Here is a 72,089-nt window from a genome sequence, read left to right on the forward strand (position 1 = left end):
ATTTAACGCTTATTGTTTTCCTAAAAATAGGCTCAAAAAAATAATTAAAAGTGACTTTCGGGTTCGATCCAGGGTGACATGTAAGGGAAGCAGCAATTGCAACCAACGTGCCCCAAAGACACTTTCGTTTGTTAGAGTGCACAATTAAATATATACTAATTTCTCAAGGTATATACACATATATATACATAATTTTTTCCGAAGGGTGGGAGTGCTAGTCATGTAGGTCCGCCTATGGTTGTTAAAACAATTGAGCCGTGTGGGATTTCCTTTAATTGATCCGATTGTGTTGAATGCATATAATTGAATAAAAGTCATGTGGACCATCCTGTTCCTTGACACTCTCATAATAATTGTGTTGACCATGTGGACAGACCCGTTCCTTGGTTAAATGCATATAATCAAAGAAAAGTCATGTCGGTCATCCCGTTCCTTGACACTCTAATAATAATTGTGTTGACCATGTGGACAGACCCGTTTCCCTGGTCAAATGCATATTAATTAAAGAAAAGTCATGTGGGCCACCCCGCTTCTTGACACTCTAATAATATAATTAATGAAAGACCTTATGTGCATACACGCTTCTAAGTTTAAACAATTAAAACACGTTCTATCCAAGAATTAATTATAACCAGGTATAAGTCGATAAAAGCGACCATCCTAGAACCATGAGACTCGGGGAATGCCTAACACCTTCTCCCCGATCAACAGAATTCCTTACCCAGTCTTTTGTTTTCGTAAACCAAAAAAAATAAAAGTCATTTCCTTTTGATGAGGGATTCAATAAGGTGAATTGGAACACCAAAACTCAATTTCAAGTGGCGACTCTGTAAATAAATAATCCCTATTCAAAACAGTCACTTCAAATGGAAAAACCCTTTAAATAATAAAAACCTGTGTGCGTTCATCGCGCGGGGCCCAAAAAGGGGTGTGACAAGAGTTGCTTCTTTGTTTATATATTTTAAGAAAATACACTACAACATGAAAACATGATAGCATAAAGTACTAATATCATTACACCAATAATAATAAAGATGATCTATAGCAAAAATACTTTTTAAATAACAAAATCAAATTTAACGCAGGGGGCGTACACTTTTACGTCTTGGACTTACGCTTTTGCGCCCAAGGCTTACGCCCCAAATTTTAGGGCTTACGCCTATGAATCTACATCTTTCATTTGAGCCCCTGAGCATTTTTGGTATTCTCCGCCCTAGGACTCACCCCGAGAGCGCCTTTGAAAACACTTAAGGTATTTTTTCCTTTTATATTTTAAATTACTTTGTGACTAAGAGACAAATAAATTGTTTAAACTTTCTTTTTCACAAAGTAGAACAAATTTCTCATTAAAAGTGAGACCCTCTTTTTCGGCATTATGAGTGAAGGAATTTATTCGTAATGAATAAGATGCCCAACCATCTTCCTGAATATGTTTGCGGAAAAATTACAAATCCCCTTACAAGTATTTTGAGGTTGGAATTCTGGAATGGACTGATCACCCGAGAAAGCTTCTAACCAAAGAAATCTTACAAGAGATTTATTATAAAAAGGGAAAGACGAAATATAGATAAGCAAAAGCTTCATTCATTACGAAGTCAAACACAAAACAAAATTTCTACAAAGCAATAGCCAAACCCAAACGAAGCAAAAGTAAGAGAAATAATCAAACATTGGGGAATAGAAATGCAGGAGCCTCTGAAATGATCTAAATATGATCATCATTGGATGGAATCTTCTTTTTAAAAATAAAATGATCTAACTATGATCATCATCGGATGGAATCTTCTTTTTAAAAAGAAAATTATCACCCGCATCCCCTCGATCACTTTCCTCCTCAACCTCCTCTTCGTCATCTTCTTCCTTATCATTCTCGTTCCCAAACATATCATCGAGAAGATCACGAGTATCCTTTGGTTTTTGCTCAGCAATAGCGAGGGCGTTGACATGATCAAATGAGGAAAGATCAAGGCCTTTCAGAAAATTCAAGTGAGTTTTAAGAACAGCCAGGTTAACAACATTTTGTTTTTCTATGGCATGGGTTTCTTCCAATTGCTTGGCCTCCTGCTTATACTTGTCTTTACGGTACATGATTTTCCTCCCGCGCTCTTGCAGATCTTCTAGTTTTCTCAAGATTTTAATAATAAATCTATCTTTCTTCTCCAATGAAGTTTTCATCTCGAGACCTTTCTCAGTATACTTCTCCTCAATTGCAACTATGTCTTTCTTACTTTGATTTAAATCAATCAAAGCTCTAATAGATCCCCAGAATCTTGAATGCTTTTAACTTGTAATGATTGAAACTTTGCATCAAGGTCAGCGAATTCAGCATTCTAATAAGACAATCTATCTCGGAGATTTTGGATTTTTTTTTTTGGCAATTAAAGAGATATTTTATTAATCACCAAGTGTGTCTATACAAAGCAACTGTTAGCTAACCAGCCAACCTTTTGAACAAAACCAAAGAAACCTCGTCTTCTCCCTACCTGATAAACTCATTACCCATGATACTTTCTACCTAGACTGCCCTCAATTCAAGATTCCTATACCTCTCAGTAATCTATTTACAACTTACTGATATATTCAAACAACCTCTTATTATTTCGAACTCTAATACAGATAGAAGTTTTTGTTTCATGAATTAACTTCTCACTGGTTATGCTTCTATTCTGATATAGCTGTGTATTACGTTCAATCCAGATTCCATAAACAGTAGTAGCAAAGCAAGCCTTCAGTAGCACATGTTGTGGCCTCCTTCCTTTAGCAGCCTGTTGCACCCAAGTATACTCTTGTTCCCAGTTTCCCACATTTCTGCTCCACCCTAGCCAGCTTAACATCTCCTGCCATACTTTCTTAGAGAAGCAACAATGGAACAACATATGTTCTTGTGTTTCCAGCCCATTGTTGCATAGCACACATGTTCCGTTGACATCAATGCCCCATTTGATCAGTAAATCTTGTGTTCTAAGCCTGCCAAGCAAAGCTAACCAGAGAATGAACACTGTCCTGGGACTTGCAACTGAGTGACAAATCAGACTACTCCAAGCTACCTCAGTTACAGGTCCTCTCAAAGCTATATAAGCTGCTTGTATGTGAAATTTCTCTTTTTTGACCAAAGTGGGGCTAGCTATGATTGTGTGCCAATACTTCCTCATATTTAGGATCTTCCTCACCATCCATGATGCCTGTTTTGGTATTGCCATTGTGAACATATTCTGATTTTTTATATAATAAGTGTGCACCCAAGTAATCCAAAGCTTCTCCTTATGTTGACTTAATGCCCATAAAAGTTTACTAATTGCCGCTTGATTCCATAGTTTCATGTTGAGTATATTTAGACCCCCTGCAGCCTGAGGCAAACACACTCTTTCCCATGCCACCAAAGCTCTTCTTGGTACCGTTGTTTGCCCTGTCCACAAGTAGCTTCTACATATTGCTTCAATAAGCTTAATGATCTTTTGTGGAAGTAGGAACACTTGGGCCCAGTAAGATTGGATCCCAAACAACACAGATCTGATCATTTGAATTCTCCCGGCATAGGAGAGCCCCTTGGCCATCCAAGATGTTATCCGAGCAGTCATCTTATCCACTAGTGGCATACATTGGGTTATATTGAGTCTTCGAGTTGATAAAGGAACCCCTAGATATTTAACAGGTAGTTCCCCTATCTCGTACCCCAAGACTTGTAAAATCTCCTCTTTGACTCTATTAGACACCCCACCAAAATACACCTGGCTTTTAGACAGATTTGCCTTCAATCCTGAAGCAGCCGAGAAGAGGTCGAATTTCTCCTTTAAGAGCATGACAGACCCCGTATCTCCTCTTGCAAACAAGAGGAGATCATCAGCAAAGCATAAATGAGTGATTCCTAGCCTTTCACACCTTGGATGGAAATTAAAATCAGGTATTGACTGCAGAGTCCCTAGGCACCTGTTCAAGTATTCCATAATCAGCACAAAGACATAAGGGGACATGGGATCCCCTTGTCTAAGTCCCTTCTTTGCTTGCATAGTGTGTGTTAATCCTCCATTAACTAGAAAGGTGTAGCTCACTGTTGAGATGCAGCATATAATCCATGCTATCATCTTACTGGGAAAACCAAGCTCTTGTAATACTTGTGGAATAAAACTCCATTCTACAGAATCGTATGCTTTCTGAAGATCCACTTTTATCATACATCTAGGTGAGAGCTGTTTTCTTGTGTAACCTTTAACCAACTCATGACTTAACAAAATATTGTCTGAGATTACCCTCCCTGGGATAAATGCATACTGGCAACTTTCTACCAGCCCATCTATCACTCCCTTGATTCTAGCTGAAATAACTTTGGAGATGATCTTATACAATGTGGAACAGCATGCTATAGGTCTAAAGTCCCTAATGGTTTCAGGATGGGAGGATTTTGGTATAAGTGTTATCACTGTGTTGTTAATTACCTTCAGCATTCTACTCTCCAAAAAGAACTCTTGGACAGCCAAAGTGACATCTTATTTAATAATTCCCCATGCTTTTTTAAAGAAGTGAGCATTAAATCCATCTATGCCTGGGGCTTTGTTGTCATCAATGGCAAATAAAGCCTCTTGAATTTCTGTTTGAGATACAGCAGCAATAATTTCCCTTTGTTGTTGTACATTCAAGCTAGGGCCATGTCTCATGATGGTGATATCAACACAAGGTAGGGTAGGTGCAGCAGTACCTAACAGTCCTTGATAGAAACTAAGGATTTCCTCCTCAATGTCACTATGTTTCAACAGTGTTCTCCCCTGAGCATTCCTCAAAGTGGATATATTGTTTGCATTTGCTCTAGCCTTCATGCAAGCGAAAAAATACTTGTTATTGCTATCCCCGACATTAATCCAGTGAGCTTTTGACTTTTGCTTAAATACTTTTTCCTGGATGTCTGACCATTTGTTCAACTCCTGCATAGCATCTTTTTCTTGTAACAATAATGTTTCATCAATATGTTTTGTCAATTGGATTTGTATTGCTTGTACCCTATCTCGAGCCTCCTGGATTTTATGTTCAATATTCCCCATCTCAGCTTGCATAAGTACCTTGAGAGGTTCTTTACACTTAGTCAGCTTCTGCCACACTTGAAACATAAACGATCCTTGTGTGGGTTGTTTCCATACTTCATCAATTATACCCAAGAATCTCTCATCAGCAGTTAATACATTCAGGAATCTGAATGGTCTCCTCTTTCTAGCTTCATCTAATGAGAATGCCAGGTGAATGGGAGAATGATCAGAGAAATTATTTTCTTTGAAGTCAGCTGTGATCCTTCCGTACGTCAAGTTCCAGGCTGGATTACACAAGGCTCTATCAATTCTACTCCATACATGCCCGTTTGTCCACGTCAACACTCTGCCTGTGGCCTTCATATCAGTCAAGTTCAATGTATCAACCATTTGTCGAAAGTCATTGGTCTCATATTGTGTCACTTGCTGACCCCCCACTCTATCTTCAATTGAAAGGGGAGTGTTAAAATCGCCACAAATACACCAAGGGGTGGTAATTATACTGCCTATTCTGCCCAATTCTTCCCATAGACTCTTCCTTTCTTCAATAGTATTCTTTCCATACACCACTGCAATATGACTTTGAAAATCAGTCTTCCTATCCTGTACATGACATAATATAAGTTGGTCATGAGTTTCCTCAATAGTTACTTGGATATCAGCTGCTTTCCATAAAATCCAGATCCTGCCATTAATCGCCTTTAAATAGTTATTTGCCGAACTCCAACCTCTAGTTATTTTGTTCATGATTTTCGTTGCATTATGTTCGTTAACCCTTGTCTCCAACAAACCAGCAAAGTTAATTTTATTTTGCACCAAATAATTCCTCATCTCCTTTTGTTTGAAGGGCTTGTTCATGCCCCTCACATTCCACACGATCCAATTCATTTAGATTTCTTCCTCCCTTCGGGAGGCTTAGCTGCTGCTTGTGTACTCTCAATACTATCAGCCAAAGGTGAAAAGGGATTGACACTGATCATCTGCGTCCCCTGATTCGGTATGTGATTAGTGCCCACTGAATGAACCTCTGTAGGACCATCTGTGTTCACCTGATGTATTGGTGCAATTAGACTGACCCCTTGCTGATTTTTACTCATGTGAGTTTGTGGTTTCCCAGCTTGCTGCTTTTCACCTCCTAGTGCTTTAGGTTGAACCATTGAAGCATAAGTAAAGCCCCTGCGGTTACCTCCTTGGGCGTGACCAGCCAATCGATCCTTATCAGCAGGTTGTTGTATTGGCTCCATGCTCGGACTGGTACCATTTATCTCTTGTTGCTACTCAGTCCCTGCTATAATGGGCTGCTGAGTATTAGTGGATGGTCCGGGATCAGATGTGTGCATTTGCCTTCCTACCCATCTCTGAACATATGGTTTCTGATGTGCTTTGCCTCTCTGCTTTGGTTTGTTATGTGGAGCTGGCGGCCCTCGCTTTATCTCATCTGCACAAATATGCCCATACTTTAGACACTTAGGACAATACTTAGGGCACCATTCATATACCACATCCTGCCTGAAGGAATTGCCCTTAGAATCTACAATTTGCACTTCTCTTGGAAGTTCTTGCGTAACATCCATGTCAACCAGTACCCTAGCGTAAGAGACCCTACTCTGCTTTGCTGTACAGTCATCCGCAAATAAAGGATTACCCAATCTACTTGCAATATTACTAAGTGTTCTAGGTCCCCAATAGATCATAGGCAGGGTGGGGAATTTCACCCATAACGGCATTGTTCGAGGATATTCTTCCTGAAAATCAAATTCCGGAGTCCAAAATTGCAATACAAGAGGTATACTGTTCATTGTATAAGGGCCAGCAAACATAATCTCATCTCTATCCTCTGGGCTTTGAAATTTGACGATATAATATCCCTCGTCATGGTAATATACCTCGGGGCAGGCCATAGTATTCCAATTGTGAGCAACGTAGTTACTCATAAAAGTATACCTCGGTGTGTCACCCATTGTATAGACTACTAAAGCATTCATCCAATTCTGAGTCTGTTGCTTAACTTCATCCTCTTCTACATAAACCACAGGTTTCCCGTCGACAACAGTTGGGGCTACATAGGCAAGCGGCATACCCTTGCTAGCAACTCTATTTTGAGAGAACAAATTAGTCCACGGCGTTTTGTGCTTACCTTCGTCAGCACCAATTGGAATCTCGTGAGGCTGAACAGTCTCCGTTGGAGTTGCTTGTTGGCTAGTATCCTTCATCTCCAGCTCAACTGGTGTTTTTCGATTACCCACTTCAGATCTAGCCTCCTTGCGCTGAATCGATTTCTCCGAGTCAGGAACAGATGTGTTCATCATTGGAATCGGAGTAATCTCTGTCTCGATTGTTTCCCGTCGCAATAGTTGAACATGGTTCTGAGACGCCACTGTTGCACTTCCCTTTTGCATAGGTGTCTTCCCAACTGTATGCCCTTGTGGGTTAGCTGTAACTCCTTTGCCTCTATCAACATTACTGATGTTTACAGTGCATCCTTGCTCTGTAGGTAGTGTATCTTTTCTTGGTCTCCCTCTCTTAGCCATGGAAGCTCGAAGGTGCACGTTAGCAGGAGTCTAATCGTGCGCCGAGAGCATTTCAAGTAGAGAGAGAATATAGAGTTAATATGTCCCAAAGCCACTTTAATTTTGGATTTCCTCATTTGCTTTTTCAAATTTGTTCTCTTTTAAATCCTCATTAGAGCAAGATTGCTTTGCTTTTAAAATTGACAACTCCTGAGTTAGAGCGACGTTGTCTTCATTGAGTTTATCAATGTGTTTGGACTTACCCTCAGTGTTGCACCCCATTTTTACCAAGGCTAAACAAAGCACAACTTATGGAGCTCTGAAATAATTAATTATGTACAGAGTCGCCACCTAGCATTTAAGGTATACTAGGGTACCTATAAATTATTAATATATGCAGCTTAACATGGTCTACGAAAATAAGTGAGATTCTAGGTAAGGGTTCAAATTATTCCGAAGGGAAGGTGTTAGGCATCCTTCAGAATCCACAAATGTGGTTCCCGACTGGACCAATTTAACTATACGAGGGATGTGTAAAAGGCTTGATTATTATTTACAAAAATTAATAGAATTTAGACTGAAGAATAACTAATATGACTATTCACATAAATAATCGTGCAATACGTATTTTATACATATGTGATATAATAATTATTTTAAAAAAAGTTATGTGCAACTTAGAAGCTTGGGTATGTGAAAAGGGTATAAGGAATGGACATGAAGTTATTTTGCACTCAAGGTGAGTTAACTAATTTAACTAGCTAAGTATGTACGCCTGATCAATTAATTATGAGAGTATATTCTAAAGCCTAAATATTGAGGCAAATCACCCTATTTATTCACTTAAGTGTGCTAAGCTATTGAATTAAAACTCTAGCGAAACATGATAACTATAAGAATTTTAGCTACAAAAATAATAACTGCCTAAAATTAATTTGTCTAAAACACATAAAATTTAAATCACCTAAGCAGATCATAAATAAATACAACCAACCTACACCCTAAAAAGTAAAGTTTCACTATATTTTATGCTTGCATAATTTAAGAATGTAAAAGAAAATATAAACAAAGAATTTAAGAAGCTATTTGAACTTCTTTTGAGTGTCATCTTCAAAAAGTAACTCCAGATACCTGCATGAGACTTAATAAAAATGTTAGTAAGAGAATAAATAATTATCGGATGAATTAAAAAAATAATGAATAAACTTAAAATAAAAACCCGTCTTTGTACATGGAAGGCCTTGGAAATCGACGGAAATTTCTTCATCAGCCAAATGTAGTATTTGTGTTCAAATCAGTAAAATTCCTATCAAGTGTAGAAATCTATTCTTTTAAGGAAACATAGTAGCAATTGCTGCTTTGCTTTCATCAGATATGGCACGTTTTCCCAGCCAAATAAAATTAAAAAAAGCAACAACAACTGATTCTCAAGATATATATATATGACGTATTCCAGTAAAAGCACGTGACAGTGTGCAAAAATTTATTTCACAAAAACAAAAATCAGCAAACACATATAAATATACGAAACTACAGAAATAAGAGCATTTACCAGTATTTACAGAGGTCACACGAGTTTTTTGTTCATCGAAGAAATCTTAAAACACAAGAACATAGTAAACGTTAGCGGGGAAAGGGAGATGGAGTGAGCAGTGGCGTTGTGGTAGTGTGGACTGGTTGCTGGCTCGCTGATAATGACTGTTCGCCGACGACGTGTGGTGGTCAGAAAACGGAGGAAAAGAGTAGAAAAATGGCGAAGGGCGGCATGGTTGCTGGCTGGCTGCTTCGGTCCACCGGAGCTGTGAAGAAGATGAAAGGGCTACTGGTTGGTTTTGTTTTCATTTTTTGAAGCTTGAAGAACAAGGGAAAGGGGACGGGAGCAGCGACTGGTGGGTGGTGGCTGTTGGTGGCTGCTCGTCGGTGAAGGAGAAAAAAAAGAAAGGAAAGAGGAGGAGGCTGGCGGAGGGAGTAGAGGGAGACGAAGAAGGAGGTGCAGGGGTTGTTTGGGGTGCGTCGCCGGATCTCCGATGGCGGCGGCGGCTAAGAGAAAAGTGGGGGAGAAAGAAAATGTTTAGGGTTTAGGGGAGAGAAGAAGGAAAACAGAATCTGAAAAAAAAAAATCTCCTGTGTAAGTGTGTGTTTGTGTAAATATATGTAGAAGATGAATACCCCCTCCCTTTTCTTATAATGCAAAATGGCCCCTGTTTTGTCCAAAGAATAGAAGATTGCACCCTTTTGTCTCCTCAATGCTTACCTTAATCCCTTTTTAAAAAAAAATGATGAAACCTTGACTTGATCCGATTTTACTCTGCGTTAAAAAATTAATTACTCCGATTTTCTCTACACTGTTAGACTGTACTAAAATATAGTTAATTAATACCTGTATAAATAATAACGCAAGTATAAAATATAAACATTAATGTCTATGATATGAAAATGTATTGCTATAAAATTGAGAAACAATAATTAATTGCACAAAAAATGGTAGTATTACGCTGTACATGTGCAAAATAATGATTCTTGAAAAATTGACAATAAATTGAGAAAATTCCTAAAATAAGGATAATCATCAATAAATTGTTGAAAAAGTGTAAAAATGTGTAAAAAATGTATTTCGTGCTCTTTAACGAATCAGGGCCCCCCAAAACGTTAATTTTAAGCACGTCAAGCCAAAATTAGGTGTCAACACTCAGAACACTCAAAACTTCCTGCCAAATAAGTCTGAGCTTGCAAGCAGATTATCAAAAGTTATAATGTATGAGGAAAATTTAGTAGAGGAAAATCTATAGAGAAAGATTAAAAGAAACATACCTGGATCATAAGCCCTAAAGAAATCATGTTCATCTGATATGTAGGCATATCCTTTAGAACGACATATTCTTTTGGTCCTGTGAAATTATTGGCAAAAGTGCTCATCGCATGAGGATTAGCCAACAAATTTGCCTTATCAGATAAACTGAAAGACCGATTATGATTAACAATAAGAGGAACAAAATATTACATCCACTTGACTGCGGGATCATCAGCCCAAAGAGCTTTATCACCAGTATAAGCTTCTTGCGAATCCTCTTGAACAGGTCTTTTTCCTTCTGCATGATCAGAAGATCGACCTGAAGGAGTTGTAGTATCCCACAACAAGGTATCAAGATTAGGAGTACCTTCAACCTCATCCCAAGAGGCATTGACTTTGGGAACATCGGCAAGCTCTACCCCAGAAACGTCAGTCTCGGTTATATCAACAACGGCGACTGTGCTTTGGAAAGGTGCCTCAGAAACATCATCAATAATCAACACTTCAGGGAGAGTAGCCGATGAATCTTTTTCCCGAGAAGGAACTTTAAGGATACCAGATAAATCTTCAGAATCCTTCATCGGAGATACTTCTGAGACATGTGTCACATCAATAAGAGAAAAGTTAGTTCTTCTCATTTTCCTCAAAATTAAAGGCGATTCTTCCTCAGAATCTGTACTTTCAGTGTTACGCCTACCTTCAGTCTTCTCAATCACGGAAGAACTAGAAGAAAATTGCTTTTTTAATCTTCTCTTCTTAAGAACAGGTTTACCAACATCCTGTGAACCTTCCACCTCCACACTCGACCTCTTTCTAACAATGGAACGGATATTATCCAATGCCGAGTCGTCATCATTTGGAAGAATCAAAGCTCTTGATGATGATCTCCTTTTACTAGAACGACCTAACAAAATAGAGACAATAAAGATAATTGTGATCAGAAAAAGAAGATTAATAAGAGTAAATACCTTTATTCTTTCCGGAATCATTCAAAGTACGAATAACGCATTGCACTGCCATTGATTCCCAAGTTCTAGCACTTGCCGAGAATTGGATTATTATTTCTGTAAATGCACAAATATTCTCTGGAATATGTAGCTCGGGATTAAAAGCTCTTGCATTCCATTTCTCCGGAAAAGAGTCGGCGTCACTACTCACTAATTGGTGAGTAGGAATAAACACAAACTCATTAAACTATAAACGGTCATGACTATCTTCGGGATCATCGAACGGCTTATTTAGGCCTCTGTCCCTAAAAATTATCATAGAACCCCTTATAAAACGAAGGGAGTTCAAATATAAATATGATATAAGGTAAGTTGTACATTGGCAAGTCGAGCAACATGTTTATATAATTGAATCAAACGCTAGACTCCGGGAGTGAGTTGCGCTACACATATTTGGAGACGGCGGCATAGTTGATCAATCAGTGGCGTTAACGTAAATTAAATTCAATAGTGAAGGGGTAGATGTACACTGCGGAAGACCCAAGCAAATGAGAAGTGGCGGGTCTATCCGGTTCAGGAACAATAACCTCCACATAGTGATCCTTCCAATGACACCATTTAATTACAGAAGGAACAAGGTCTTCGGTAATATGGGATTTAATCCTAGACACTATAGCCATTCTTTCTATATCAGTCTCATGTTCGTTTGCAATCTTTAAGTCAGTAGTGTGAGAAAGATTTTGGGGGAGCACACTATCAACATAAGGACGATTTACCTTTCCAACTTCAACCTTACTAGCACCAGAAGATATTAAAGAAGAAGGCCTGGGAGAAGCAGCAAAAATAGCATCACCTATAAATTTTTTGGAAGGCATTCTATTCTTAGGTTTTTCAGCGCCCACATGGGGAGGAAAAGCATTAACAATGACGGTCTTTTCTGGTAAAATATGTTGAGAAGATGAAAGATAAAACATGATTAAGAATTGAAAAAATTGAACAAATTGAAGAAGAAAACGAAGCAAAGGATTTGAAGTTGAAAGTTTTGGAGCGGAAAATTTGAGATGAAATAATGAAAAGGTAAATTTAAACTTTTGTAGGGAAGATAAAACAACCATCATTACCTAGGGAAACGATGATAAAATGAAGGGCGTAACGGCCACGTGCCCCACATCTGACTTCGTCATTTAATGTGAGTCTTTTCAACTTCTGTGATTATGCCATGTGCCCATCACGTCAGTGGGCCTCCATCTAACGTCAGTTACAAAGTTTCCTAATCTATGAAAAAAAGATTCAAATGTCTAATCAAGGGAAGGTTTATGAAAATCGGCAATACAATTTCTCGGGAACATCTTTGTGATGAACCCGAAAAATTGAGGGACTATTTGTATGGGTAAAAAATTGCACTTAACACATGGACCAACATGTATTCAACACGTGTTAGTTTATATAGTGACAAAGGGAACCCGATGATAATGTCGAGTAAAGCATTTGCGGAAAGATAGTTGACACCAACATTAAGGTCAACGAAGAGAGCATCAACGGAAACAACACACAAAACCCTTTTGATTACGCATTAAATAGAGTTAATACAGTAACGACAAAATGGTTTCTAACGACCAGAGTCAAGGAATTTAATGACAATCATTAATTCAACAATTAATGATTGTCTTTACATGCATATAACGGGAATAACCCCATATAGGACCAGACACCTAAAAATAGGATTTTCACTTGTATATCTAGGCATCCAAGATTGACTGAAAAATAGACTATTACTGATTATTCTCTGCTTATTACTATTAGCATTATCATTATCATTATTATCTTATCATCAAGTTCTCATTCATTCTGAGAGAATGAAGAAATCCATGACTGTTGTTCATCTACAATTGGCATAAGTTTACTTTTTCCTTTTATTTACTTATTCATTATTGATCTCTAAATATCTTGCGTGTGTTAATTCTAACATCTGAATCAAATTACTACCAACTGTGTTTAACCTTAAAAAAAATTCAACTATTTGGGTGAAATATGAATTTTGACTCAAAGATTATGTTTTTTTTTTCCTCTAAAATTTGTAAGTACTTGTGAATGATTTGTAGAGGTACAAGCTCAGAACATTTGCAAAGCAAAAAGCGAGACTTTCACAGGATTATGCATTACCGACTCGCCATGTAAACAAACTTGCATCAAGGAGAGGTTTACTGATGGACATTGTAGCAAACTCCAAAGAAGGTGCCTATGCACTAAGCCATGTGTATTTGATGAGAATATTTCAAATGAAGCTGAAACAACTTACACTAAGGAAGCGAAAACTCTGACTGAAGCTTTGATTGAAGAAGAGATCATGATGGAGTAATTAATAGAGCTTAAGTATTTAGTGTCACACATAATATTAAAGTGTTGCCTTTCTTAAGGGGAGCTTATAATGTCGTGTTCTTGGCCTCTAGTAGCCATTTAGCATACTAAATAAGTTGTGCCACATTAATCCTTTTTTAATCTTGCACCAAGTTTATGTATGTTTTAATGAAAAATGACTTCCTATGGAATTTGTACTGAGTTATCTAATCACTTTCTGTCACGATTTGTTTTCTGAATAAGCCGCGATTAACATTCAGTGCCTCAACTTGATCAAACGAGACTTATTATTTAACTCTATTATGCTTATGCAACAACACAATACATTTCAAAGTACAAAATATATGTTCAGAATTTTTCATTAGAATGGAAGTTTAACTCTGAAATGAATTGTGAAATAACTTCTAAAATACTGATAACTAATAATATGTGTATTGTGATACCATAACCGAACATACACAATTTATGGAGCCTCTATACTAACAAAATTGTTGTACTGCTCAAAACATGAGTTCCCTGACTAGTTCTCAAATCTCCATAAGAAATAATAAATGACTGACTATGAAGAAAAAAAGACTCCATGAAACAACGTAGATCTAAATAATAGCTGCTGGATTGAGGGGGGACTTAACATGTTGTCTGCTCATTCATAAATCCTGCACTTACATTGAACTAATAGGTCAATGTAAATTTACATAAAGAGAATGTTGGTACATCAACTAGAATGCATGAACAAGCATAGTGGTAGACCATGGAAAGGTAGTTGAGAAACGAAATAGTAGAGAGAGGATTTTTGTTATTCATTTATTTTGAATTGTCTTACACAATGAAGGGAAATGAGATATTTGTAGAGTAATTAGTCCAGCTGCACTACAGCTGGCATACATGTGATCATTGCACTCAAACCCATATAACAGCCTAATGATCACTATCCTAACTAACTCTATTAACCTTCACTACGTGATATACAGGAATATACCTAATATACATCAGAGTATACATGTTGTTTTCACACTCCCCTTCAAGATGGTGGGTGAAACACATCTATCACTCCCATATTGGACAAGAGCATGTGATGTTGTGATACTCCTAGACCCTTTGTAAGTAAATCAGCCAACTGCATTTTTGTGTTGACATAGGTTGGCAAGATGGTCCCATCTTCGAACTTCTCCCTTACAAAATGACAATCAATTTCAATTTTCTTCATTCATTCATGGAATATGGGATTCCCTGCTATTTGTATGGCAGCTTTTCTATCACAATATACCTTTGTGGGAAGCTTCACATCAACCTCCAAGTCCTTTAGCAAACCTGTTAACCAAAGAATCTCAAAGACTGCTGAAGCCATGCTTCTATACTCGACTTCAGCTGAGATTCTACTTATTGTATGTTGTTTTTTGGACTTCCAGGAGATTAATGAATGTCCAAGTTGTACAACAAATCCTGTCACTGATCTCCTAGTGTTAGGACATGATGCCTAGTCTGAGTCACAGAAGGTTGTCATCTCTTCAATGGAATTCCTTCTCAGTAGTATGCCTAATCCTGGTGATCTCTTGAGATATCTCACCACTCTTAATGCTGCATCCCAATGAGACTTCTTTGGCATCTGCATGAACTGGCTTAAAACTTGTACAACAAAGCAAATATATGGTCTTGTAATAGTCAAATAAATCAGTTTGCCTACTAACTTCTGATATTTGCCTATGTCCTCTAGTATTGGATCATCCATTTTCTTTCCTGTTGAATCATCTTCCTTGTCACATGTTGCATCATATTCAATTGATGTTAGTCTACCATTTACTTCCAATAGTGTGGAAGCTAGTTTTGCTCCACTAAGTCCCAACTCAGAAATTAATTCTAGTGTATATTTCCTCTGATTGAGTAATATCCCAAGTTTTTATCTCATCACCTCTATTCCAAGGAAGTACTTCAGCACTCCTAGATCCTTGACTTTGAACTGGCTATGCAAGTACTTCTTTGTCTGTTCCACCAGGCCAGAACTATTTCCTGTTATCAGTAGATCATCAACATATATCAAGATGATGACAATATCTCTTCCCTGTCTGTACCCAGCATGTACTAATGCAGAGGTTAACTTGATATTCTATTGCCTTGAAGGTAGCTTTAGCCCATATAGTGATTTCAAAAGTCTGCATACTTTAGTCTCCCTTTGTCTTTGAAATCCCTGAGGCAATGACATATATACTTCTTCATGAAAATCTCCTTGGAGAAATGCATTGTTGACATCCATTTGAAATAGTTCCCAATCATGTGATGCTGCTATGCTGATTACTGGTCTTACTGTGACCATTTTTGCTACAGGTGAGAAGGTTTCATGATAATCCAAACCATCTCTCTATGTGTAGCCTTTGGCCACTAGCCTTGCTTTGTACTTATCTACCTCTCCATTGCCTTCAAATTCATCTTGTATACCCACTTGGATCCAATAGTTTGCTTTCCTAGTGGCAACTCCACCAATTCCCAGGTATTGTTATCAACCAGTGCTTCAATCTCTTTCTACATTGCCTCTATCCACACCTTCTCCTTTGAGGCTTCATGAAAATTTTTGGGCTCAACAGTACTAGAAAAACACTTCAAGAATGCTTCTTAAGATGACGACAAATGAGTGTATGATATATGGTCAGAAATAGGATATGCACAATGACCGTTGTTTTGAGGAGTCACCACATAGTCTTTATGCCAAATTGGTGGTTTGACAGATCTGGCTGGTCTGTCATGATTCTCTTGCATTATTGGCATTGGTGCATCAACTTCTTCATGTTGCTGCAGTATTTGTGTTTGTGCTATTAACTCCTTTTGATCTACCTCTTCTTGTGCTGCATGGGACTGCTCTTCAGTCACCCCTCCTGCCTCAAATAAGTCATCATTTTCAGCATTGTTAGTGTCAAGGACTGGCATAACATCATCCTGATATGTGGATGGTGTTTGTGCCACCTCTTCAAGAAAAAGTAGAGAAGTAGCGCCATTAGAGTCAAGATCACTACCAGTCTCATTTTCTACATCAACCTTTTCATGATGAAGCAGGAACATGTCATTTGTGCTTGATATAGAGTCTTGCTTAAAAGGGAAAAGGAATTCCCTAAAAATCACATCTCTACTGATGAAGATAGCCTTTGTATTGAGATCAAATAACCTATAGCCCTTCTCAGTTACAGAATAACTAACAAGGACAGATTTCCTAGCCCTTGGATCAAATTTGTCTCCCTTTGGCAACTGGCTTGCATAACAAATGCATCCAAACACCCTTAAGTGTTCAATGCTTGGTGACTTCTCAAACAATTTCTTATATGGACTCTTCCTATCTAGGACTAAGGTAGGAAGTTTGTTGATCAAATATACAGCAGGTCTCACACAATCACCCCAGAAACTTATTGGAACCCCACTTTAGAATCTTAAGGCTTTAGCAACTTCTAAGATGTGCCTATGTTTCCTTTCTACTGTTCCATTTTGCTGAGGTGTATATGGACAACTAGTTTGATAAATAATGCCATGTTGGGCAAACAGATTCACACAATTTGTGTTAAAAAAAACTGTGTGCCATTATCTGACCTGAGTGTCTTAATGATGCAACCAAACTGATTTTTTATCAAATTTATGAAATCTGATAAGACAGGAAACACTTTTTGTTTTGAATTAATGAGACAAATACAAGTATATCTGCTGTAATCATCTACTAAAGTCATAAAGTAATGCTTATTATCATAAGTTGCTTTCTGATATGGTCCCCATAGATCAGCATGCACAATTTGGAAACAAGCAACAGTGTTATGCTTACTTAAAGGAAATTTCAGTCTATGATGTTTGGACAAAGGACATACTTCACACTTATCCTGAATATCAGACCCTACTTTAGACTTCAATGATGGAATATATATGCTTCATTGCACTTCCTGAAGGATATCCCAATCTAAGATGCCACAGGACTCCTTCTTTATTGGGATTGTGGACATTATCAGCTGCATGTGCACTTATTTGTTTTGAGTCCTGCAATAATACAAACCTTTTCTTTCTCTACCCATCCCCATAACCTTGCCATTGAAGATTCCCTGAAACACATATAAATCAGGCAAGAATATTGTTGCACAACATAGTTCCTTGGTGAGTTTAGATACTGAGAGCAAGTTAAATTTGAAGTTTGGAACATGTAATACATTTTGAATCTTATGTCCTTCTAAGATCATAGCATTTCCTGTACTTTCTATGTGAGATTTCCCTCCTGTAGGTATTTGCACTTGGTTCCTTTGTGATCAGATAGGTCTTTAAGTGCATGCAGTAGTTTTTTACAAGGTGTTATGTGATGGGATGCTCCTGAGTCAACTATCCATTCATATGCTATTGTATTGGACAATAAATAAGTTATACCTGCCATGTTGGACACACACTTTTCAGTTCCTGATTCATCCAACTTGTTCAACACCTCCTGATACTGTTAGGGAGTGAACAAGCCACCAGTTTGATGTTGTGAACTGCTAGACTCTCCTGCATTCCCATCAGTGGTAGTTGAATTTGCATAAGGCTTGAAGTCACCAGGTTGTCCTTGTCTCTTCTTGCTTTTGATATTTGCAGGATATCCAACTAATCTATATCAATCTTTGGTCTTGTGTCCTTGGTAACCACACTCTCCATAAGGTGGACCATAGAAACCTGACTGTGTAGCTTCCCTCCTGTACCTATTTCCTTGATTTCTTCCTGCTAACATAGTCAAAGCCACTGTATGACCAGTATCCACCACTCCTAAAGCTCTTTGACTCTCTTCTTGTGTTGCTACTGCATAGGCTTCATTTACTGTAACATCATTTCCTTTTGCAAATAAATTTCTCCTTATGTTGCTATAACGTTCATTCAGTCCCATCAGAAACTGTATTAGCCTTTGAGCTTTAAGGTGATCTATATAGTGTTTGGATTCATCACAGCATGAAGGTAAAGGCACAATGACATCCAATTCATCCCAGAGTTTCTTCATCTTAGAATAGTAAGCAGTTACTGTGTCATTTCCTTGTTTCAAATTCACTATATCTGTCTATATATGATAGATCCTAGTGAGGTTAGATCTGTCAAATCTCTCATTAAACTCATCCCATACCTTCTTAGCATTTGCAGCATAGATGATGCTTGGTAGTAGCTTACTCGAAACTGTACTTCCTATCCACGATAGCACTATAGCATCACACTTCTCCCACAATTCTTCTAAATCTGTTTTGCCTTTGTAGGTACTTTTGACACAAGTTCCATTTATGAATCCTAACTTTCCTTTTCCTCTTAGTGCTAGTTTCATGGATCTACTCCATAATATGTAATTCTTTGGACCCGTAAGTTTAGTAGGTATCAATATCATACCTGGTACACAGTGTTTAAAAAGGTAGGGGCGTAAGATAGGGCGTTTCACATATGCTTCGGTGAGGCGTAAGCCCCGAGGCACGGGGCGTAAGCCCCATGGGTATTTAATTTTTTGTATTTTATAAAATAATATAATTATAATAAATATTTATAAATAGGTAAAATTACATAAAAAATAAAAGAAAAGTATGTATGTATATATATAACCTTACAAGTATAAACAATACAATGAAATAAAAGTTATTATAAAATGCAAATCAACTCTAACATCTTAACGTTCAAACAATGAAAAAATCACAATTTGTTAAAACAATATTACTAACATACTATTCATTGTATCTCCTTATAAACAACTTTATCAATATTATAATTGAAATGTAACTCCTTCATGAATAAAAATAAAATTACTTTCAAATAGATAAATAATAAAATATGATAATTTTGATACATAGGACAAAAGACCAATGACAAGTGAAAATTCACAATTCGGTTATGTATTCTTAAAAGAAATATTAAGTGATATTCACCCTCACGATGTTCTCATATAGTAAATATGCAATACTACGACTTGTTATTTGAGTTGTACCCAATCTTCATATTTCGGTAAATGAAAAATTATTAAGTATCAATCATTTGTTAAAGAATTATGAGGGTCAACGGTTTTAATTAAGGAATTTAACATATAATTGTGTAAGAACTGTTAGGCGAGCCCCGAGCGTTGGGCGTTAGGCGTGTTTAGGGTGTACAATCGGGCGCTTAGGGCGTAAGTCTCGCAGGAATTAAGCCCCGCACGTAAGCCCTGGGGCATTTGGCTAGTGCCCCCCCCCCCCCCCCCCCCGGGACGAGCCCCGAGGCGAGTCCTAGAACTGCCTTTTAAAACACTGCCGGTACATCTGAGGATTGCAAGTAAAGAGGATGATGTTGATCAATGGTGACTGTCGCGGTTTCTTCTCCCATTTTCTTTGTTTAAGCTTTCAATTACACTCTCCAATGGAGTTTGATTTGCCCAGTGTTTGATCGATTGATCACTGCCCTGATACCATGTTAATTATTCAACTAGAATGCATGAACAAGCATAGTAGTCGACCATGGAAAGGTAGTTGAGAAACGAAAGAGTAGAGAGTGGATTTTTGTTATTCACTTATTTTGAATTGTCTTACACAATAGTTAGTCCAATTGTACTACAGCTGGCATACATGCGATCATTGCACTCAAACCCATATAACAACCTAATGATCACTATCCTAACTAACTCCAATAACCTTCACTATGTGATATATAGGAATATACCTAATATACATCAGAGTATACATGCTGTTTTCACAATAGAGTTGGAAAAAAATAGTCAATTAGTGTCTTAGTTTTCTAAGATGATACTTATTGTGGGACAATTCTTTTTAGTGAAGGTGACACTTATTATGAGACAAAGGGAGTATATGTTTATTCATGTTCTTTGATGGTATAATAACAAGAGTAAATGATTTTTACTTGAAATGGAAACGTGTCCATTGATAAGCCTTTTTTATTGGACGTATATACGAGTGCAACAGTTCATCACAAGTTATATGATAAGAGCACTTTTGGGCTCGATGATGGCGTAGTCGAGGGAGAACTGGGTCATTGCTCTTTTCCCTTGCCTCTCTCACATAAAGTACGACAACACTCGACTAACTTTCTTCCCTAATCCAAATTAAAAGACTCTTTATATTGGCAGAGCCGGCTCAAGGGCCAAGCGGATAAAGAGACTGCTTTAGGCCCCATATTAATTAAGTAGTATATTAAAAGTCGGTCTTATGTAAATATTTTGCAAAAATCTAGTAAAGGGTATAAGATCTATAGAACTATTTGTTATGTAATTTAAAATTTATTTGTATATTTGGGAGAACAAAAGGGGTGTCTCAACTGGTGAGGGGTGTCTCCTTTGGGAGAACAAAAGGGGAGAGGTCACGGGTTCGATACCAGCCGCTGCAGCGTATATCGAATTGTCTGTGTCTCTTGCTCATACAATACCTGAGTATGTCATGTCATGCATGGGGTGCGGACCTGGGTCATCTAGGCGTACCAGGGGTCCCGCACAGTCGTCTGGTCGCATCCATACTGTGGGGTCCTCACAATGATCATGATTATTAAAAGTTGTGATGGAGTGGTAAGTACTCTTTATTTCTTAATCAGAGGTTTCGAGTTCTTTGATTGAGAGCATTTGACTCTCTAAAGTGAGACTTCTGGACACAAATCAAATTTGTTGAGCTCCAAAACGAATATCGAGTATGCCGGGTGAGAAGATAAAAAGAATTGATATGCATGAGGAAAAAGTTTTTTGGGTTATATCTGTATATCTCCAAACATCAAAATTACCTAAAACTACGGTGCAATAATAATTTGCTCCACACATTTATTGGCCCACTAAATTTATCTATTCTTGTTTTTTTTTTCTCTTTCAATAGATAAGTAAAACCTTACCTACCATCTATTTTAAAACCTTACCTACTCTTATTTCACTGCCTATAAATACCTCTATTGTGTTAGTGTTTATTCACAACTCATAATTGAAATATTTCTTAGTATTAATATTTCCTATCTCTTCCACTCATCCAAAGAGACTATGGCTCGCTCCGTTTGCTTCATGGCATTTCTGGTCTTGGCAATGATGGTCTTTGTTGCCTATGGTTTGTCTCCATCTATTCCTTTAAATTAAATCCTGATACAAATAAAAAAAAAAATAATGCGTAATATTACTCTATTTCAATGGTTTGTTATGTTTGGCTTTGAGGAATTAATGATGAAGAAACTTGTATGTATTCCTCCAAAGAGTGTACAAGTAATTTTTCTTTAAGGATAGTAAACGAATTCACAGTTTAAAAGTTCACTATAGATGATTGATGGTTTTCAAAATCGTGAAAAAACTTTTTTATTGTAATTCCTCTAAATGTTAGACAAGCAATTAGGGGTGTACAAAGCAAACCGATAAACCGCACCAAACCGATAATCCGAACCAAACCGAGAAAAAAACTCGACTAGTAGTTTGGTTTGACTTGATTTGGTTTTAAAAAGAAAAACCCGAACACTACTGGTTTGGTTTGGTTTTAACTAAAAAAAGTCAAACCGAATCAAACCAACCCGACATTACATTTATAAAATTTCAAACACATTTTATACATAGAAATATTTATTTATAATGTAATTTATAAATTTTTCTTTAACTTTTTCATAATTTTTTGTCTTTTAACATATTATTTCAAGCTTGAAATTAGACTTTTGAATAGTTTAATAAGTTTTATAGCTCAATGATATTAGTAACTCAAATAAAACTTAACAAAAATCAAATCAATACTAATGCTAACAAAAGAAATTCATATCTAACACTGGAATAACAATAATTTTGATATCTATTCTTTAGTTTTATATTAGTTTAGAAAGTGAAAATGCATAACTTAATTTTATCTTTTTCTTTAATATTTAGTCATGTAATTAATACTTAGTAGCCGTACTTATTTTAGCATGACTTAGTACTTTTAGATTATGATCAGTTTTTACATGCCTTATAAATTAGTTGTATTTATTGTAGCATGACTTAGTACTTTTAGATTATGATAATTTTATTTTATGCAATTTCATTAATTTTTTTCATTGAATATTTTAGTACAATGTCATCTCTCATCACGTTTTGTGTTATTTTCTTAATAGATATCTTAATTAGATCGTTGTATCTTACTAGGACTAAAGAAATAGTTGAAGTATAAGTTATATGTTTTGTATGAAGACTTTACCGGAAAAAACCCGAAAAACCCGAGCAACCCGAAAAAACCGAGAAAATCCGAGGTTGAAAAACCCGACTTTTGTTGGTTTGGTTTGGTTTATAGATTTAAAAACCCGATGCAATTGATTTGGTTTGGTCTTTAAAAAATCCGAACTAACCCGGTCCATGTACACCCCTACAAGCAATCTCTACATAAAAAAGTTGGATTTAGCTACGAAGCTTGTCTCTAGTCTGTCACTAAATAGCTCTTAGTTTATTTTTAGCTAAATAGGATTAATAATGCATTTTGTTGTTTAACTACATAATTTATCTATGCCTAATTCCTATTTTTAGTGGTGAATATTTCTTTCGATTTTTTCTTCTTCTAACATTTGTAAGTACCTGTGAATGATTTGTAGAGGTGCAAGCTCAGAACATTTGCAAAGCAAAAAGCCAGACTTTTAAAGGAATATGCATTACCGACAGTTCATGCAGAAAAGCTTGCATCACAGAGAAGTTTACTGATGGACATTGTAGCAAACTCCAAAGAAAATGCCTATGCACTAAGCCATGTGTATTTGATGAGAATATTTCAAATGAAGCTAAGTTGACTTTGACTGAGAAAGCAAAAACTTTAACTGAAGTTGTGCTTGAAGAAGAGATCATGATGGAGTAATGAAGACAGATTAAGTATTTAATGTCACACAAAATAATAAAGTGTTGCCTTTCTTAAAGGGTATGTTGTGTTCTTGGCCTCTAGTAGCCGTTAGCACACTGAATAAGTTGTGACACGTTGACCCTCTTTTAATCTTGTACAAGGTTCATGTATGTTGTAATGAAAAATTATCGTGTACTGTCTTTCATTGTATTTCAATCACACACGTTTAGCACTTTCTATCACAACCTGTCTTCTAAACGAACTATGGTTGGCATTCCTGCCTTTGTTGGGAATAAAATAGACCCGCAAAAATAATATTCACGGTATTAGTGATAAACGCGGAACACTAAGTTATGGTTAAATCAGCAAGAATAAAATGCAGCAATAATGACACCAAGATTTTACGTGGAAACCCTTCTGAATAAGGGAAAAACCACGGCCAAGAGGAGCAGCTGATATCACTATAGTAAGGAATTTTACACTGTGTAGTCACGAGTATAAATACTCCAAAGACCACTACACACTCAAAAAGAAAAACACTCTTTTGATTTTTCCCACCTCACTACAATATCACTCACACTCTATTTTTCTTCACAGACTATTTTCTTACAGTCTATGGAATACCTCACTTTGCTCTCACTCAGATGTATTGTCTGAGATTTTGGTGTGTATAGCAAATGATCTTGGTGTATAGCAAATGATCTTGGTGTATTACAAATGAACCATAAGCTGCCTATTTATAGGAATGAATTTCCTATGATGAGGTAAGCGCTTACGTCACGACTATGATGAGGTAAGCGCTTACGTCACGACTATGATGAGGTAAGCGCTTACATCACGAAAATGTGAACAAAAGAATTGGCTTGTTGGACAATTCCACAATTGCTACAAATGTGATTTTGTCAAAGGAAGAAAAATCTTCCTTCCTTAAAATATGGGATAGGGGACTGGACCCCACAAATCTCCCCCTCCAGTCCCATTCACCTGAAGGAGGGTACACTGGCTTCTAATTTGAGTGCATGCCGACAAGTTCTTTGCACAATTCGAACTTGTCTCTCGGTACCGCCTTGGTCAGCATATCTGCAGGACTTTCATTCGTGTGAATCTTCTTGACTTGGAACAATTCGCTTTCCAATTGCTCACGAATCCAATGATATCTGACATCGATGTGTTTTGTTCTCGCATGGTACATGGAGTTCTTGATCAAGTCTATTACACTCTGACTGTCACAATAAACAACATACTCTATTTGCTGCAATCCAAGTTCTTGAAGGAATCTCTTGAGCCATATCATCTCTTTGCCAGCTTCAGTAGCCGCAATATACTCCGCTTCCGTTGTAGATAGTGCGACACACTTCTGCAACTTTGACTGCCATGATATAGCTCCCCCTGAAAAAGTAAACAGATATCCAGTAGTGGATTTTCTGTTATCAAGGTCACCTGCCATATCAGAATCTGTATAGCCCTTCAAAATTGGATTTGATCCTCCAAAACACAAGCATTCATCTGATCTTCCTCTTAGATACCTGAGTATCCACTTCACAGCTTCCCAATTCTCTTTCCCAAGATTTTCGAGAAATCTGCTAACAACACCGACTGCATGAGCAATATCTGGTCGAGTGCATACCATTGCATACATTAAACTTCCGACGGCAGAGGAATAAGGAATCTTGGCCATTCTCTGTTTTTCCTCTGTTGTTGTAGGACACATCTTTTTGCTCAATTTCAGATGACCAGGAAGAGGTGTGCTAACCCACTTAGCACTCTTCATATTGAAGCGCTCTAGTACACGTTCTATGTACTTTTTGTGCGACAAATAAAGCTTCTTTTCATCTCTCGAACGAGTAATTCTCATGCCCAAAATCTGCTTAGCATGACCCAAGTCTTTCATTGAAAAAGACTTACTCAACTGTTTCTTCAACTCGTCAATTCTGGAAGCATTTTTGCCTACAATCAACATATCATCCACATATAGCAGAAGGATGATAAAGTCACCATCAGAAAATCTTTGGACAAACACACAGTGATCTGAAGAAGTCTTCTTGTAACCTTGCTCCCCCATAACAGACTCAAACTTCTTGTACCACTGTCTGGGAGCTTGCTTCAATCCATAGAGACTCTTCTTGAGTTTGCATACAAGATTTTCTTTACCTTTTGCCTTGAAGCCTTCAGGTTGTTCCATATAAATCTCCTCTTCTAAGTCACCGTGAAGAAAAGCAGTCTTCACATCCATCTGCTCAATCTCCAAATCAAGACTAGCAGTCAAACCAAGAACTGTCCGAATGGAGGACATTTTCACGACAGGAGAAAATATTTCGTCAAAGTCAATACCTTTCCTTTGACCAAATCCCTTAACAACCAATCTAGCTTTGTATCTGGGCTTCAAGCTGTGTTCTTCGGCTTTAACTTTGAACACCCACTTGTTCTTCAAAGCTCTCATGCCCTTAGGCAAGTTCACCAACTCATAAGTATGGTTCTCATGCAGAGATTTCATCTCATCTTGCATGGCTTCAATCCATTGATCCTTGTGCTCATTTTCCATGGCCTCCTCATAACATTCAGGTTCTCCCCCATCAGTGAGTAATACATACTCATTAGGTGAATAACGGGAAGAAGGAACATGCTGTCTAGTAGACCTTCTAAGTGGAATATCTGACTCATCCACGACTTCATGAGTAAGAGCATCTACTTCATCAATAGCAACATCATTATCATCATCAACATGCTGATCTGGAACATGATTCTGGGCATCACCATCGTCATCGAGCCCACCAACTTCATCAGCATTTTTATGAGGAACTTGATCAAGATTAACTAAACCTTCAGAACTTGAAGTTTTATCTTCTCCGCTTTGTTAATATCTTCAATGGTTTGATCCTCCATGAAGATAACATCACGGCTTCTCACAACCTTCTTCTCAATTGGATCATATAGCCTGTAACCAAACTCATCAAGGCCATAACCAATGAAGATGGACTGCCTTGTCTTGGCAGTTAATTTCGACCTTTCATCTTTAGGCACATGTACAAAAGCTTTACAACCAAACACTTTCAAGTGGTCATAGGAAACATCCTTTCCATACCAAACTCTGTTTGGAACATCACTTTGCAAAGCAACCGCAGGGGATAGATTAATAACATGTGCAGCGGTCAATAAAGCCTCACCCCAAAAGGAATTCGGCAACTTTGCTTCAGAAAGCAAACATCTTACTATTTCCATCAAGGTCCTGTTCATCCTCTCTGCTAAACCATTAAGCTGAGGAGTCTTAGGAGGAGTCTTCTGGTGTCTGATACCCTGTTGCTTGCAGTATTCGTCAAACGGTCCACAATATTCACCACTGTTATCAGTACGAATACACTTCAGCTTCTTTCCAGTTTCTCTTTCAATTGAGGCCTGAAACTGCTTAAAGACACCCAACACTTGGTCTTTAGTCTTTAAGACGTAGACCCAAAGTTTCCTTGAGAAATCATCAATAAAGGTAGCAAAATAAAATGCACCACCCAAAGTCCTTGTCTTCATTGGACCACATAAATCTGAATGCACCAACTCAAGCAACTCTGTCTTTCTTGAAGGAGGATGAGACTTGAAAGAAACTCTATTTTGTTTTCCAGCCAAGCAGTGCTCACACTTTTCTAATTTAGCACTTTCGAAATTTGACAATAATTTCTTTTTGGCCAGAACATTTAGTCCTTTCTCGCTAATGTGGCTAAGCCTCTTATGCCATAACGTTGAAGAGCTATTGCTCTCAACTGCATTCACCATATCAACACAGGTAGAGGCCGTAGTCCAGTATAGACCACGACGTTTTTCGCCACGAGCCACAATCATGAAACCTTTAGTAAGCTTCCACTTTCCAGCACCATTGGTACTGACATATCCCTCATCATCCAAAACACCAACAGAGATCAAGTGCAAACGAATATCAGGTGCATGCTTTACATTGTTTAAAACTAGTTTAGTTCCAGTACTAGTTTTCAAACAAATCGTTCCAACACCAGCCACCCTAGATATAGTCTCATTACCCATACTCAAAGTTCCAAAGTCACCCGGAGTATAGGATGAGAAAAATTCCTTCCTTGATGTCACATGAGATGCGGCACCACTGTCCACAACCCAGCTTGACTCATCACAAGCAATGTTTATCAGATCCGCATCAAGGACAGTAACAAGATCTTCTGTAGTGACAGCGGCAACACGATTGCCATCTTCTTTCTTTTCCTCCTTATCTCTATTTTCCTTTTTCAAAATCCGGCAGAACTTCTTTGTGTGCCCTTTTTTCCCGCAATGATAGCAATCAATATCTTTAAGTCTGCTTCTGGATTTGCTTCTATGATGTTCTCTATTTTGAGAACCACGATTCTTGCCTCTCCCCCTAGTGTCAGTCACCAAGACATCTGATGAGGAGGAACCTTGAGATTTTCTTCTCATCTCTTCATTTAAAAGACTGCTCTTGGCAAGATCCATAGAGATCACACCATCCGGAGCAGAATTTGATAATGAAGTTCTAATAATTTCCCAAGAATCTGGTAGGGAACCAAGTAGAAACAAGCCTTGAATTTCTTCATCAAAATTAATGCCCATAGCAGATAACTGGTTCATGATCCCCTGAAAAATATTCAGATGATCTGTCATTGCGGAACCATCGTGGTATTTTAAACTCAGCATTTTCTTTATCAGAAACATCTTGTTGTTACCAGTTTTTCGAGCATACAAACTTTCAAGATGCTCCCATAGGGTCCGAGCATGTGTCTCTCCAGAAATATGGTTCAACACATTATCATCAACCCACTGTCCAATAAAGCCGCAAACCTGCCGCTGCAACAAATTCCACTCTTCATCTGATTTATTATCAGGCTTTTTATTTCCAAAGACAGGTTGATGAAAATTCTTGACATAGAGCAAATCTTCCATTTTGCCCTTCCAAATGGCATAATTTATGCCACTCAAAGTAACCATTCTACTAGTGTTGGCTTCCATTGTTTATCACAAATACAAATACTATTTTATTCGAAGACCAAAGTAATTCTTTTCTGATGTGGAAGTTCAGACTGTGCTGCAACCACAGAGCATACTCAGACAGAACCTTGGCTCTGATACCACTTGTTGGGAATAAAATAGACCCGCAAAAATAATATTCACGGTATTAGTGATAAACGCGGAACACTAAGTTATGGTTAAATCAGCAAGAATAAAATGCAGCAATAATGACACCAAGATTTTACGTGGAAACCCTTCTGAATAAGGGAAAAACCACGGCCAAGAGGAGCAGCTGATATCACTATAGTAAGGAATTTTACACTGTGTAGTCACGAGTATAAATACTCTAAAGACCACTACACACTCAAAAAGAAAAACACTCTTTTGATTTTTCCCACCTCACTACAATATCACTCACACTCTATTTTTCTTCACAGACTATTTTCTTACAGTCTATGGAATACCTCACTTTGCTCTCACTCAGATGTATTGTCTGAGATTTTGGTGTGTATAGCAAATGATCTTGGTGTATTACAAATGAACCATAAGCTGCCTATTTATAGGAATGAATTTCCTATGATGAGGTAAGCGCTTACGTCACGACTATGATGAGGTAAGCGCTTACATCACGACTATGATGAGGTAAGCGCTTACGTCACGAAAATGTGAACAAAAGAATTGGCTTGTTGGCCAATTCCACAATTGCTACAAATGTGATTTTGTCAAAGGAAGAAAAATCTTCCTTCCTTAAAATATGGGATAGGGGACTGGACCCCACAGCGTTAACTTGATCGAGCGAACCTTCTACTCTATTTGAACCGTTTTAGCTCTGTCATTCTTATGCGGCTATACATACAATATATTTCAAACACAAATTTGTGTTCCATACTTATCATCTGAATGGATGTTTAGCTCTAATATAACTTTAAAATAACTTCTGGAATACTGACAAATAATAATATGTGCAATACAATATCATAATCCAATTAACCACAAAATAATGCAGAGCTCACCAATTGTTTCTGGAGTGAGGGAGAACCCAACTTGTGGTTTGTTCGTTCCTATTATATATCCGCCTACATGGACATAGGCCAATGTAGGATCAATAAAGAGAACACTTGTACACTAACTATTGGTACTATTTTCTCACTAAAGCTAGAGCGGTGCTTAAAAAACATGATGTACATAGAAGTATTCTGAGATTTCTCTAAAGCAACAAGCATGCGAAAATAATATTACTTTTGCGCAAAAGTATTTTCTCAAACATAATATTTAAAAAAATGTTCTTTCTTTCTTTCTTGGCCAAAGTCATAGATGAACCCACGAACTTGTCCTGATTTTCTATTTAGACCCCTCAACTAAAATGTAGATCATCTAAACCCCTGAACATAAGATAAACTGTGCTATTTGAACCCCTTGTGCCAGCTGGGCACACGCGTGAAGCTCACTTGCTATGACATAGAAAAATAGACCAATAAAAATAAGCCATGTCATGTTACCTGTTATAAAAAAAAATAAGCCATGTCAACAAAAAAAATTAATTTTAACAAAAACTCTATTTTAAAATCTATTTAAATAATTAAAACAATTTGAAAAACCCAACCCATCCTCTCCGATAGCCCACTTCACCGCCGCCACTGCCACCACTGATGTCGCTGCCTCCTCCGCCGCCGCCGCTTTCTTTTTTAAAACTTTTAATCATTAAAAATTAATTTTAACAAAAACTCTATTTAAATAATTAAAAAAATTGAAAAACCCAACCCATCCTCTCCGATAGCCCACTTCACTGCCGCCACTGCCACCACTGATGCCGCTGCCCCCGCCGCCCCCGCCGGGGCTTCAATTTTTCAATTTTTTAAATTATTTAAATAAATTTTAAAATAGAGTTTTTGTTAAAATTAATTTTTAATGATTAAAAATTTTAAAAAAGAAAGCGGCGACGGTGGAGGAGGCAGCGGCAGCAGTGGCGGCGGTGAAGTGGGCTATCGTAGAGGATGGGTTGGGTTTTTCAATTTTATTAATTATTTAAATAGAGTTTTTGTTAAAATTAATTTTTAATGATTAAAATTTTTTTTTAAAAAAAGAAAGCGGCGGCGACGGAGGCAGCGGCGGTGAAGTGGGCTATCGGAGAGAATGGGTTGAGTTTTTTAATTTTTTTAATTATTTAAATAGAGTTTTTGTTAAAATTAATTTTTAATGATTAAAAATTAAAAAAAAAAAAACATTTGGTCTCTCACGCTCTATTTAAAGCAGTGAGCTTCACGCGTGTGTCCAGCTGGCACGAGGGGTTCAAATGACACAGTTTATCTTATGTTCGGGGGTTCAGATGGTCAACATTTCAGTTGAGGAGTTTAAATAGAAAATCAGGACAAGTTTAAAGGTCCATATGACTTTAGCCTTCTTTCTTTCTTTCTTTCTTTCATGGAGTGTATTATTTGACTGACATATTCTGTAATACTCACAATTTGATCAGCCTGGGATTGATTCGAACCCGATCTACCGGACTCATCCTCGAGGTACCACTCGGTACAAGATTTTAGCATGTTCGTGTTTTACATCTCACTAGGACAAGTGTCTGAACCGACGGCACACTAATCTCCTACTCTAACACGAATATCGTTGGGGTAAATCACGATCTGACTATGGCTACAAACCCTTTTATGATCTGTTGGATCAAACTCTTTTCTAAAATGTTTCTTAATCCCTTGAGTTGATTTTTTTTAAAATGTGACACAGTTCACAAACCTTAATAGTGTAAAACAAAACGTGCTTCTCATGAGTTCTTGAACATACTTCTAGTTATCATGATTTAAAACATAATAAATCATGAAAATAAATCCTGAAATTTTGAGTAAAGCACTCATATTATGATATTTCAGCTTCTAAACAAATTTATAAACTTTCATGGATAATGAATGCTAGCGCGATTCAATTGCCATACACATCAAACACCTTAAAAGTATGGTTTATCTGAGTAACAAAGGGTCATATCAACTCACCTAAAAAATTTCTTTCGAGCCAAAGTAAGCTACAATGCAATTCTATGACGTCTAAATATTATCTACAGTAACATTATCATAAAATATCATCTCCAATTTTTTGAGATTAATAACAACCCTCAACATTGGGTTAGAAGTCCCAAAACCTCCATTATTGTCATAAGCTAGCTCTTTTCTCTTGACTGATGACTCAAGTCTTAGTTTAACGGACCTATTAAAATAGTTAGAATCATTAAACACTTCAACACAATTTCATATGTCATTATTTATCTTTTTCTCATTCTAGCATTCTAACTTTATTAAGAAATCAATAATGTGCTGTGAAGTTTACTAAATTATTCTTATATAATAATTCCTCTTGGTTAGAGCATGCATGAGTAGTACTCATTCTTTTGATAATGAAAATCCAACAATACCAAGTTATTATGTGACTTTTTCAATCATCATTTAGATGTTACTTTAACTTGTCAGTTTTGTTTAAGGGTAGAGTTAAAAAAAATTAATCAATTAGTGTCTTAGTTTTCTAAGATGTTACTTATTGTGGGACATTTTTTTTAGTTAAAGTGACACTAATTTACTCAACGTCCTTAATCCTTGAACACTTAACCTTTCATGTAACTTAATACTTCCATGTAAATGAATGCCTCACTTCATAGCAGTGTCCAAAAATAAGGACCAAACTTAACAGGTGATACAAAACACATACATGGATTCAACCACATAAGCAACTATAACAAAGATCAACTAAACCACGACTCAAAATAGAAATAAGAACAGAAATGGACCTCAAAGCGTTAGATTACATCCTCGACAGATCTGAAACCCGACAGGAAAGCCTCGTCGGCGACTCGAACTGGACCCCGACTCCGATACAGCTCAGCAAAAGAAGGATCTCGAAGTTGTGTAAAAGAGACCGATGGAATCTCTTAGTGACAGTGAACGGGTGTGATGATGGTTCAGAGCTGGTTTTCAAGGTGAGCGTATAGTTTCTATGGTGGTGCTCTGGTGTTTCGGACGAAAGTTTAAGGTTCAGCTACATTTTCATGGCTCTTCCATGGTTGGTTTCACTTGAGGAAGAAAGGTTTCTACTGTGAGGAAGAATGTTAGTTTTGAACTACCGCAGACTTGTTTCATAGTTTTCAACTGAGCGGCAGACCCGACGCGACTGACAGATAAGCCGACGTTAATAGCAGGTCTAATTCTGCGATAAAAAAGCTCTGTTTCCAAATAGATTTGTCCATCAGTAATGGGAATTACAAAGAAGAACAGAAAGAAGAGAAAGAATGTCACGCCCCAAAACCCCACTCTAGACGTGACCGGCATCCGACGTTATGAACAACATCGGAAGAACCTAAACCATGCAATAATGACACTTGAACCCGCCAGGTTCAATATTCGCCTCCAACAGTTTATAAAATAAGTATAACAAATCATGAATATATGAATTAAATCAGCGGAAGTCTTTATTCATCCAATACTTAGTCAAACGTAATAACGTGCCCGAGAGTTAATCAAAAACTCAACAACTACCCACAAGAACGTATACTATGGAGCTCCTAAGATAAAGGAATAGTAGTTTGACTCATTGGGACGTAGCCCGGAAAACTAATAATGAACAAACAAATAAATAGGGTGTCCCACGAATGAACGTGTGGGCTCACCAAATCAGCAGCAACAGTAAGTCCTTCCTAAGCGCCTGAAGTGTTAAGAACCTGCTCTTCTCCGTTACCTAACATACCATCAAAAACAATAATGGTATGCCTGAGTACTTCGTACTCAGTGAGTGTCTAAGGGGCAATAGTTACAAACAAGATATGATGAATAAAATTAATAAAATGATATTAATGAAAATCACGATTCAAACCCAGGATTAACGTAAGTCAGCAACATTAAAGAGTCATGAAAGAATCCAACAACGAAAGACATATTAACTTAACTCCTTACCATTTACCATGTCAAGCATTTCACTTACAAATTCAATATCACCACAAGCCACTCACAGGCAACAAGATACGAAACAAGCCACTCATAGGCAAACTAATCAATCAATTGATACTCCGGGATAGGAAACCACGGAGGCTAATCGTCCTCTGGACTAACACACCAATAGATACTTCGGGCTAGGAAGCAACGGAAGCTAATCGTCCTCTGGACTAGCACAGCCATAGATACTCCGGTCTAGGAAGATACGAAGGCTAATCGTCCTCTAGACTAGCACAGCAATAGATACTCCGGGCTAGGAAGCAACGGAGGCTAGTCGTCCTCTGGACTAGCACAGCCATAGATACTCCGGTCTAGGAAGATACGGAGGCTGATCGTCCTCTGGACTAGCACAGCAATAGATACTCCGCGCTAGGAAGCAACGGAGGTCAATCGTCCTCTGGACTGACACAGCTCGCCCATACAGGCCCAAAACACAAACAAAATATAAATCATGTCATATTACCAAATTAGCAATCATGGCTTAGAGCCGAATCTCACTTCTCAAGTCATCATCTCAAAATTGAGGCATTTCAAGTTATAACCCATTTAGAATCTTACTCAAATCTCTTATTCAATTTCAAGTTCAAGAAACCCATTCAACAACAAAACAGATTTAAGGGCCAACCGAATAAGTTCAATCATCCAATAATGGAAAAAGTGAGTTTTACAAAGTAGTATGGTTCGTATAAGGTTCGATGCGGGCTTGACCCTACACACGCATGACCTTGTCTAAAAGAAATCATCTTTAATTCCAGAATAAGTTCCACCAAACAAGAGTTATAACTTATACAAACAATCAAGGAAGGATTCTCAAGTACAATTCATGCTTTCACAATTTAAACGTACTTCACAAGTAGACATAGTTGAAAAGATGAATTCTGAAATATAGACATACAAATCACCTTTATATTCAAAAAGGATTTTATTTTTAAAGAGCCATACATTAGGGTTTTGTATGAGAAGTTCACCCTTTTTATTCAATAAAGAACTTTTGAGAAAAAGACATATATCCATAATAAGGTTTTTAAAAGAGAGACATGCATTAGGGTTTTGTATGAGAAGTTCACCCTTTTTAGTCAATAAAGAACTTTCAAGAAAAGAAGTCATGCATTCCAAAATAAGGTTTTCAAAAGAGACATACCTTAATTGTTAAACAAGGTTTAAATCACTTTTCTAATGAAGAACACCCAAACCCTAGCTTGAATCACTTTGGGAAGAATTATGTTGCACATCCTAGGTTTTGATCACAAAAATCATATTAAGAATCATGGGTTTGATGTTAGAATGATTTAGTAATGTTGAGGATGCCCTTACCTTTGATTTGAAGACTTGGGGGAATGATTTTCATCCTTAGGGTTGTTTAGGAAGTGGAGGAATAAACAAAACAAGGGTCTTATTTATATTTTCTAGTGAAAACGGGCCAAAGGACGCCTCTAAAGGACGGACCGTCCTTCGTGTTACGGACTGTCCTTTGGACCGTCCCTTGGTGGGAATTTCCAGAGAGTTCTGAAACTTTTTGAGACGTTACGGCTCAACGTCACGGCCCGTAACACGTGTTACGGTCCGTAACGTCTCACCGTAACACAGGCCAAATTTCCAGCGAAGACAGGCTTCAGTAAAACAAGCATAACCTTTTGTACGTAGCTTTGTTTGGGCTGGGCGACCTACCGTTGGAAATCTATTTCAAAGATCTACAACTTTAATCAAGGAAGTTTTTCCAAATTCGCAACACATTTTCATGAAAATCTCCCAGAAGACAAACCTACCAAAACTTAGGCGAATTTAAGAGCCCTTAAGAACTTCACTAGTTGGTTTGACTTCAAAACGACCATCCTCCACCCGAATTCATCAAGAGTGGGTTCATATAGATAAAATATCTTCTTCACACTAGATTTTTACAAATTCACACCTAGTTCAAGTTTACGGGGTGTTACAAAGAAGAAAGCCTAATCATTGCCTTTAAGTCAGAACTACCGGGAGAAAACTTCAAGATCATTAGGAATCCAGGAGAACAGATGGGCGACTATTTAACATGGCCCATTCTAATACATTTAAACATAAACAACAGAAAAGAAATATGCAACGCCGGAAATAATAATTCAAAATTGTAGGAAACAAAAATTGGTTAGGATTTGATATTTTAATCCATGTCCAATTAGGATTTATAGTCAAATTAGTATAGGAATAGGTTTTCCTATTTTGAGTTAAAGTAGGTTTTATACTATTATAAATAGGGATGCTGCTAGCTATTTTCATAGCAAGTGAAAACAAGAGAGAATAAGAGATATTGTAGAGATTCATAGAGTCTATTAATAAATATTTTCCTTCAAATTGGTATCAGAGCTTCTACGATCCCGGTAGAAAATCAAAGAGCCTGCGCTGCCGGCGGGCGGCTATGACTCATATATGCCGCCCGTCTGGCCAGTGATGATGATGTTGGCACACGTCGGGCAAATGATATGCATGAAAAACAATCATGCTGAGGACTGACAAACTATTGCAAGTTTAAAGAGGTGCAAGAGGATATGCACAAGGGGAACGAACTGTCTACTCTAGAAGTCGGTTTAAAAAAAAAAACAAAAAGGGTGTTGATGAGAAAGTGCATCAACAAGTTGGAATGTTGGAGAGAAAGTGCTCCAACGATTGTGAAGGTTGAAGAGAAAGTGCTTCAACAATTGAAGATTGATGAGAAAGTGCATCAACAAAATGGGAATGTTGGAGAGAAAGTGCTCCAACGATTGTGAAGGTTAAAGAGAAAGTGCTTCAACAATTGAAGGTTGATAAAAAAATGCATCAACAAAATTGGAATGTTGGAGAGAAAGTGCTCCAACGATTGCGAAAGTTGAAGAGAAAGTGCTTCAACAATTGAAGGTTTGTGAGAAAGCGCATCAACAAATTGGAATGTTGGAGAGAAAGTGCTCCAACGATTGTGAAGGTTCAAGAGAAAGTGCTTCAACAATTGAAGGTTGGTGAGAAAGTGCATCAACAAATTGGAATGTTGGAGAGAAAGTGCTCCAACGATTGTGAAGGTTGAAGAGAAAGTGCTTCAACAAAGTGGAAGATAGTGAGTGACGGTTGAAGAGAAAGTGCTTCAACAATTGATGGGCTGGAAACAAGTGCTTCAACAATTGGAAGATGGTGACAAATGCTTCAACAATTGAAAGATAGAGACAAGTGCATCAAGAATCAGATATACAATTTTGAATTACGGGAGAATGTTGGAAATAATAATTCAAAATTGTAGGAAATAAAAATTGATTAGGATTTGATATTTTAATCCATGTCCAATTAGGATTTATAATCAAATTAGTATAGGAATAGGTTTCCTGTTTTGAGTTAAAGTAGGTTTTATACTATTATCAATAGGGATGCTGCTAGCTATTTTCATAGCAACTGAAAACAAGAGAGAACAAGAGATATTGTAGAGATTCATAGATTCTATTAATAAAATATTTTCCTTCAAAGAAGAGACAACTCAAGAGAAAATCATTTCTTACGAAAAATTGTGGCTGCGCTCGTTGAGGAGCTAAAAAATGGAACCCAAAAGGGAGGTGCGGCGGTATGGTGTGTGTGTCATTGTAGTGTTAGGTCTAGGTTAGAAAATTAGGTCTAAATTTCTATTTATGGTGTCACTTTTAACTTACTGATGTGTCGTGAAATTACAGGATATTCGATGCTAATTTCTTAAGCTTTTGTAACTCTTCAAGCACTTATGGTGTTACTTTTCGTGTGTTTATGTCGTTTTGTAGGATACGATGTCTGGAGAGCATAACAGAGAAAAATGGAGCAAAACAAGCCAAAATAAAATAAGCGTGACCTGCGAGTCGCAGGTTCTTTGGGAGGTGCGCTGGATCCGTGTTTTCCAGCGTCCCCATGGGACGACGCGTGTCTCTCAGTGTCTAGAAGGTGGTAGAAAGCTTTACTTTTACGAGGTAACATTCATAAATGTACGGAGAGTGTTTTTGTTTTTAATCCCAAACGGGTCTTTTCATTAGTAATAACATTGGTTTATCGATCTCTCATATTTAGGACATACTATAATTATTTAAGAGTATTCACATTGTTTGAATGTTCAGTAAATATTGAATTCAACTATTATGTCGGCGTAATAAAATTCATTTTCATCATTTAGACAATTGCATTTACTTAAAGAAAAATGTGTTCCTTTTATATAAATTATTTATTGATTCACGTGATACACATGTGCAACGTACGCACACTTAAGATTAGTTAATAAAGAAAAGAAAACCTCAAAGAGAAGAGTACAACAAGGGGGCTAGGTGTTACTTTACTAATCTTAATGATGTTTGATTGAATATGAAGTTTAAGAATGATTTTTTTCCCTGAAATATGTGTCTATAATAAGTCATAGTTGTGTATCTATAAATCATCTCATTAAGAGTAAAATGAGAAGTTTAAAGTTAAATTATTACTAAATATAGAGCTATATCATTAAGAGTAAAATGAGAGGTTTGAAGTTAAATATTGTTACTAAATATAGAAAGATATATATTTGGACCAAATTTTTTTTTTTATTTTTGGAGTTGACAACGCATTTTATTCATCTTCCAAATGTCAACACAAAGTGGGCCGGGCCAGCCCGAACCGGCCCACCACCGACCCGGCCCAAACCCACTAAGAGGTGTAACAGGCTGGGCTAGGTGGGCTTTATTAGGGGGTTGGGCCGGACAAGGCAGACAACCCACCAGCCCGGCCCACCAGTAGCCCGGTTAATGGCCCACCGAGGCACCGGCCCGGCCCAACCCACTTCAAATTAAAAAAAGAAAAAAAAGAGACAAGTACTACATTTATTACTAATAATAAGTATTTTAAAAACATTATATCCCAATAAATTAGGAGTCTCTTTTTACGGAGCACTTTAGTTTTCTTTAAAATGTATTTTAAAGCTAGACAATCTTGTTTTCTCAACAAATATACCTTTGATACATTTTCAGTATATAGTATATATTAGATTGTGATAGTACTTATCTCAACAAATATACCTTTGATAAATCATTCAGTTCAATTTCATGCCATTTCACAAGTATCTACGCAACACACCGGTACCCCCCTCCAACCCCCCCCCCCCCCCCAAATAGGCTAATACCCGACGCTCCGGACTTGTGGAGATATATGTCACCACAATGTTGACATTTAACATGTTCCTCATTTACTCGCTCAAAATGCATCCACACCGCACTTGAAGTTGATCTTCGAACTCGAGGAGAAGGTGGAGGTGAAGTAATGTACACTAGTTGAATAACAAATTTAGATAAAGAGAGAATTGTGGAAGAATTGTATGAAAATGAAGAAGAATGGAGGGGTATTTATAGTTTGAAAATATGACCAAAGTGAAGTTATTCATAAATTTAGGGGTTCAAATAAAATTAGCAACGACTAGTTTTTTAAATTTACAACGGCTAGCTTTTTGAATTTGACGACAACTAAACTTTTTTTTTTAATTTATCAATTTTATCATTAGATGTAAATGTTAATTTTATTATTATTAGTAAATGTAAATGTCTATTTTTGTATTAGAATTTAAAAAAAAAAAAAAAAAGCCCGGCCCACTAACTATAACCCGGCCCGGCCCGGCCTAGTTAGCCCGAGGTGTAGCCCCTATCCGGGGTGGGCTGGGCCGAACACCCTTTTCCCTCTCCAAGCCCGGCCCCGAGCCCGGCCCAGCCCCGACCCGACCCCCTGTGGCCCACGTTTCAATGGCTCGGCCCGGCCCACTTGACACCCTTAAGTTTAACTAAGCTAACAACTCTCATACTTATCTGTTCCGATTTAAGTGTCTTACTTTAATTTTCTTTTTGGTCTGTTCCAAAAAGAGTGTCTCTTTCTATATTTAGTAATTTTTTCAATTGCAACACTCTATATGGCAAGATTAAGACCACAAGATTTAAAGGACTACATATATCTTTAATTTAAAATCACAAAATTCAAAAGTCTCTCTTTATTCTTAAGCTAGCCCAATCAAATGAAACACCTAAAATGGACGGAGGGAGTACTCAAAAAAAAGGATAGACATACCTATATCCTTGATACAAGATGAAGATGAGGTAAATGCGCCTTGCCAAAAAATAGCTATGATGCAAAAGCTTAGAGCCATCTAATAGCCACTAATGGAGGTAAGATAACTAATCTGGTAAAAAAAAATTGAAAAATATTTTCTCTAGCAATTTTTTTTTTTAAATAATGAAAATGATTTTCATAGGGGAAGTAGGGAAAATAAGTTCCACAGTGGCATTGGTGTTCCACATTGACACCTCATCTTCACCCCCACATCCCAACCCCCATCTCCACACCCCCACCCCACACTCCTACCCCTCCACTCCCAACTTTCATAGTATAATTTGTCTAGATTACATACAAATTAATGCTTTTAGGATAATATGTTTTGTTTATGTACCGAACAATAGAAAATAAGTCAAAAATTCACTTATTTTCCTAGAAAACATTTTCTTTATACCGAACACACCCTGATTGGGTAATTTTAACATAAAAATATTATATACTACTAGTGATGCATTATTGTAGAGAGAACTCTCCTTGATTTCATTAAAACATACATTAACTCTATACAAGATCCAAAAGGGTTTGATGTGTCACAACTTATTTAGTGTGCTAAATGGCTACTAGAGGCCAAGAACACAACATTATAGGCTACCCTTTAAGAAAGGAAACACTTTATTATTATTCATGACACTAATTCCTTAATCTCTCTTAATTACTCCATCGTGATCTCTTCTTCAAGCACAACTTCAGTTAAAGTTTTTGCTTTCTCAGTCAAAGTCAACTCAACTTCATTTGAAATATTCTCATCAAATACACATGGCTTAGTGCATAGGCACTTTCTTTGGAGTTTACTACAATGTCCATCAGTAAACTTCTCTTTGATGCAAGCTTTTCAGCATGGCGGGGCGGTAATGCATAATCCTGGGAAAGTCTTGCTTGTTGTTTTGCAAATGTTCTGAGCTTGCACTTCTACAAATCATTCACAAGTACTTACAAATGTTAGAAGAAGAAAAAATCAAAAGAAATATTCACTACTAAAAATAGGAATTAGGGACAGACAAATTTTGTAGTTAAATAACAAAATGCATTGTTAATCTTATTTAGCAACAGAAAAACTAAGAGCTATTTAGTGACAGACTAGCGAGCTTCGTAGCTAAATCCAACCTTTTTATGTGGTGATTGCTTGTATGCCATTTAAAGGAATATAATAAACAAGTTTTTTCAGGATATTTCAAAGCCACCAATCATATCTAGAGAAATTTTGAACTGTGAATAAATTTAATGTCCTTAAAGAAAAATTACTATTGGACACTCTTTCGAGGAATACATACAAGTTTTGTCATGATTAATTCCTCAAAGCCAATACAAGAAACCATTGAAATAGAGTAATATTACGGATAATTTTTTATTATTTGTATGAGGATTTAATTTAGAGGAATAGATGGAGACACACCATAGGCAACAAACAGCATCATTGCCAAGACCAGAAATGCCATGAAGCAAACGGAGCGAGCCATAGTCTCTTTGGATGAGTGAAAGAGATAGGAAATATTAATAATAAGAAGTATTTCAATTATGAGTTGTGAACAAACACTAACACAATAGAGGTATTTATAGGCAGTGAAATAAGAGTAGATAAGGTTTTACTTATCTATTGAAAGAAAAAAAACAAGAATAGATAAATTTAGTGGGCCAATAAATGTGGGGAGGAAATTATTATTGCACCGTAGTTGTAGGTAATTTGACGTTTGGAGATATACAGATATAACACAAAAAAAAAAAAAAAAAAAATTCCTCATGCATATCAATTGTTTTTAGCGTCTCACCCGGTGTACTCTATATTCGTTTTGGAGCTCAATTAATTCGATTTGTGTCCAGAAGTCTCACTTTAGAGAGTAAAACGCTCTCTATCAAAGAATCTGAAACCTCTGATTAAGGAATAAAGAGTACTTACCACCCACAACAACCTTTAATAATCATGGTCATCAACTATATGAACTAGTTTTTTCTCCCAAAAAACTAATTAATACATTAAATTCGTTTTATCTTACTTTTAAGATTATTGTAAACAAAAAGGATTCCATACCCTTAGTTATGAGAGTGAAGTCAATGAGCCATAGTAATTCTTACTTGTTTAGCTTAATTTGATTTGGCATAAAGTTTATTAATTAACTAGTTAATTGACCTGCGCTTTCCGCGGTAAGATAGTTTGTTTTGTAAATTTAATTGATTTAAAAGGGATAAAATAAATTATAGAACAAAATATAAAAAATATTTGACCTTAGAATCTGGAAAGGGATCAAAACTAACTCTTATTTCATTGAGAAATTTGTTTATGTAGCATAATTCTTCTCTCGTCCTTCCTTTCTATTTAAATATTAGTCAGAAATATTGCTATCAATTTCTATATATAAAATTGAGGGACATTAACCCGGTGATGTTGCATGCCTCGTCGATCAGAAAATATATTTATTTATGATTTTTTTTTAAAAAATGAAATCCTTTCGCTTACACCCTCCCTAGTTCTGGCTTGTTGCAATATTCATAGTGTCAATAGCTTGCTCTTTCCTTCAAGGTCAAGATGGTTTCTTGTGTTATTCATTAATAGCCAGGGCAGTAATTTCTTACTCATGTCCTCGCACAATTCTTGTGTTCTTCATTAATCGCCATAGTGGGAATTTCTTGCTCCCTCGCTCAAACCGTTTGATTTCTCTTTCATTGTCTTTGAATCCTTCTCCATTGAACCAAACCATATCTTTAACCAAAATAAAAACAAGTGATCACAATGACATAATAAAATATTGTCAAAAGCATCAAAGAAAATTTCCTCACAATAATCACATTACAAACGAATATTAAACAAAAGTTTGTCAATATTTCTAAACACCCAAAAGGTGATAAATCAATAAAAAGTGCACTAATATTCATACCTAATTAATCCATGAAGGGGTTGTTGAGAAAGTTGCTTGGCATTTTGGTAAATGATCGATGAATGAATGTAGATAAACTGAACAATAACCATCCAATGAGCCATAGTAATTCTTATTTGTTTAGCATAATTTGATTTGGCATACAGTTTATTAATTATTATTATTTTAAATTATGATCTTAAGTATGTCATGATATATGTGTGGTTATAAATGTTTTATAATTTGTGATCTTAAACATGTCATAGTATTATCTTTTGCAGCTATAAAAGCTTCTCATTAAGGTAATATAATGTACCAGCTCAAACCCATGACACATATTGCCGATTTTGGCTCAACAACCTTAGGAATTTGTCACTCAAGCTATGACATCATCGAGTTCAAAAATGTACTTACTTACTTTCTTCGTGAAAGGATTGTTGCCATATGGCAGTGTAACATGCTTGCATTACCTTGATTTTTGGGTTTTGTACAACCAATAATGGCTTATCAATGGACACGTTTCCCTTTCCAGTACAAAATCATTTACTCTTGTTATATCAATAAAGAACATGAATAGACATATATGTGGAATACAAGAACCTAAAAGTCAAAAGTTTATAAAGTTAGAATGCTTTGAACTTCTAAAATGAAAATAAGTTAGAGACAATTTTTTTAGTAATCACGATAAATAATTTAAGATAAAGAGAGTAACATAATAAGGGGCAAAAGTAGATCTACAAAAGTTACTCCATACACCAATAAAAAGGGCCCAAGTGGTAGCAGTCTTAATAAATTAACCCAAGAGTAAGAATGGAAATATGTAAGGCTGTTCACGGTTTTGGTTAAAACCAAAATCAAACCGAAAATTTAATCAAATCGAATAAAAAAATCGACATTTGATTTGGTTTGATTTGGTTTTAAATTTTAAAAACTGATAATATTTAGTTTGGCTATGGTTCTATTAAAAAATAACCGAATAAATAACCGATCCAAACCGATAAATTATATACATAAAATTTATAATTATTTATATGTATAATATTAGTTTTTCATAAATAATTATAGATATTTTATACCTTTTAATCATTAATTTGATTTTTGGTCTACTTATTTCACATGATTATTTAAGGCCCATGTTTTTAAGAATATGTCCAAGCTCATGTTTTTAAGTCTGTTAACTCTTTTAAGTGTAAACCTACTAACAGAAGTTCACGTTAGAGTCTAATGTCTTTAACTTAAATTTTAGCCTTTCTTTGTCAGCCATTTGATTTTAGGTTGTTTCTTCTTTTTTCCCGAATTTATACCCTTTTTTTCTTGTCTGAATGGGTCCTAAACATCAGTAACATCAGTATTTGCTGCAACTCAAGCACATGGTAATGCCCTAATACTTCTTCCATGGGCAATTCTCCTATAAAGCCGAAAAGAACAACTCCTTGTAGTCGAGACCCTAACCTTGGGGATAATGATAGAAAAACATCTGAAGTTTGGGATCATTACACAAAGTTTTTTAATACAATGGGAGAATTGAGGGCAAAATGCAAGTACTGCCCCAAAGTTTGGGATCATTACACAAAGTTTTTTATTTCATATATTTTCATTTTAATTTTAGGTAGTCTTTATGTTTAATTAATATATATGTTTGTAACAACAACTAAAAACTCCTATGCTCTACTTTATTTTCAGGTATGTGTATTAAGATGAAAAAAATGGTGTAGCCACTACTAAGTTAGTTTTTAGCTCTATATGTAATAGTTTAGCAACTTTAGGCAACTTGAGTACTACACTATCACCAATAGTGAAAATGTTTCTATGATGTATGTTCCACCTTAAACTATAAATAAAAGTTATCGTTTGAACAAAAAAAAAAGACATGTCTTTTTCAACTTTTTAATGCTTTACTGATAAGTCTTACTAGTCATAAACCGGAAAATCGAACCAAACCGACAATAACCAAACCGGTGGTTATTATTTTATTTGGTTTGGTTATGGTTTTAGACATTTAAAAACCGACTAAATTGGTTTGATTATGTTTTTAATCAATAACTGACCCAAACCAAACCATGAACACCCCTAGAAATATGTAGGGAAAAACAACTTTAGCAGCCACATGTAGCAACTTCATTGCATCTAGGGGTGGAAAAATTAGCCCAAATCCATTTGACCCACCCAAGCTTTAATGGGTTTGGGCTAGAGTGATTTTGAAGATGGATTGATTTGGGCTAGCCCAAGTTGACCCATCACAAATCATTAGCCCAAACTGGCCGCCTATCAATTGTCCTCCATTCATAAGAATAAAAGCTACAAAACATGATTAACTTCCTTTTTAATTATTATTTAAATTTATTTTTGTAATTATTTTTATTTTTTAAAATGTTTATTTTTAATTTTCTTTAGAAAAAAATATTTTTTATTTTTTATTTTTTTTATTTCCTTATTTAATTTTTTTTACTAGTAACTTTTTATTTTTAAGTTTCTAATTTTTTTTTTTTGCGAGGGTCTATGCTTATCCGTTTTTGTTTAACCTATTTTCGATCCACCCAGATCCGACATACGTTTCCCACTCTTAGTTATGTACAAGACAACCATAAAAATATATAAATAAGACAAAGGGGTAAAAGAGAGGAATCTGACAAAATCAATATTCATTATGTCAATTAACATTTAATTTTCTTTGATTTATTTTCGGATTTCGAATATAATTTATGTAATGGGATAACTTATGTGGAAATATTTATAGTGAATATCTTTATTATTTTGAGTAAAAGCATACGTTTGAGACTTTTTATATCCAAAAAGTATTTAAATTTGATTTTCAAACACCGTTTATTTAGAAAAGCATGAGCGAGAGAATATTTACAATCAAAGAATATTGATATTTTTAGTTACTCAAAATGTTGAAAACATGGGTCAAGTTGGGCAGGTTGAATTATGACCCTTCATTTAGCCCATCTTGACCCAACCCATGTTAGCCCAAACAAGCTTTGGGCAGGGTTGGGCTTTGGCCCATCTATAGGTTCAACCCATCTTGACCTGCCCAACTTTAGCCCAAATGACCCATTTGCCACCCCTAATTGCATCAAAGAGTCAAAATTACTATATAGTCCCTGTGAGTAGGGGTATTCATGGGTCGGTTTTGAGTTAAAACCAAAACCAAACTAATATAGTAGGTTTTAAAATTATTAAAACCAAACCAAACCAAATATAATACATATCCATCGGTTTGATTGTAGTCGGTTTGTTTCGGTCTGGGTCGATTTTTCGGTTTTTAAGAAAATTAACGATATTTCTCTCTTTCATGTTTTTTTCCCTACAATTAGGAGATAATTTTCTATCCTTTTCTAACATATAATCCATTATTTACCCTTTTATTGTGGTAGCTATAATTTCTTGCATTATGGAGAAAATGTCTTAGGATTTATTATTTAAATTGAGTGAATAAAGTTTATAAGAAATACAAAAAATAAATCTAGGTAAATCTCATATAGTTGTTTCTTAGAATTCATGAATTTCTTTTTTAAAATCGGCTTGAGACATAAAGTTCATTAGCCTATTAGAGATAAAATAAACTTTTGCTTAAAAATTATTTAGAAGTATTTAAAATTAATATATTGTATATATATAATTATAAAAATGATGTATAAAATTTGTAGGTTCGGTTCGGTTTTTTCTTCGGTTTGCTTTTAGGAAAATCAAAACTAAACCAAATATTATCGTGTTTTTAAAAATTCAAAACCAAACTAAACCTAACCCAAGTAAATATCAGTTTATTCAATCGGTTTGATTTTGATTTTCGGTTTATATCGATTTTTAACCAAACCGTGAACACCCCTACCTGTGAGGACTACAAAAGATCTTCATTCCCCCTTATATATTTAATAATGTGATTTATAACTGTACGAAGTTCAAGAATTAATCTGCCAAACTCCAACTCCCTTATTAGTAACCCAATATTTATAGTTAAATTATTACTAAATATAAAAAAATGTTATTCATTTTGAGACTGACTAATTAAAAATAAAAGAGTATCATATAAATTGGTACAAAGAAAATATATTCTTTCTTATTAAGTCAAGATCCTCAGTCATAAAAAAGAAGGCAAATGCACTTAAAGTCTTAGAGTCATTATATATAATATACGAGTAGTAATATATACAAATGCAAGTGTTTCAACTTGGGCATTACATTCCAACTTTGAAGGTGTTTCGTATCTTTTCTTCGCTATAATGGAAATGTGTTAGGTATATATATAATTCGTTTTAGATACGCGAACGGTAGGTTCTCTATTGGTATCTTTTCTATATTCTTTAGTACTGAAAAGGGTAAAGTTATAAGAAAAAGACATGCATTACTTTTTTTGGTCCGTCCCATTTGGTGTTTGGCACTTGTTTTTGGGGGCTGATTAATTCAGATTCATGCTGAAAAATCTATTTTGGAAGTAAGCGTTTCCTCTCAAAGATAACTTTATTTTTGGAGTTTAAATTCCAAATATCTAATTGAGAATTGAGGAGTACTTATCGCTCCATCCCAACTTTTGACGATAAATTAAAGACATGCAATAATACTTGGTGGAAGAAAAAAGGGGAGCTGCTGCCAAAAGAGGAATTAAAGGAAAGAATGATGTGTTACTGCTATTCAATTTAATACATTTTGAGATCTTTGCCATGGTGGAAACATAACACATCTAGAATCTAATAGCCCTTAATTTTGAGACAAAGTATATCTACACTATTAGCTGTATTTAGCTATTGTGACTTTGAGAATATCCAATATATATCACAGGAAAAGTAAGAATTAGGGACAAATAACTTTTGTTCCTAAATAATAGAAGTTTGTCATTAGTCTTATTTACGATGGATTAGCGATATATTATTAAAAGATTTTCTTAGCTATGAGTTCTTAAGAGATATCAGCGATAAATTTTGTAGCTAATTCCTATTTTTTTCCAGGATATTCATATGTGCCATCCCAATATACTCATGCCACCTAGCTCTCCCTTTATCATTTATATTAATATTTTCCTTTCATTATGTTATATTTTTCATTAGATCTACGTAGATTTAAAAAAAAAAAAATACTCCCTCCGTCTCAATTTAAGTGCTTTACTTTTTTTTTTTTTGGTCTGTTCCAGAAAGAGTGTCTTTTTTATATTTAGTAAGTTGACAATTCAAATATCCTGTGTGACAAGTTTATCAAAGGATATTCTAGTACATTATACACATTTTTAATTTAGGATCACAAAATTCAAAAGTATCTCTTCATTATTTCTTAATCTCCATGCCTAGTTAAACTAAGACAGTTAAAATGGGACGAAGGAAGTAGTAAATCTTTCGAGAGTCGAAAAGCAATTTGAGGTTTTTCACGTCCCTTTTTAACATTTTTATTAGTAATAACTATATTTTCACACATATGAATAGGTACATCGATTTGAAGGTCTACATAAGACATATGCCTGAGGAGGGCCCTGTGGGGCCGTGGGAGATAGGAAAGGTTAATAATAACTCCAACGGACTTAGCTGTCGTTTGGTACGAGTTTTTTTTCCACTTTTCACATTCATGAAGGTTTGCTTCCCCAACAATCCAAAACATCAAGGTAAGCCTATTCCAATCACTCCAAGTCAATTCTAACATATATTCATGTAATCTAATAAGGAAATTACTGTTCCTAACCTAGGGTTTTCATTTAAAGGATTCAAGACCAAGGCTTTAGGGATACTTCTTCAAGTTCAAATTATTGATAAAAGTTGTGGAGCATTACCAGGCATGTAGGGCTTCTATCCACGTGTGGTAACATTTTTGTTCTTCCCCACGCCACGTTCCTCCATGATTATATAAAAGTTCACCAAAATTAGGGTTTTAGATATGTTCATGATAACCCTAAGTCTATATACCATGATGTACCATGTTTCTATACGTAGTTCGTTATTGTGTTCTTGATAATCCATTATGGTTATTGAGAATCTGTCCATAATCCATGAAAAACCCATCCTTTGCATTCCATGGGTTCTTACATGCAAGTTATTAATTACTATGTTTATTTTCATGAAACACTCTACATGTTTACACGTTTTCATGCAAGTATATTATGTAACTACATCCATGTATAATGCAAGTCACGTTTATGAAAAACCATGGGCTCAGATGCCACCTATATTATGTTCATGCTTTTAGGAGTTGCACCGATTATCGAGAAGGCTTTAATAACCTGAAACTACACAGCCACAGTAGGATAAGGATCGCTCCCCCCAAGTTTAGGACGATTCCTTCATGCTTTATTGATTGGATCCTTTCATGCCATGTTTATATCTTATACCACAGTTCGTTTAGAAGACAGTTTGTGATAGAAAGTGCTTAAACGTGTAGAAATACAATGAAAAACCGTACACAATAATTTTTCATTAAAACATACATGAACTTGGTACAAGATTAAAAGAGGGTCAACGTGTCATAACTTATTTAGCGTACTAACGGCTGCTAGAGGCCAAGAACACAACATTGTAAGTTACCCTTTAAGAAAGGCAACACTTTATTATTATGTGTGACACTAAATCCTTAATCTCTCTTAATTACTCCATAATGATCTGTTCTTCAAGTAAAGCTTCAGTTAGAGTTTTTGCTTCCTCAGTGTAAGTTGTTTCAGCTTCATTTGAAATAGTCTCATCAAATACACATGGCTTAGTGCACAGGCACCTTCTTTGGAGTTTGCTACAATGTCCATCAGTAAAATTCTCCTTGATGCAAGCTTTTCTGCATGGCGAGTCGGCAATGCATAATCCTGTGAAAGTGTTGCTTTTTGCTTTGCAAATGTTTTTAGCTTGTACCTCTACAAATCATTCACAAGTACTTACAAATGTTAGAAGAAAAAAAATCGAAAGAAATATTCACTACTAAAAATAGAAATTAGCGATTGACAAATTTTGTAGTTAAACAACAAAATGCATTTTTAATCCTATTTAGCAACAGATAAACTAAAAGCTATTTAGTGACAGACTAGCGATGAACTTCATAGCTAAATCCAACTTTTTTATGTAGTGATTGCTTGTATGCCATTTCGCGGATCCAATAAATAAGTTTTTTCACGATATTTTAAAGCCACCAATCATCTCTAGAAAACTTTTGAACTGTGAATAAATTTAATGTCCTTAAGAAAAATTACTATTGGATATTCTTTCGAGGAATACATAAAAGTTTCGTCATGATTAGTTCCTCAAAGCCAACACAAGAAACCATTGAAATAGAGTAATATTACGCATTATTTTTTATTATTTGTATGAGGATTTAATTTAGAGGAATAGATGGAGACAAACCATAGGCAACAAAGAGCATCATTGCCAAGACCAGAAATGCCATGAAGCAAACGGAGCGAGCCATTGTCTCTTTGGATGAGCGGAAGAGATAGGAAATACTCCATCTGTTTCAATTTGTTTAAACCTATTTCTTTTTTAGTTCATGTCAAAATGAATGAACTCTTTCCTAATTTGAAAACAAATTCACTTTATGAATGATTTACAGTCATACAAATTTTCAAGACTTATTTTGAACCACAAGTTTCAAAAGTCTTCCCTCTTTCTTAAATGTTGTGCCCAGTCAAATGAGTTCATATAAATTGAAATGGGGGGAGTACTAATAATAAGAAATATTTCAATTATGAGTTGTGAATAAACACTAACACAATAGAGGTATTTATAGGCAGTGAAATAAGAGTAGATAAGGTTATCTATTGAAAGAAAAAAACAAGAATAGATAAATTTAGTGGGCCAATAAATGTATGCAGCAAATTATTATTGCACCGTAGTTGTAGGTAATTTTGATGTTGGAGATATACAGATATAACACAAAAAAACTTTTTCCTCATGCATATCAATTTTTTTAGCTTCTCACTTGGTGTACTCGATATTCGCTTTGGAGCTCAACGAATTCGATTTGTGTCCGGAAGTCTCACTTTAGAGAGTAAAGCGCTCTCTATCAAAGAACCCGAAACTTCTGATTAAGGAATAAAGAGTACTTACCACCCCACCACGAGTCCGAAACCAAAATGCCCAAAAAAAAATCTTTTGAACCAAAATACCCTAACAAAAAAAATAGTTACCATAGTACCTTTAATGCAGTAATTTACTGCGTTAAAGGAGTCCCTCCTTTTTTTTTTCCTTGTTTTTCATTGGGTTAAATTCTTCTTTCTTTTAAATTTTCACACTTTTTTGCGTACTTTAGCCATAGATTAATCATGCTTCGGGACTCCGAAACTTCAATATTTTATATAGAACCTTACTTATTTTTGTGCGATTAATAAGGTAGGGTCAATACATCAAGGATAAGCAAAACTTCGGATTGCCGTTTTAGTGGTTGAGAAGTACTCAAAGTCCATTTTTGTTTGAAGACTTGTTGTCATTAGCTTTAAGTTATCTATGTTTTAGGGTTTAGATTTAAGCGTATTATTGTTTAGTCAAAATTGCATCATTCATACCAATCTCAAAATAATTAAATTGCATCATTCTTAACAATAATATGAAAATACTTAAACTTGCACTTGAAAATGCATACTCCCGTATTCCTAATGAAATGGATGTTCTACCAGGGAGATACACTCGAAAATGCCCATTTTGCAATTATGTTGGTCATGATAAGCGTAAGTGTCCCTTATGGCATAGTGGTCAAAATACATCTCACGGTGGAAGTACCTCTCGTGGCGAAATAAACTTTCGTGGTGGTGGCAGATCTAGTGGTGGTGGCACATCTCGCAGTGGTGGCGGAAGATCAACTCAAGGGCATGTGTAGGCTTATGTATTTTAATTTTTTTCTTTCTTTGATGATTGTATTTTAACAAGTTCGGGTTTGTAATTTAATGAACAAGTTTAAGTATTTTCATATTATTAAGAATGATGCAATTTAATTATTTTGAGATTGGTATGAATGATGCAATTTTCACTAAAAATAACACGCTTAAATCTAAACCCTAAAACATAAATAACTTAAAGCTAATGACATCATGTCTTCAAACAAAAATGGACTTCGAGCACTTTTCAACCACTAAAACGTCAATCCGAAGTTTTGTTTATCCTTGGTGTATTGATCCTACCTTATTAATCGCACAAAAATAAGTAGGGTTCTATATAAAATATTGAAGTTTCGAAGTCCGGAAGCATGATTAATCTATGGCTAAAGTACGTAAAAAAGTGTGAATGTAAAAGAAAGAGGAGTTTAACCACAAGAAAAAATATAAGAAAAGGAGGGACTCCTTCAACGCAGTAAATTACTACGTTAAAGGTACTATGGTAATTTTTTTTTTTTTTGGTATTTTGGTTCAAAAGGTCTTTTCTTAGGTCATTTTGGTTCCGGAACCCCCCCCTCCCCCCCTCCCCCCCTCCCCCCACACCACCACAACCTTTAATAATCATGGTCATCAACTATAGAGTCCGGAACCAAAATGACTCAATAAAACAAGACTTGAACCAAAATACCCTAGAAAAAAAAAGTGGCACAAAAGGATCTTTAACGCAGTAAAATACTGTGTTAAAGGACTTAACTGTAACGGCACGGTTAAGCTTTTAATGCAGTATTTTACTGCGCTAGGGCCTATTTGTTTTGGTTAAACTCTCTTTCTTTTACATTTTCAAACCTTTTCACGTACTTTAGCCATATATTAATCATGCTTCGGGACTCCGGAACTTCAATATTTTATATAGAACCCTACTTATTTTTGTGCAATCAATATGGTAGACTCAATATATCAAGGATACGCAAAACTTCAAGTTGTCATTTTAGTGGTTGAAAAGTGCTCGAAGTCCATGTTTGTTTGAAGACTTGTTGTCATTAGCTTTAAGTTATTTATGTTCTAAGGTTTCGTGTTATTTTTAATTAATGCGTAACTTTATTTCGAATATGTCACGATTTTTTTTTATTATCAATTTAGGATGTGACACTATAAGAGATAATAAAGACTAAGATAATATTTATAAATATAAATAGATACGCAAAAAATATATAATATTTACTTAAACTGCACAACACTATTGTATGTACACTATCGTGGATGGGTCCCACATGTGGTATGCCTGAGACTATCCTTAGGCCTAAGGCTCATACCATCCCCACCGCCCTCACCGTCGTCTCCATCCCCCTTTTTCCTCTTAATAAAAGGGCGCTCTAAACCATGATCATCCCTCGCTCTTGCGCCCTTCTGCATAACGTGCTTCTTCTTGGGATCTTGCCTGCTGGTATGCTCGGAATCCCTATAGCACCAGTCCATAATAACTCGGACCTATGATTGTCCTGCAAAGAAAGTACTGATCAATCATCGCGCCCCGGGTGAACAGCCAGATCCATGAAAGTGTCATGTCTGTAGAAACTAAATTATTTATTATTCTAGAAATTAAAGTGAAATTATATTATCTAATTATAATTATTCTCCTAACTACAATTAAAGAAATAACGAACTAATTTATTTAACGATTAACATTGGATAAACAAATAATTAACATGGGATAAACAATTTCACAAATAAATAAATTAACAATGCCATAATTAACAAATAATAGGAGATTACTATATTTTCTCTAATTAAACAATTAATAAAGAATTAAAAAATCATAAATAATTAACAAAATAACAATTCATAATCAACAATTAACAACTAATACATTAACAATGACATAATTAACAAATAATAGTAGATTACTATATTTTTTCTAATTAAACAAGTCATAAACAATTAACAAATTAACAATTCATAAACAATTAACAAATTAACAATTAATAAACAATTAAAAAATTAATAATTCATAATCATTTAACACATAATAAATTAACAAAAAACAAAAAAAAATTTGAAAACAGTAGCAAAGCTACTGCCAGCGATCAAAAACACCAAAAAAAAAATCGAAATTCACGACTACAAAACGTTAAACAGGTTTAGAATATAATGCATTTTAAAAAATAATAAGAAAGTTCATAGTATGATACCTTGATCAAAGCTTGTTGTAGGGTTATTTTTAATCGAGTTGTACGTCGGTTCTTTTCAAAATTCGACCTTAGAATCTTACTCCTTGACTTGAATATACCGAGAATCTAAACTTTCCAAACAAAATTTGAATAGAAAATGACGTTTTTTGAAGTGAGCCCAAGGTGTTTTCGACCTTTAATGGAGGTTTTTTATTTTTTAAGAGTGCGGCAGGTGGGGGGGGGGGGGGGGGGAGTGGGAACAGTGGTGGAACCCGATGGGTTTATGTTGGGGTCCCTAGCGCAGTATTTTACTGTGCTAAAGGAGAGATGGAATATCCTTTAGCGCAGTAAAATACTGCGTTAAAGGACTTAACTGTGTCGTTATGGTTAAGTCCTTTAACGCAGTATTTTACTGCGTGAAAGGTACTTTTGTGTCACTTTTTTTTCTGAGGTATTTTGGTTCAAATCTTTTTTTATTGAGTAATTTTTGTTCCGGACTCTCAACTATATGAACTAGTTTTTTTTTTCAAAAAACTAATTAATACATTAAATTCGCTTTATCTTACTTTTAAGGTTATTGTAAACAAAAAGGATTCCATACCGTTAGTTATGAGAATGAAGTCAATGAGCGATAGTAATTCTTACTTATTTAACATAATTTGATTTGGCATACAATTTATTAATTATTAATTATTTTTTTTAATATTGATCTTAAGTATGTCATGATATATGTGCAGTCATGAAGGTTTTAAAATTTGTGATCTTAAACAACCATATCATTTTGCGGCTATAAAAGCTTCTCATTAAGAAAATATAACGTAACAGCTCAAACCCATGACATATATTGTCCACTTTAGCTCAACAAATCTTAGGGATTTGTCACTCAAGCTACGCCATCATCGAGTCCAAAAATACACTTACTATGCATTTAAACTCGTATATATCTTACAAAGCTCTTCAATTTAGTTATTCTCTTATAACAATGTGAGATTTTTGTGAGGTGTCATGCATGTGTACCACAAACACCTATGGTCGTCCACTTCTTTCACTTGAGCACCTAAAGTGACCCTTGTTCCATTTAGACACTTCAGGTGGGTCATTCCTATTGCACTTAAATAGTTTTTGCACCGTTATCAGAGCAAAATCAACACCAGTCGTCTCCTACGTGGATTAAGTGGCAAATTAAATTGTGCCAGCTCATTTAAATTGTGTCAACCCAATTAAATTGTTCCAACTCATTTTAATTGTAAATGCACTAATTTGTAAATTCGTGGAGTTTTGACCATTAAAAATTAAGGCTTTTGAGCTGGTTGGATGTGCAATGAGGTGGCGCCCCCTTTGGTGTTGGTTTTGCTCCAATAACGGTACAAAAAGTGTCTAAGTGGAATAGGAATGACCCACTTGAAGTGTCTAAATGGAACAAGGGTCACTTTAGGTGCTCAAGTGAAAGAAGTGGACGACCACAGGTGTCTGTCGATGGATTTGGCCTTTAGAAAATGACAAAATTATCAACCTTACTTTCTTCATGAAAGGATTGTTGCCAAATGGCAGAGTAACATGCTTGCATTACCTTGATTTTTGAGTTTCGTACAACCAATAATGGCTTATTAATGGACGCGTTTTCCTTTCTAGTACAAAATCATTTACTCTTGTTATACCAACAAAGAACATGAATATACATATGTTATAGAGCCTAAAAGTCAAAAGTTTATAAAGTTAGAATGCTTGAATGAGAAAAAGATAAATAATGACATGTGAAATTTTGTTGAATGCTTGAATGAGAAAAAGATAAATAATGACATGTGAAATTTTGTTGAATGCTTGAATGAGAAAAAGATAAATAATGACATGTGAAATTTTGTTGAATGCTTGAATGAGAAAAAGATAAATAATGACATGTGAAATTTTGTTGAATGCTTGAATGAATTTCGTAATGATTCAAATTACAATAATGGAGGTTTGGGACTTCTAACCTAACGTTAATTGATGTTGTATGATAATGTTACTGTAGGATGTAATATTTTGACGTGATAGAATTGCGTTGTAGCTTACTTTGGCCCGACAGAAGATTTTTAGGAGAATTGATATGACCCTTATTACTAAGATAAACCATGTTAGATCGAAATCACAGGACGTCATGCGGAAGCTTATAACTACAAACCTCAAACGACGATAAATCAGACGATAAGAAAAACTATAAAAATGACTTTATTATTGTAGACACGTGATTTTTGACCCTCTCGAGGTGTTTCACCTTCTAGTGTCTAAATATTTCTTTTAATTTTAATTTTGATGTGTCGATTTTATACTATTTTATTTAGTAGGTTTATTTAAGGAAATTAAAAAAAATATATATTCACTATTTTTAGAGTACAGGTTTTGTGTTTTAATGAAGGAAAAATAACAAAAAATAGGTTTCTTTTAATCTAGATTTTTTAGTTAATTACCTTTTAAATTTTTCCTTAGTATAATGATTTTCTTATTTTTTTTAATTTATTTAAAAGTAGTTGATTAATATTTTATCTTAATGTTTTTATTTAATCAAAAGAAAAAGAAAATCGAACTAATGATAGCCCACCACATGGTAAAATTTCACCATATCCATATCCATATCTATGGCATATTTCATTTTGGCGAAAAGAATATCCAAGCATATTTTGGAAAGATTAAGCTAAAAGTGACACACCATAGATAAAAGCTAGATCTAATTTTCTAACCCAGACTAAAAAAAGACAAACATAATAGGGACTAACACCTAGGGAACAAAAAAAAATCATGAGCAGCAGCCACATTTTCACCCTTTTCAAGCTTCACCACTTCATTGAGTCACTGTTGTGAAAACATCAAGACCCCATTTTTAGTCTATTTTAATCTCCTCCATCAATAGACAGAAACAGAGCCAAGTTCAATCACATCCCTTTTAATCATTTTCCAGTTCGAGTTTTTGTTGAAGATCGTGATAGAGATGATCATGATAAGGTTCATGATAGGATTAGTTAGATTATGATAATGTTGATTATGAGATAATCATTGTTAATGATAAGATGTAATCTTTAGAGATAAGTTGTAAGTCTTATTGTTTCATTAGGATTAGGAGTCTAGCTGTATACAGTTGGTATACACGATATACTGTGTCTAGCATGTATATAAATACACTGCTCTTGTACTGGAAATATCCATCCGAAATACATATACTTTTCTCAATTCATAGCTGCCAGATTTCTCATGGTATCAGAGCATTAAGCTCTTCTTCCGCATTAACCATTTGATCATAAAGTTTGCTCAAAAACCTTTGTCCAAAGAAATGGCATCAAACACACTCTCAACCTCATCACTACACCATCTCATTGCCTCAGCTTCTATAAAACTTAAGCCCTCAAACTATCTGATATGGAGAACTCAGATGTTGCAATTAATCCAAGTTATGAGGTTGGCATATCTCATCAAGGATAAACCAGTCACTGCTGTCACTGAAGAAACTTCTTCAAGCAGTGACAAGGCTCCTGCTAGTGAAGAAACTAATGAAAAAGGCAATGATATTGATGATTGGGAACAAAAAGATGTGTTGCTAAGAAGCTGGATTTCTGGTACATTATCAGAAGAAACCATGTACCTTATTGTAGGCTGCAAAACTGCAAAGGAAATGTGGGAAACCTTGGAAGAAACTTTCCTTCAGGCCACTAAGGACAAAGAGTTTCAGTTGAAGCAGCAACTTCAAACCATTGAATTGGGAAATAAAACTACTGATGAGTTCTTGAAAGAGTTCAAGAACATATGTGATGGCTTAGCAGCCATACACAAACCAGTAGATGAGGACAGCAAAGTAATCAACTTTGCAAGAGGACTTGGTCCAAAGTACAAAACTTTTAGGACAGTCATGCTTGGCAAACCACCTTACCCAACCTTGAACCAGTTGGTAAATGCACTGAGAGGATTTGATCTTAGAGAGGATGATGGAGATGATACACCACAAGTCAATCATAACACAACTTTTACTGCTTAAAGGTCAAAAAATTATAGGGGAAGAGGAAACTCCTATAATAAAAGAGGAAACATGAACTACAACTCAAGAGGGAGAGGGTTCAGACCAGCTGGACAAGGTGCAAATCAAGGGAACCAAAATGCTCAGACAAATGTAAATCATTCAAAGGATAAGGAAGGGTCTGATGCTTGTCAAATATGTGGTAGGAATAATCACACTGCACTAAAATGTTTTTACAGGTGGGATTTTTCATACCAAGCATCAGAAGACTTGCATCAAGCCTTGACATCAGTCAACTTGAATGAGTCTGATCATGGAGGTAATGCAGCTTATATGGACTCAGGGGCAAGTGCTCACATGATAAACTCCTCAGGTAAACTGTTTAATCTGAGACCTTATAAAGGAAATGATAAGGTAGTAGTAGGAAATGGAAATGAACTCAAAATCACACACATTGGTAGTGGAAGCATGTCTGGTTTAAAACTGAAAGAGGTTCTAGTTGTCCCTGAACTTAAGAAGAAATTGTTGTCAGTAAGTAAACTAACTAAGGACAATTATTGTACAATTGAGTTTGATGAATCCACTTTTGATGTAAAGGACAAGAAAACAGGGAAGTATCTGGCCAAGGGAACTAACAAAGGAGACATCTATGCACTGGAAGACAACAACCTGCTAGCATTGACAGCAACACATACAAGAAGGAGTAGTTTTAGTTCTAGTGATGTTTGGCATGCCAAGCTTGGGCATCCAAACTCTAAGTTTTTAGAAGTTTTAGACAAAAATAAGTGTATCAATATCACTTGTTGGAATAAAAATCCTACTGTTTGTGTTAGTTGTCAAATGGAAAAAGGTTGTAAATTGCCTTTTGGTTTGAGAAATAAAATTGAAAGAGAACCTTTGATGAAAATCCATTGTGATCTATGGGGTCCTGCACCTGTTGAATCCTCACAACACATGAAGTATTATGCATTATTTGTGGATGATCATAGTAGGTTCATGTCACACCCTAATTCCACTAGGGTGTGATGGGCACCCGGCCCCACATCCAGAGCCGAGCGAACCCACAGACCTTTGGGACACACAAAATCTTATTAGACTTTTAATTCAAATAAAGATAAAATACATAATAACTCTCAAAATATTCTTTTCGATGCTTTCCAAATCAAACAGAATCTGTGATCATATAGAATTTAATACATAATACAGAATGACATATCGGCTGATGAAGCCACTTACACAACTGACATACTATACCCACGACTCTGTCTGCAAAGTCTCTAACATCGATCCAGAAAAATGAAGCATACATACAAACTCTGACTCGGCAGCACTCCAGGAGCAAATGGAGCTTTCCAACTCTGCTGGAACGTCCTCTATAGTAACTTCACATCATTTGGGTGTACCTGCGCGGCATGAAACGCAGCCCCCGAAGAAAGGGGGTCAGTACGGAATATGTACTGAGTATGTAAAGCATGAGATACAATAAACGAAATCATAGTCAAAATAGGGAGTACAGAAAATAAGTGCAATAACCGGAGTACCAAAAATGCTTACTCATAAAACACAGATAATGCATGTCGGAACATATGCCATATCCGGCCCCATTTTGGGACTCGGTGAACAGAACGTGGTCGCCACCCCGTCACTGGCGCCACAACACATCATACTCCAGAGTAGGGAATATCTCCGTAACATATCATATCATATCAGAATGTGCACATATCATAACATATCAGATGGCCATATCATATCATATCATATCATCACATATCAGAATATATGTACATGGCACATCATACTCCACAACCCATGTACATGTATACCTGCCCCCTCACATCGAGGCACGACGAACAATGCAGTGGAATACGCGTGATAACATATCCTGGCCCGGGCTCAGTGAAGGAAGTATTGAGGCATCCACGAGTAGAGTAGTGAGAAATTATGCATCATAAAATATTTACAAGGACTCGACAGAATAATCCGAACGATAGGTCATTTAGGAAAGAAATCAAACGGTAGTCATAATACGTACCTTTCGGATGATACGACGGATTATGTCAAAACAAAACTTCTAAGTTCGTTTGAACATGTCAAAATATATCATAGGTCTCCATAGAGTAGTTAAAACAATTTTTGATAGTAATCGGAATAATAGTCAAAAGCTTCCTTTGAATGTCGCTCGAAAATAAGTCTAATAGAACAATATGGGAAGTGTTGGGGAACAGTGGGCCCACCTCGGGTCAAGCCGAGGTGGCGTACATAAATTACGAACCTTAGGCTTTATGGATTCATTTGCAAAAAGTTTCGGGGCATTCCGAATTTATTTGTGAAAGTTATGGACGTTTTATGACACAAGACTCTTTTAGGAGTAAAAGTGTTCAAACATATTTTTCCAACAAAACATAGGTTCATAATTCAATTACATTGAATATTTAAGGGCCAAATCTAAGCTCGGATTTCTAGGAATAGAGTTTTTCCCGAGGCTTGTGTCATAACCTATTATGACTAAGACATGCCAAAAAAAGAAAAGGTAGGGCTTTACATACCTTATTCGCTCCTTACGCTCATCCAAACCCAATTTCCAAACTCCTCAAAATCTACAAAAGGTCACAATTACCAAACATTAACATATAGGCATTTAGGTATTCAATCTTAAGTTCTTCACTAGTCTACAGAAATTTGGGCAGCATCTGTTGACACCCAATTTTGTCCCGTCTCTCCTCCGAAATACCTATTTACGCTTCTAATATTTTTGGAAAAATTAAAAAAATATATATTGTATTTTACTATAATTACTAGCCTCTTATCAATACCGGCGTTCATTTTTTCTATTACAGTCACTAGCCATCATTTTATTATTATTATTATTATTATTATTATTACTATTATTTATTACTATTATTATAATTCACAATTTTTATCATTTTGGCATTTTACCAGCTCAGGCACACGCATCGCATGTATCTTTGCATAATTAAATAATAGTGTTTATTTTATTGCGGATTTTTCGAAATATTATTGCACGGCTATTGCAACGCCATTTTTTTTATCTGAGCATTAAGGATTGCATATTTCATATTGAGCAATATTTTAACACAAGTTGTTTAAACAGGCCTTTTATTTAAATTTAGAAGCCAAACTATTTCGTGCACTCAGTCCGTATTTTTAATTTATCGGACTCCAAATCAAAGTCCGATTAACTCCTAATATTTTTGGGCTAGCCCATATCTTTTATCTCAATTTTTAGATCAGTCTATGTTTTAATTCACTAGCCCATCCTTTTATTACTCAGTCTAAAAATTGACCCAGTCCATAAATGGACTGGGTCCGACCCGCACCATTTTCAAAATAAGGGAAACCTACCCTTCATTTCTTCATCTTCTTTTCTCTCCGCCTCCTCTTCCCTTTCCCAAACCCTCCTCCGCCGCACCTCCCCTTCTCTTTTTCCCTGTCGCCACCACCTCCCTCTGTCGCCACCACCGCGTCTGACACCCCACACTTTCCTGTTCCCCACTCCTTTCTTTCATCGTCTCCATCCATCTCTCCGTCGCCACCCACCTCCGTCATCACCCACCTCTGTCGCCATCGCCCTAACTCCATCCACCTTCCACCATCTCCACCGCACCTATACCCCCACGTGACTTCCACTTCATCTCTGACACCTCCACTACCTTCGTCACACCCATGTTCTCCTCTGACACACCCCACGCCCCCACTACACTCCTAACACCACCCCCCATGCCACCGTTTCAGACCTCTGTCTCCACCCCACGCCTCTGACACCCCCATTTTCTCGTGTTCCCCATCGCCTCTCTCCTCTCCCACGTTACACCCACGCCTCTATTCCCCTGTTCCCCACGCGTATCACCTTTTATTTCGACAATGCAAAGCAAAATGGGGATAAAGAGGAGTGGCGAATCAGCTTGGAGGAGGAGGAGAAACCCCCAAAAAGAAATCGAAAAAACTCTCATCTTTATCACCAGAACCCCTGAAGGTATTAAGATCGCAGCCGTCATAACGTTCTACATCGATTTAAAATACGAAATCGATCTTCTGTTTCTTTCTTTTTTTTGTATTGCATCGAATCCGAGAACACATAAGTTTGATTCGGGTTTGGGTCGAAGGAGATTCGAAGTGTTTCGCGGATAGAGTTGAGATCCCGTACCCACTTCGCTGCACCCGAAGAAGGTATACTTTCCTCCTTTTAGTATAATGCCTTCAATTCCACATTTGCGTCCGTATGTTAATATTGGATTATGTTTGTTTGGGTTGGTCTACGATTAGTACCGATAAATCTGCTTTAGGTCTGATTTTTGTCGTTAAGTCGTAAGTTGTCGACTATGGTTAGATTAATTAATTCGTTTGATGTTGATATCAGTTCATATGCGGACATTTAATTAGTTTGGCCATTGGCCATTTGTGCAAATAGCTGGTCAATCTGTTAATTGTTATGAAGTCAGTCTTTTAATTCCCTTTCCTCTCTTTTATTTTGCATTTTTTGTTTCTTAGCTATTATGTACTAGTTTGGTCTATCGTTTGTATGATTCAGCATGTTATCATGTTAGTTCAGTTTGCGGTTCAGGTGATTAAAGCATGTTTACGTGCTAGTATGATTGGATTGTGTTTTGATAATGTGATAAGAAGATAAAGGATACTAAGAGGTTTAAACATCTTAATGATCAAATACTAGTTTTTTTTTTTTTGAATCATTGCCTTCGCTTAAAATGTCAGGTTTTTCTGCTTATGCATAACTGAAATTTCTGTGGACTAAGTACCTAAGGTCAAACTAATGATATGCCTATATGCCTTTAAAATCTGTGTACTGAGAATTATCATATCCTTGCCTATTCTCTAAATTGTCTGTGTGACCTACTGCTATGTTGTTTAGTGAAACTACATTTGGCTTAGATGGATAAAATTTGCTAAGCATGATTGATATGTGTCTAAAGGCAGTTTGATTGTTTGTGATGGTTGTTCATATAGAATGTTGGACTTAATTTCCTAATCTAAAATGCATATTGAACTAGTTCTTAAGTATCTTTGTTTGCAACAAGACTGATATATCAAATCACCTCCTTGATCTTGAACCAATTTCTATTAGTGATTGATTGTAGGCAAAGGATCACACTTGTTCATGCCTAAGCTTAACCATTTATGACTCATATTTTAAGGCATTGGATGGCCTCCTCTGTACTGTATTTTGTATGAACCAAGCTCTGTTTTTTGAAATATATTTGAGGATTAAAAAATGAACATCATGTTGATTGGACCCGAATTGAATCTTGGAGATAAAAATGATATATGGCTTAACTGAGTAATGTCCAAAGCCTCTGTATATTTCCTGAATCATCTTATGCCAAGCTATAAGGTTTATGCCGCTTGGTTCTACTGTTGGTCTAGTGTCATAAACTTAAAAAATGTGTCAAAGGGGAGCTTGAGTTTAATCTGCTTCATCTCTGAATCAACATTAGAATTCCGTCAAAGTTTTACATTGAATATTTGAGATGTTATTGTGGGAATACACTTGAAATATACGAGCTATGCATGCCCCGTATGCACTCTAGTGTAGATGGGAAGCTATACTTTGTATATACAATTCTTCTCTGTGTATATTTGAAATTCCCTTACTGTGTTTGTCTTGGCCAAGTTAAAATTTAATTTCCTTACTGTGATGGGATAATATTCCCAATTCTTGCTATGAGTTATGAACCTTGCCTTAATAATTATCTAGACCCATACTAATCCTTTTTCTTTCGTTTTTATGCATGATCATCGTATACGAGTCCGAAAGACTCGTTTCTTCTCCGCATTCGATGTTTGGGCTAAAAGCCCAGCATAATTTCTTCAAAGTCATCTTCCATCAGCCCCTGTTCGTAGCAAAAAAAAAAAAAAAAAACAGAATGCACAGATTCTGGGCCAAAGCCCAATAGATCGGAATAGTAGCAGCAGCCGCAACAGTCTAAAAAAAAAACTGGGGCAAAAGCCCAATAGCAGCAGATCAGCGGCCCAAATGGGCTGAGCCCACTTAATTTATTTATCCCTCTATTCTATTCCTTTATGCATTTAATTGGCATCACATGACTAACATTTTGTTCTTTCATATTGATTTAGTTGAACTTTAGTGAAATTAGTAAGTTTAGTTTAGTAGTGGGTAGTTAGTTTAAAGAATATTAACAATTGATAAGTTGTTTTCTCCTCTTCTCATATTAATTTATTTATAATGTATAATATTTATTTTATCGAGAATAATTAATTTGCAAAAGGGCATGACTATATATTTCAAGTAAGAGGAATCATATTTTCAAAACGTCATCAATGTACAAATATAAATTCAAGTATATTTTTATAAATAACTCTTCGGGGTCGAGTCAATTATGCATATTTTTAGCCGAATGTGGACTAATAAAACATAACATGCAAAGTCAATTAACGCCTCATCATTTAATTCTTTTTCAAACGTTTCATTAAAGTGTTAGTACAACAATCACATTTTTTTCGTCTACTCGCATGCATATTATCTTTTACAAATTTTATTTTAAAATGGTTTTATTATTTCAGACTTTAGCAACACTTTTAAGTTTATTTTTATGACATTTGAAATTTCTTTTTCTTTTGCAAATTATCATACTTTTCTACAAGTTTCATTCTAAATAACATTTTATCTAAAGCCTTAACGATATTTATAAATTTTATAGCATTTGAAATCCCCTTCAGTACTAATTATTATATTATTCTATAAATTTCGTTAGCACGTTTACTTAAGAGCCTTAGCATATTCATAAACTTTATTTCAAACAGCATCCTAAAATTTCCTTTTATACGAATTACTAGTCCCATTTTTTAACAGCATTATTATTGGAAATCTTTTTTTATAAAATGATATTTAAAATCTTCTTTTGCACAAATTGTTATCTCTTTTACAAGTCTCATTTGCATAAGCTATTTCCTAAAACTTAAATACTATATCCAACATTGATTAATTAACCTAAGTTCGGCCGGACAACCGTAGTTAACGGATTCTAGAGGATGCCTAACCCCTTCCCTTTAGGATAATATAGAACCCTTACCTAGAATCACATTGATTAAGCAGACTATTAACGGAGGTTCAGTTAAGCTTTACCTTAGTTAATAAATTAGGTGTCCTAATTCACCGTTAAATTAATTAGGTGGCGACTCCTTAAAACAAAGTAATATAGGAATCACCAATACGTCATACTCCTTAAATCTATCCGGTTAAAAAGGGATATGACAGCTTGGCGACTCCACTGGGGATCGTTTAGGTTCTTAACCATAACAACTTAGGTTAATAATTAAATTTGTTGGATGTTTGGTTGTTTTCTTTATTTTTTGCCTTTATTGCTGCTTTATTTTTATTTTTTATGTTCTTTTAAGTGATTGTTTTATTGTAAATTTTCTATGTAATATGTATGTTATTGCTTTCCTTAAATTGGCATTCCGCTCATATTTCTTCCACTCCTGGAAAACTCACACATATTCACACACTTAAAGCGGCTTCGCAGTTTGCGCCCGTGCACTACTAAATTACCCCTTTAGTTGGATTGGTCTACTGGATTTAGTCGATCAGCGGTGCAGTCGACGGCCACGGACTTTCCACTTCCAAGTTGTCCGCTTGGGGGAGCCTTGCGTCATAGGAAAACAACTCTTAGTCAGCTTAAGATAAAGCTAAGCCAAAACCCTTTTAAGGACATGCACGAGCCTAGGAGGCTTAATACCCAAGGTGTATTAAGTCCATTAGTTAACCTCTTCCAAATGTCCGAGTGGGTCCATGACCCCAAGCGACAGCTATCACGTTATGTTCATTGATTTGAAGGATAAACATGTGCGTTATGTGGACCATGTGCTATTTAGGTAGAACTAACCGTTTGTGAACGCAGGTAGCCATAAATCGGTACAATGCGAACAACATGCAAGAATTAGATACAGTTTTAGCTGAGCAAAGAGAGATCTGTGTTAAAGAAGGCATCAAAACGGGAGGAGTTTTGGCTATGTCATACATTATCCAAAATCGACGAAAGATCGGTGAATATATCCAAGCAACCAAGAGGCTCAAGGATGACGAAGGACTTTTCTCATTGTTAATTAGCTTATGAAAGTCAAGGTGTAATAATTTCCTTTGTACCAAGATTTTTAAACTTTGTATGGGTCTTTAATTAATAGCACATTGGGATGATATATAATCGTATATTTTATCCTTCAAATTCGCGTTAGGCCCACCTCTGGCATAAAGAGGTCCCTGCATATTAGGACGTCTTGTCAATGTTTGTGTTATAAGGCGTTTGCTTGCTTGCTAAGTGGTTTACTTAAATTTATTTGCAATATGCTTGCTTTTGAATTTATTTGCGATTATCACCTGATGCCAAGCTCATTAATTAATTTTATTTGAAGGCTCTTATTTGAATTTATTTGTGAAAAAGTTATTATTTGATATTTGCTAACATCATCTTTGTTTCAGAAGAAAAGTAAAATTCATATTTGCTTTGCCGCACAATTGCATATTGTTCATTAATTATTTTTGCATCATCCTCACTTCAAAAAAAAAAAAAAACAAAAAAAACTATTCCGCGGTTAGCGCACTTTAGCCACTCTAGAGCACCTTTAAGATCACTCGCATTCTTAGCATGACTCTCGACAAATTTCTAATCGTCGGAGCAAATTTCCTAATTTTCGCATACATGAACTAGCTTTGAAAATCCTAAAGTTAGCTCTTATCATTCCAACTTTATTTTAATAGGCATTCTCTTATCGTTATTCGCTTAGTTACTCAAATCTATTAGTGTCGGACAATTTGTCTCGCATCAAACTGCAAATTCTAGAGCTTTTCGTGTCCTTCTTTTACGGGTATGATCTTCGGTCTCAAACGACGGAACATTTGACCCGTTAGCTCCATGCCTCGTAGAATCCATTTTGCACTCGGTTTACGTCATGGAACTTTTACTTTCAAATTCTATCATTTTCAGCATTTATCGTTTCTTAAATTGGTAGATGTCCAAATTTATTGGTACAATCTATCAAATGGCACTTCTCGATATTTGTTCAATTTTTTGCCATCAAGTTGTTCAAGAATGACTGTTCAAGTACCTTGCTTCTGCGGAGTCTTCGCTCAGTCAAACGCGTCATTCTGGGTCGCTAAAATTTATCTTCACGCACCTATTAATTTCAATTTCTAGCATGCAAGTCGAAGGACAATCTCACAGGCCTCTTGTCCTTGACATTTTGCAACCCGCCAGTGCTTCGTAACTCTCGGGTACATTAAATTCAACTGTCTTGCACCCGATCAATCGTGATCTTGTCTAAACTAATCTCTTGCATCATTAAAAAAAAAAAACTTTTACACACCAGGCGAACTACGCTTGACCTGATTCCTCGGTGGATACGTAGGCAGCCCACATAGGGACTCGGTCATATTGGGGTAGAATTTTTTTTTTCTATTTGCATGTTACCCGAACTACGTTTGACCTGATTTCCTGTCGGATACAGGATACGTAGGCAGCCTATATAAGGCCCGGTCTTATTTACTACAAATTTTAATATTCCCCAAACGAAGGAGCATGAAACTGGGACAATTTTGGAATGCAACCCAAGACATTTTTCAAAACATTCTAAAACTGGGGCAATTTTTTTTTTTAAAAAAATATGCTGGAATTGGTAAGAATTAACTCAGAACCAAGCTTTGGCATTCGATATGAGTCAACCTTTCTCAAATGGCATGTTCTACTCCAATGCAGTTTTCTTTCTTCCGATTCATTCTCAACCGTCAGAGCTAAATAGCTGATGATTCATTGTCGTCCGTTCGTTCCCTTTATATGACTCAAGTCGTCTCTAATCTAGAGCCTGCTTAATTAGATCACTTAAAATATATATATATATATTGTTTATGAAGCTTTTACTTCATGCACTAACATTTTATTTTGTTTATGAAGTTTTACTTTTCTCTTTAAAAGGTTGTCTGGCATTGAACATTGTTTTGGCTGCGAATCTGCATTAAGGACGAGACTACAATGGCAGAGAGATTTGAAGCTTTCAACACTGGTATGCGTTTGGTGCAAGAACAAAATGATAGCAAGGGAAAGGTGGTTCGAAAAAATATTGTAGCCAATCTAGGAAATACCTTAAGCCTTCTTCCTAACACAACCTCAACTTCCAGCAACGTTTCCTTAGCCATTTCGCCTCACTTAAATCCTACCTATACCATTCCACAAATGCCTTCGACCTACACTCCCGATCAAGTAGCGATAATTCCTAATCCTCAATTTTCCATAGCCACCACTCAATTCGAAAAAAGTAAGGAAAACGAACTGGCGATATCCCTATACAGGAGGCCTGGAAAGGAAATCAAGTCGCTTTGCCATGAAGATTTGGGAAAAGAACTCCACAATTTGAGGAAAGTCATTAATGAAGAGTTATGTTCGAGAAATTTCCAGATTTTGAAGTATGAAGATTTATGTGTGCATCCAAACGCTGAGCTTCCGTCAGGGTACAAAATACCTAAGTTTAACACTTTCAATGGGAAGGGAGATCCCGTTGCTCATTTAAAGGACTATTGCAGCAGATTAATTGGTATTGGACATATTGAAGCCATACGAATGAGATTGTTCATTCAAAGTTTATCAGGATCAGCACTCTATTGGTACACTAAACAAGATTTTAGCAAATGGCTTACGTGGGAAGATATGGCCCGCGGATTTATAAAGCAATTCGAGTTTAACACTGGAGGCGATCCGCACATAGCCGATCTGCTTAGAATAAAGAAAACGCCACATGAGTCTTTCCAAGAATATGCCATACGATGGAGGTTAGAAGCTTCAAAAATACATCCTCCATTATCCGAGAGGGAATTGATCTCAACCTTCATCCAGATTCAGGAAGACTTATATTATGATAAGTTCCTCGGAGCTTGTGCACACAACTTCTCTGATTTGATTAGGATTGGTAGAGAACTAGAGAATGCCATTCAAGAAGGAAGAATTACAGATAGCTCAGCAACACAAGTCGTTCACCAAACCTTCCAAGCGAAGATACTAGGAAATCTGCAAAGTGAAATGAAGCAACACACTCGAGAATATCATCCTCCACATGCCCATCTTTAGGAATAGCCGCTATCTTGTAATCTTTTCTAGACTTTTTAAATGAACTACGGTCGACCTGATTCCTGTTAGTAGCAGGATACGTAGGCGCCCATGTTGGGTCCGGTCTCAATAAATAAAAAATTCCAATTCCCCCCCCCCCCCCCCCCCCCCCAAGTCGAACTGGAGAAATTTTGCAGACGGCTTATCCCAAGCCATATTCACATAATCAGATTTCTGCAATGGCATAGCAACGAGAAGCACAGATTCAAAGCCAAAGCTTCAATGTTCAACGCAAGGCAACCACTTTCTTTTATACTAACAAATTTCCTTTGAGTAACGCAGAACCGATTTTTAGCTACTCCTCAACGATAATGCACGGCATACGAATCTTAGCATCAAGAAAACCTTACGAAAGTCATGAAGCAAAGGGTGATTCAAGGATGATTCAAAATCAACACAAATTTCGAAACTCATAATTTTCTTTGAGCGCAGGAATTTTATTCATGGAAACATTTTAGCAAGGTGAAATATCACCAAGGCTTCCAGTTGCGGAAGCTGAAGTATGCTTACAGCTTTGCGGGGACTGCGCAGCGAGCGGTTTGGAATCCTCCTATAACACGCACAAATATTATTGCTTTAAATGCCCCGCACTGCATGCACTACTATTTTAAATACCACGCACTGTTGCTTTAAATTCCCCGCACTGCATGCACTATTATTTTTAATACCGCACTGCATGCACTATTATTTTTAATACCGCACTGCATGTACTATTATTTTTTAATACCACGCACTGCATATGCACTATTGCTTTAAACTCCCCGCACTGCAGGCACTACTATTTTAAATACCACGCACTGCATATGCACTATTGCTTTAAATTTCCCGCACTGCATACGCACTACTGCTTTTAAATGTCCCGCACTGCAAAAGCACCGCACCTGCATTGCATTGCGTTATTACTTTCAAATGTCCCGCAAAGGCACAACATCATTGTTCGCAAACGCACAGCATTCGGGTTCTTCCACCCTAAAATAGGATGCTTGGGTTCTTCCACCCTAAAATAGGATATCGGGTTTTTCCACCCTAAAATAGGATATCGGGTTCTTCCACCCTAAAATAGGATATCGGGTGGAAGTTCTTCCACCCTAAAATAGGATATCGGGTTCTTCCACCCTAAAATAGGATGCTTGGGTTCTTCCACCCTAAAATAGGATATCGGGTTTTTCCACCTTAAAATAGGATATCGGGTTCTTCCACCCTAAAATAGGATATCGGGTTCTTCCACCCTAAAATAGGATATTGGGTTCTTCCACCCTAAAATAGGATATCGGGTTCTTCCACCCTAAAATAGGATATCGGGTTCTTCCACCCTAAAATAGGATGCACGGGTTTCTTCCACCCTAAAATAGGATGCTCGGGTTCTTCCACCCTAAAATAGGATATTGGGTTCTTCCACCCTAAAATAGGATATCGGGTTCTTCCACCCTAAAATAGGATATCGGGTTCTTCCACCCTAAAATAGGATATCGGGTTCTTCCACCCTAAAATAGGATGCACGGGTTTCTTCCACCCTAAAATAGGATGCTCGGGTTCTTCCACCCTAAAATAGGATATTGGGTTCTTCCACCCTAAAATAGGATATCGGGTTCTTCCACCCTAAAATAGGATATCGGGTTCTTCCACCCTAAAATAGGATACTTGGGTTCTTCCATCCTAAAATAGGATATTGGGTTCTTCCACCCTAAAATAGGATACTTGGGTTCTTCCACCCTAAAATAGGATATCGGGTTCTTCCACCCTAAAATAGGATACTTGGGTTCTTCCACCCTAAAATAGGATATCGGGTTCTTCCACCCTAAAATAGGATACTTGGGTTCTTCCACCCTAAAATAGGATACTTGGGTTCTTCCACCCTAAAATAGGATATTGGGTTCTTCCACCCTAAAATAGGATACTCGGGTTCTTCCACCCTAAAATAGGATACTTGGTTTCTTCCACCCTAAAATAGGCTATTGGTTTCTTCCACCCTAAAATAGGATATTGGGTTCTTCCACCCTAAAATAGGATGCTTGGGTTCGTCCACCCTAAAATAGGACATTTCGGGCTCAACCACCTTTCATATGATGCATGGACTGCGCACCGCCCTTTGCATCACTTTCATATATTGCTTGGGCCATGCACCGCCCTTTTAATTTTCTGCATAAGGCTGCGCACCGCCTCTCATATATCGCCTGGGCCATGCGCCGCCCTTTCAAATTTCTGCATAAGGCTGTGCACCGCTTTTCACATGATGCATAGGCTGTGCACCGCCCTTTGCATCGTTTCCATATATATTGCCTGGGCCATGCACCGCCCTTTCAAATTTCTGCATAAGACTGTGCACCGCCTTTCATATGATGCATGGGCCGCGCACCGCCCTTTGCATCGCTTTCATATATTGATTGGGCCATGCACCGCCCTTTAAAAATTTCGCATAAGGCTGCGCACCGCCTTTCATATGATGCATGGGCTGCGCACCGCCCTTTGCATCGCTTTCATATACTGCCTGGGCCATGCACCGCCCTTTAAATTTTCTGCATAAGGCTGTGCACCGCCTTTCATGTTGCATAGGCTACGCACCGCCCTTTGTAGTTTCCGCATAAGGCTGCGCATCGCCCTTTGAAAATTTCTGCATAAGACATCGCACCGCACCTGCCATGTCTTATTATTATTTCCAAATGCCCTGCGTGCGCTCGCAACCGCATTTCACCGCACTTGCATCGCTTTACTTCAATACTTATTTGTTACTGACTATTTTTATCTAGTTTAAAGTTTTGCAGGAGCTTTAGCGCAACGTGGAACTATTTCTTCGGCAGCGAACTGGGGCGACACGTCCGGAAGGATAAGCAGACTTCCCGACAAGGGTCAAAGATCTACCTCGAACACTCGGCTCTACTTCCAAATTTCTTGTTCACGTTCCATTTTCAGAGTTCTATCACAATACCCAATGTCATCATAATTCGACACTGGGACAAAATGTTTTGCGAAGATTCGCATCAAATCGTGAGTTGCCAGTCATAGGTGTCGTAGTCTTCCCAGAACTACACATGGCCTGATTCTCGTGCAACCCGAGATATGTAGGCGATTCAAAGACCAGAGTTCGGCCGTAATTTTCTTTACCCTTAGTCCTCCGTAATCCTTTAGCCGGGACAAAATAGGCTACTAAGTCAACGTCTTTGCCCGACAACTCTTTTCATCATTACCGGGCAAAGAGGGACAAGTTGTTGACACCCAATTTTGTCCCGTCTCTCCTCCGAAATACCTATTTACGCTTCTAATATTTTTGGAAAAATTAAAAAAATATATATTGTATTTTACTATAATTACTAGCCTCTTATCAATACCGGCGTTCATTTTTTCTATTACAGTCACTAGCCATCATTTTATTATTATTATTATTATTATTATTATTATTATTACTATTATTTATTACTATTATTATAATTCACAATTTTTATCATTTTGGCATTTTACCAGCTCAGGCACACGCATCGCATGTATCTTTGCATAATTAAATAATAGTGTTTATTTTATTGCGGATTTTTCGAAATATTATTGCACGGCTATTGCAACGCCATTTTTTTTATCTGAGCATTAAGGATTGCATATTTCATATTGAGCAATATTTTAACACAAGTTGTTTAAACAGGCCTTTTATTTAAATTTAGAAGCCAAACTATTTCGTGCACTCAGTCCGTATTTTTAATTTATCGGACTCCAAATCAAAGTCCGATTAACTCCTAATATTTTTGGGCTAGCCCATATCTTTTATCTCAATTTT

The 72,089-nt window shown here is 36.2% G+C and overlaps 2 protein-coding genes and 1 pseudogene across 2 annotated transcripts; 1 reads left to right on the plus strand and 2 right to left on the minus strand.

Moving 5' to 3' along the window:
• The first annotated feature begins 21,485 nt into the window (after positions 1–21,485).
• LOC132602864 (defensin-like protein) lies at positions 21,486–23,578 on the plus strand. The gene is made up of 2 exons (XM_060315653.1): positions 21,486–21,645; positions 23,135–23,578. Exons 1-2 carry the CDS (start codon positions 21,582–21,584, stop codon positions 23,389–23,391), a joined length of 321 nt encoding a protein of 106 aa, XP_060171636.1. The 5' UTR covers positions 21,486–21,581; the 3' UTR covers positions 23,392–23,578.
• A 16,308-nt stretch (positions 23,579–39,886) lies between these two features.
• On the minus strand, positions 39,887–40,950 carry LOC132602041 (defensin-like protein; annotated as a pseudogene).
• Positions 40,951–48,647: 7,697 nt separating this feature from the next.
• Positions 48,648–49,658, minus strand: LOC132602042 (defensin-like protein). Its single transcript, XM_060315066.1, has 2 exons — positions 49,567–49,658; positions 48,648–49,082 (listed from the first exon to the last, which is right to left on the minus strand). The coding sequence occupies exons 1-2, from the start codon at positions 49,628–49,630 to the stop codon at positions 48,826–48,828; spliced, it is 321 nt and encodes a 106-aa protein (XP_060171049.1). The 5' UTR covers positions 49,631–49,658; the 3' UTR covers positions 48,648–48,825.
• Between the last annotated feature and the right edge of the window lie 22,431 nt (positions 49,659–72,089).

This window comes from Lycium barbarum, chromosome 7 (assembly GCF_019175385.1).
Source record: "Lycium barbarum isolate Lr01 chromosome 7, ASM1917538v2, whole genome shotgun sequence".
In the NCBI taxonomy this organism is placed as follows: Eukaryota; Viridiplantae; Streptophyta; class Magnoliopsida; order Solanales; family Solanaceae; genus Lycium; species Lycium barbarum.

Bases quoted from the DNA above. Each gene is read 5' to 3' on its own strand.
- LOC132602864 (XM_060315653.1), top strand. From the start codon at position 21,582: ATGGCTCGCTCCGTTTGCTTCATGGCATTTCTGGTCTTGGCAATGATG. The intron at 21,646-23,134 runs GTTTGTCTCCAT...AATGATTTGTAG, and splicing joins GATGGTCTTTGTTGCCTATG to AGGTGCAAGCTCAGAACATT.
- LOC132602042 (XM_060315066.1), bottom strand. From the start codon at position 49,630: ATGGCTCGCTCCGTTTGCTTCATGGCATTTCTGGTCTTGGCAATGATG. The intron at 49,083-49,566 runs GTTTGTCTCCAT...AATGATTTGTAG, and splicing joins GATGCTCTTTGTTGCCTATG to AGGTACAAGCTAAAAACATT.